General features: G+C 46.9%; 1 protein-coding gene across 1 annotated transcript; it reads left to right on the top strand.

Annotated features, from left to right (window-relative positions):
* The first annotated feature begins 33334 nt into the window (after positions 1–33334).
* On the top strand, positions 33335–35698 carry LOC119403648 (uncharacterized). Its single transcript, XM_037670566.1, has 2 exons — positions 33335–34315; positions 34919–35698. Exons 1-2 carry the CDS (start codon positions 33335–33337, stop codon positions 35696–35698), a joined length of 1761 nt encoding a protein of 586 aa, XP_037526494.1.
* Positions 35699–72089: the final 36391 nt, after the last annotated feature.

The following is a 72089-nucleotide window of genomic DNA, read 5'->3' as shown; positions in this document are numbered from 1 at the left end:
CGCTTTTGGTATATCTCCGGTTAGCGAAAAATCCGGAAGTGTACTTAAACAGTATCACATAATTCACGCCTTACTTGACGAACATGTCATGATTTACACGCTAGGACCTGTCACTTATGCTCCTCATACAGTCACGTTACGGCATACCAGTTTTGGTACACATTTTGCTAGCCAAGCGGTTGCGAGCCCACCATGAGCGTGGCATGCAAGTCATGCCACACGTGGTATGACTGTCGTGATGTTTACGTCACAACCTGTTATTTATGTTCGTCATACAACCATGTCACGCTATACCAATTCTGGTATACATACATTTAATGAAACGGCAGCGAGCGCTCCAAGAGTGTGTCCTGTAAATCAAGCCTTAAATGACATGCATGCAATAATTTACATGTTACAGCCTAACAGTCCTGTTTGTCATACACTCCTGTCCCGCCGTACCGATTTCGGTGTATAATAAATGAACTAAACGGCCACTAGAGCACGAATACCGTAGCTCACGCAGGTCGAGGGTCAGCCCACTAGCGACACGTCATTCGAACAGCTTCCAGGCCTTCACGAAGTTTGTCTAGGTGGCGTTGACGGGAAGCGCAAGCAGGTGCTGCGAGAGCAGTGGAGAGAGTAACGCGCAGCTGTTGGAGAGAGGGAAGTAGGGGAGTTGCGCATGCGTAGTGTGAGTGCGGACGCCGACGCCCATGCCGCAGGACATACCCCCGAGCAAGAGATGCTTTCGCATCTAAAATCACGCCACTCCTCGCCTGAATGCCTTGGAGACAACGTTGGTCTTGCCTTCTGTGGACTCTGCCAGGCTTCTGAGCTCCGGATCGCTTCGCTGTATGGCGAGGTCGTCAGCACTAATGGGCCCCAAGAAGTAGTCTTTCTCGAGATCGTCATGCGATGGCGGGTCAGCAGGGGCGCGGTACAAGCAGTGGGCATCAAAGTGCTTTCTTCCGGACTTGCACATTACAGGAATACCGAATTCCTGGCACTGTAGACTCCAGTGTGTGAGGCGACCTCAACTGTCGTTCAAGTTTGCTAGCCAACACAAGGCGTTGTGGTCGCTTACGACATTAAAGGGCCGTCCGTATAGGAAAAGAAGAGACCTTGATGTAAGTCCACTGGTCGAAAGGCACTCTTTTCGCGTCGTGGAATAAGTTGCTTCTGCCTTTGGTGGCAACCAGCATGCGTAAGCGATGACCCTCTCTATTCCACCCATCATTTGCACAAACACGGCGCCAAGATCTATGCAGCTTGCATCGGTGCGGATTTCTGTATCGGCGTCATCGTCGATGTGTGTGACTGCAAGCGTCGCTTCAGCAGTTGGAATGCTTTCCTCTTCGGCGGTTCCACTTGAACTCGACGCCTGTCTTGGTTAGCTTAATAAGTCGCTTGGCGATGCGAGAAAATCCTTTACCAAGCGCCTGTCACATACAGACTGAGAACGCCGTACGCCGTTCTCGTCGACGGTTGGCGGGAGCGCAGTGATGGCGGCTGTCCTCTGTGGGTTGGGGTGGACTCCAGACTTGCCGATTAGCATACGGAGAGGACCTCTTCGTATGCTAATCGGCACTTTTCCGGCTTCACTGTCAGCGCAGATAACCTGATTGCTTTCAGTACCGTTCTAAGACATCCGAGGTGTTCGTCGAAGCTACGGCCGCAGACCATGACGTCTTCGAAGTAGACAAGTCTGTCACCTCAATGCTGCCATGACCCGTTGGAACGTCGCAGTTGCCGAGAAAAGAACGAAGGGCATGCCCTTGAACTCAAACAGGCCGTCTGGTGTTATAAAGGGCGTCATCTCTCCGTCTCTTTCGTCGGCCTAAATTTGAAAGCAGCTCGTCTTGAGGTCCCTCGGCGAAAAATATTACATGCGTAGCAGCTCTTTGACTGGCTTGTGTAACGCTGTCCGTCCGTCCGCACACGCGCTTCCCTCGGCGCAGGTGTTGGAGCGGTGCCAAGTAGGTCACGCCGCAGCTGGGCGTTGACGTCACGCACCCCTCGCACGCTTCCCTCGCAGGTGCGCGCGTACGTTGCTCTCTCTCTCATCCGCCGGAGCGCCGCAGCTGCCGGCTCCAACGCCCGCTCGCCTCCCGTGTCTGCGTTTCAAAGAAACGTTTACACCAGTAAACGCTACACCGACTTTCGCTTCAAACGAATCTTCCAGCGCTCACCGCAGCACCCGCGTTAGCGCCGTTCAACCCGTGAAGCCACCCGTGCGCAACGCTGCTGCTTCGCATCCCATCTGCTTTCCCTTCGGGGAGATGGTCCAATTTTTGTGTTACACATTGGATACAATGCGTCGTCAATCCGTGGGAGCATATGTACGTCCCTTGTGATTTCGTTCAGGTGACGGTAATCCACACAGAAACGCAGCGTTTAATCATTTTTCCTCACCAAGGCTAGTAGAGATGCCGACGGACCCTTTGAAAGCTGTATGATGTCATCCCGTAGCATTTCGTCGACTTGTCGCTCTATAAGAACTTTAATAAGAACTTCTTGCTGGAATAGTTGATGTATACTAATATAGCTTCACGTTCTCGTGTCAAAACTCGGCAACTACTTTCGCGTAGTGAATGAGCATTTTCTTCCACTAAGATGCGACGCCCAGCAACTGGCGTTTGGCGAACCCTTGATGACGACGAAAAGCAGTCCTTGCATTGCTCCAGAAGATCTCGGAGCTGTTCCCTTTTGCTATCCGGAAGGCTCGCATTGATGTCGAGTGTTGGTGTAGTTAGGCATCGTCGTTGCATCGTCGCTACAATCCGCGAAGGCAAATGCGTCACTAACCGCCACAAATCGTTGCATTGGCGCTGTTGTCGTGCCTTTGCTGAGGCTTCGGTATTCGTGGCATCAAATTTGCTTTTCCTTCATGCAATCCAGGGATTCTTTTTGTGACGCCAACTTCATGCTCAACCAACAGGTGTCGATTGCTCTCAGTAACGCCTTCTACGTCCGCGAGTGTTTTTGTCAGGACCGTTGTATGACGCTAGCGCGAGGCGGAATGCTGACTTTTTATTCAAGCACAGTGAAGACTTGGGTTCCCGACGTCGGGTGCGTTGTTAATTCTTTGTCCGAGGATAGCGTTATCGACTTGGATCTCAGGTAGATGACGGCACCGTGGTGGCATAGGAAGTCCACATCAAAAATTACATCCATCGAGCAGTGCAGTAAGGCTGCGAAGTTTCACGGATACGTCTCTTGATAATGGTGAGTCTTGTGCAGATATCCGCCGGCGTTCCTAGGTGACTTCCAACTGTTCGGATTTCGGGTCTTTCCCTCAGTCTTAACTTTTTTCAACTTCGTGGCCAATGGCCTACGGGTGACCGAGTAGTCTCCTCCGGTGTCAATCAGAGCGACGACGTTGGGGCATGGATAAGCAGGCCGGTATCGGAAGTTCTTCATCTTGCGTTACGGTTATGTCGCGGTGTCGGATCGCCACTGCGTCGCTCTCTTCCGATGCTGCTATTTGGTGTCGTCAGGCGCTCGGGCACTTAAATCTCTTCTTCAGGGCTCTGTCCGGCTCGCGGCATGTTCAAAGATTTCGTCGCAGCGTCGTCGTCGCGGCGGCAAACCTTCGGTGTCGCAACAAACAGCAACAGCACCTCCGTGGGTTGCTGCTTTAAGTTTCCGGATATTGGCTATCGTCGTCCCCGGACAGCACAGTGTACTGCCACCACTGCGGTCACACGTAGCGGCCTAACGACGGCCATCGGGAAGGTCATCGGCGTGTCCGCTGCGTTCCTACGAGGTAGTCAGCCATGTCACGTGGTCGTTCGCCTCGCTGTGGACATGGCGCGTCGACAGGGAAATTTAGTAGTCCTATCTGGCGAAATTGGGAACGATGGCCGGCTTCCGCGCAGTGGTAGCAGAGAGGGCGGTAGTCAGGGGCGCGCCAAACGCAGGTCTTCCTAGGGGTGTAGCACTGGCTGACAGGGAGACGGGAGGGCGCCGGTTGCGGTGTTATCTGCTGACGGAACTGCAGCGGTGCGGCGTCTTAGCGTAAGCGGGGGGGGGGGGGGGGGGGAAGTGTAACGGTGGACTGTATAAGCGTAGCTCATAGATTGTGGCTGCGGCTGGGCTGGCAGAGGAACACCCAGCGACTGCTAGATTTCCTCGCGTACAACGTGAGCAATCGACGTGACTTCAGGCTGCAGAGAAGGTGACAGCTTTCGCAGATCCTCTCGCACGATGGCACAGATTGTTTCGCGCAGGTCGTAGGGGCCGAGGCGATCAACAGCTGGGCTGCCTTGGATCGAGCGGCGATTGTATTGCCGAATGCACATTTACAGCGTCTTCTCAATCGTCGTCGCTTCAAAGACAATTACTTGGACGCTGTTCGGTGGGTTTCGTACCTCTCCCGTGAAGAGCTCCTGCTTAACACCTCGCATGACCAAGCGAAATTCGGCGTCTTCGGGCATTTCAAGCTCTCCGTGGCGAAAAAATCTAGATATCTCCTCCGTGAAGAGTGCCACGTTCCCGTTTGGCAGCTGCACGCTTGTTTCGAACAGAGCTTTGGCCCGCTCCTTGTGAACTACGCTCGTGAAGATGGCCAAGAGCCTGGAGCGGCAAACGTCCGAGGTTGTCAGGGTTAACTCTCGGATCTCTAACCAGGTCCGAGCGGCGTCTTCTGAGGCGAAAGAAAGTGTCATTTCTTGTCTTAATTGCTCGAATTGTAGAAAACGGCGACCCGGTCGTATGCTTCGAGCCAGCTTTCCGGGTATTCGAATGATGATCCGCAGAAGATTGGCGGCTTCTTGACTTACTGCATGACAATTGTCGCAGGCGATGCAGCAGCTGTCATTGTGCCTGCTGTTTTCGTCGTCTTGACTTCCGTTTTAGCAGCAAAAATCCACATACTGGTAGTAGCCCTAGCTGCCTAAGGCCTGCGCTATGATCCGCGAGGGCAGCGGTGTCTTCTTCACACTGTGGACAACGTTCCCGGCTTTTCGTAGCCGTCCGGAACATGAAGGAACCAGCATCTTCACGAGATGTCACGTAATTGTGAAGTTTAAAAAAGAAAACGCAGCCGGCATGGATGAAAAGCTCTATTGGGGGAACTTGTGCCCAGTAAAAGAAGCAACACTCAAACTGCAGCGAAAGCGGCAAGCACACACGTCGGTAAGCTAATCGAATCTTCCAGCGCTATCGCTAGTGCTCGCGTGGTGGGCATAGCTTTTTGTGGATGGATCCCGATCGCATTCAAATAAAACAAAGTAGAGCGCATGGCACTATTAACAGTCTCCGATTGGCCATAGTAATTGTGTCCATTTGGTGTGAAATACAGTTTATGGAACCGATTGGCAGGATATGAGAGGTCATGCGCTTCGCCGCAAACGCCAACAGTCCGCTCATTTACGTCTTGTAAACAGCGTTCTATTGGAACCCGTCACTTCTTGTACATATTTTCTGTTGTTTGTTGGATTTAATAGCACATAAGCCACTAGGGCTATCATGCGCCAAACGCGAGGTATAATGATACATATTTCAGTGTCACGTATACCATGTATTCTAAACTGGACAGTAGACACTAAAGACGTTATCAACAATGTTAACCACATCCTAGGATAATTGCGTCGTCACTTTTTCGCGGTTCTTTCCTGAATTGGACAAATAGGTAACAACATGCTAATATTTTTTTTTTATTTAGTACATACTGCAGACCCTTAGGTCCAAGCAGGTGGGCATTTTTTAATAAGACATGGTTGATACAGAAGTGACATAACAATTTGTTTAGGGTTGTGAGATACAGTCATAGTAAATACAAAGGTGACATGGAAAACTATTTTATAAATAATGCGAATAACGGCGTACTGAAGAAAAGAAAGGATACTACATGGCAATAGTACATAATATTGGCGATTACAGAAGGAATAAACAATAATAAATACATAAACACAATAATAAATACAAAACAACAACTCAAACATTTTCGCTATTGACGGCAAAAATGCAAAAATGCACTGCAATCAAAATATGTGGAAACTGAAATGGTGAGACAATCAAATTTTCGTGTGGAAGGAACAGTGAATGTGAAGCAGGAATTAATACTAATAGGATGCCTGAGTTATTTCGTTCCAATCTGTGACTGTGCGTGGAAAATACGAGTATTTATAAGCGTCTGTTCTGCAGAAATAAGGTGTCAATGATCTGGCGTGATGATGCCTTGTGGGCCTGGTTGATAGGGGTGTCAGATACGGAGATGGGTCAATGGCAAGTTTGCGGTTGAGAAGAAGAGAAAGCAGGTCCATTCTAATCTGTTTTCGACGCGCACTAAGAAGGGGAATGTTGTTGGTTTTCATTATTTCAGATGGAGAATCAACTCGTGAGAACTTATTGAAAATGAACCGGACTGCTTTCCTTTGTATTCTTTCGAGAGACTTGAAGTTAACTTGAGTGTATGGGTCCCATACTGCACTGGCATATTCTAATTTAGGTCTTATTAAAGAATAATAGGACATTAATTAAACTTGGGGCATCGCGAAGTTTATGTTTTAGAAAAGCAGAGCTTCCTGAATGCAGATGAGCAAATGATATTGACGTGTGTATTCCAGGATAACGTAGTTGTTATTGTAACGCCCAAGTATTTATAATTGTCGACTTGCCTAAGTGGCAACGAACCAAGTGTGTAAGTAAAAGGAAGGGGCGTTTTTTACGCGCAATAGGAAGGAGTACGGTTTTATCAGCGTTGAGGACCATTCCCCATCTTTCACACCACTAAAATACATTATTTAAATTGTCATTTAACTCAACTTGGTCTTCGGGACAAAACCTTTCTTTGAACAATACGCAGTCGTCAGCAAATAATCCAATCCGAACACCACGGGTTACTACGTCAACTATATCATAATATAAACCAAGAAAAGCAGGGGGCCTAACACACTGCCCTGGCGCACCCCTGAAGTAACTGGCAAACTTTCGGAATGTTGACCTCCAACGTCAGTATATTGCTTCCTGTTCGTAAGGTACGCAGAAATCCATCTGATGAAGTGTTCAGGGATGCCAAGGATTCTAAGCTTCATAATTAGTTTATCATGCGGAACCTTGTCAAAAGCTTTGCTAAAATCAAGGAATATTACGTCTACTTGGCTGTTAGAATCAAGAGATGGAGCGAACGAATGAACTGCCGTTATTAGTCGGGTAATCGTTGAATACCCTTTCCGAAAGCCATGTTGATGTTCTGTTAGCGCAGCGTTATTTTCCAGAATTTCACGCACACAATTGGCTATAATATGTTCTACAAGCTTGCAGCATTGGGATGTTAGTGAAATTGGACGCTAATTCTGTATAAGTGACCTGTCACCTTTTTTGAACACAGGCACTACCCTGGCAGTCTTCCAGTCATTTGGCAATTCTGCAGTCATGAGTGAGACACGAAACAAAATGACAAGAAATTTGGCAAGAAACTCGGCATAGCGCTTGAGAAATATGTTAGGGATTTCATCGGGACCACTAGAACTCTTTGTTTTCAACATGAGTAGCATATTGATTACACCAGCATATGATACAAAACTCATATCAAATGTTTGGGGCAATATGCCGTCACATGCGCATTCAGTTTCACCGGAGAATACACTCTGGAAATATTCGTTGAAGTGTTGAGCTCTTTCACCCCGATCTGTCACTGACCTCCCGTCAACTGATATTTGGGTAACTCGTTTCTTAGTTTCTTTTATGTACTGCCAAAACTTATCAGGATCGTTTTTAATTAAGTTAGGAAGCGATATCTTCAAATAATAATCTTTTGCTGCGTGAAGTGCACGCGCAAGATCGTCCTGCATCTGCCTTATGTTATTGTTCTGCGCATGCTTCTTTTTAAATCTCTTTATCTTACGTTTTACTTGAATGATGTCGCGATTCATCCAAGGTGTATGCTTTTTAACTTTCTTTAGTTTGTTGGGAACAAAATTATCTAGGCAATAGTGGCACATATCCTTGAACTTCTTCCAAAGTAATCGAGCATTGTTGCCATCGAAATCAACCAGAAAGCTTTGCATGTAATCAATAATGCTTGCGTCATTAGCACGAGAAAAATCTGTAAAGGAGTGCGTAGAGACATGCTTATACTTTTGTAGTGGTTGAAGTGGTATCTATATGTTTACGAGATGGTGATCAGAGAGCCCTGGTTCGACTTCCACAGTGTAATCAGAAAAATCACGACTGATGAAAGCCAAATCTAACACCGAGCTAGATGTATTTTGTACACGAGTTGGTTCATGGACTACCTGCATTAAATTATACCTTAGCATTATGTCGAACATAATGTCAACATGTTTAGTATGTGAACTATTAGCCGCCAGGCCTTGCCAATCTACTCCCGGCAGGTTAAAATCACCGAGAAGAACAATTTTTTTATTCTCGTGTATTGACATTTCATTATGAAGCGTTTCTAGCACATCTGTTGTGGCATCCGGAGGTCTATAAAGTGCGTACAACATAAAACTCTGACCCCAACAAGAGATTTTCACACGCAGGCTTTCAACGCCGACTACGTCGTCCAATAAAACCGCCTGAACACCATGCTTAACTAAGATCGCCACACCACCGCCTCTAGCTTGCCGATCTTTACAAAATACTGTATAAGATGGGGGAAAAATGTCGTTATCGCATATCTCTTCATTCAGCCAGGTTTCTGTTAAAACAGTTACATGAGGATCATACTGTAGCAGGAAGATTTCTAAGGACTCGGTTTTGTTTTTGACACTGCGCGTTTACATTAAATATTCTGACTCGTTTACGAGCATCACAGGCATCGTGTCAGTCGCGAGATAATGTCGAGGTATTATCGCGCTGTCCTTCCACGTGCGTGGACTGTACGGTTTTTACAGCTTCAACACGTTTGTTCAGTGTTTCATCCCAAAAAAAGTACTGTTTATCAATTCTTAATCTGTTGTGAATAAGCGACACCTTCTTCCCGAGTTGCTTTTCATTCCTCGCACTTTCCCAGAGTAGTTTTCGTTTTCTTAATTTTGAGGCGGAATGTTCATTCTGGACGAATATTTTGCTGCCTTTTAACTTTTTTATATTGGCGAAGACTGCCTTTGTTTCGTTGAAGTCTTGGAGGTAAATTATCACTGGTCACTTGCCTTTGCGATGCCCAAGTCGATGAATGCGGCCAATGGATTTACATTTCACGCCAAGTTTATCTTCAAAAACGTCTTTTATTACTTTATCTTTTAGTGAGGTTTCTGTTTCATCGGATGATTCGGGTATTCCGTGAACTATCAAATTAGATCGTCTACTTCGGTCCTCCAGATCTGTGAGTTTTTTTGCTTGAAAACTTATTCTATGCTCTACGGACTGTAGTGCTGCCTGCACTTTATCAGCTTGATTTGTAGGAACGGAGGGTTCAGAGCTATGTTCATAGACTTCATCGTGCAGCCTTTCTATCATCTTTTTCATGTCTGCTATTTCTACTTTTAATTCACTTAAGCCACATTGCAAGGCCTTCTGGCCCTCAAGCAGCACTTCAAAAAGTTCTTTTTGTGTAGGTCCAGGGTTTAGTTCAACATCGCCACACAGCAACAACTTGAGCATAAACACACAGTCATAGGCAATGCTATAGCACCGTTTGGGGCACGGCAGGACCACAAGGCCAGGACAGTCACTTCGAATTGTACAGTATTGAAAACTAACCTGCAGAACGAAAAACAGTTTCCTGCTTAGCGTCATGGCATTGCCGGGTCCGCCGTGCCATATCACCAAAGCTTGACTGCACTGCTTAACTGAGGCATCCTGAGCATTTAAAGCTAAGCCCAGCCCTCGCACTTGTGCAGAATGACTCGGCTTCCGTCATTCTCTCCCACTTAAATCCATCTGTTAGCAAAATCACCATGAAAACTAGCTTTTTAACCCGAAAGTGCTTTTTAGCGGGGTCCACCAAGACTTCAGTGTCATATTCCCGTCACCGAAATGACGTCGAAAAAAATGTACACTATCAGACGACAAAGAAAAAAGCTCCATCCACGGGTGTCGAACCCACGACCACTCGGTCTGCAGCGCCAGATGCCGGGCACGCTATCCACTGCGCCACGCTCACAGACTCTAGAGGCCTTACAAACGCGCCTCTTAGCTCAACCACTCTCCCGGTCGGCGGGGTGGTGTTGCCCTCTGGGAGCGGTGAAGTAAGGTAATTCGTCATTACTGTGGCCTCCGCGATTTGCACATGCAACGCGTTTCACATTGGTCCCGTTCGGCTCGTTTTCAATAGAAGTTCAATTTTGTCAATGCCTTAACACACCGGGAGGTGGCGACCTTAGTCCAAGCGTCGTAAAAGCGTCGGCCTCGCTCACAGTATCAAGCAAATCCAAACCAAAAATAGCTCTGCGACGCGCGCCTGCCTCAACTGGCTGTAACACCGCGTTCCCCGCTCACGCGCTCCCCCCGAGAAAAATCGCGGCCGGGGTAGCCGGGGGGCGGCACGACGCGCTTTGCGTTTCCCTCTAGTCCGGCCGTGGTGTTCAATCACGTTTTAACACGCCGCGGGATGGCGACCAAGTTCTGCGTCCATTATGCGACGCTCTTCTGGCTATCACACCCAAGGAGGTTTAAAAAAATTGATCACACCTCGTTCTCTGAAGACGCTTTCACTGTTAACTACTACAGCTACCACAAGGGTTTGTTTTATAATTTAACATGGACGTTAGTCGTCGGGATGGAGATGTACCAACAATCATCAAAGTGGGTGCATCCACGTTAAACGGTGCTATAGCTGCCAGACATCATACATTGTACAAGCTCTCTTACATCAATGTACAGTAAACATTCAGTTAGTTCTGGAAGGGCACGCTTTACTTTCGCGTTATTCCGATTCCTATGACGGTGGGGTCAACCACCTTTTTTCTTCCATCTGTAACCCGACGCCGACGTTTCTGCCACTCCAACTTGCATAAAATGTGCTACCATAGCGTACTCCACGACACATTTGTTTTACCACCGCAATATGTGCCCTGCAGCATTGATCGTCACCATAAGGTGGGTAGCCCATTTCGCAAAACCAAAACGTGTTTTTAATATTTTCTACCGCAAATAGACATTGAGTGGTATCGCTTCTCGCTTACATTACATCAAAGTGTAGTAATCAATTTGAACGCGAAAGCGTTAAAGAGCTCATTTCGCAGAAATTCCGGTGTTCGCGTCCTTGGTTGTCAGCAAAAAATCGAGATATATGCAAGTAAAACAAATAGCAAAAAGTCTTTGGCGCTGGTAGAAATCGAACGAAGGACTTCTGCGTGGCAAGCAAGCGCTCTACCACAAGGCCACACCAGTTTTCTTTCATCATTACCGGTTCCTTAACATTAACATGGCACAAGAACCAATAGCAGGCACTAATAGTATACACAACTGCAGCAATAGTGCTTGAAGTTGTTTCAGAAGATAAAACCAAGATTCCGTGAACCGGAAGTGCTGTAGCAGACGACGCGCCGTGAAGCCAGATTGTAGCCTGACGTCAAGCTAGTGTCGATGTCAGTAGGCGCGCCATAGAAAAATTGACTTTAATATAATGAAGGGTGAACTTGTCGGCTAGCTGGTTCATCATATCGTAGGGGAAACAGCGCAAAGACTAGGACAGAAAAGGCACACATGCAACCACACGTAGCGCTGACTCGCAACTGAAGCTTACTGCGGCGAACAACGTAAATAAATACATATCCACGTGTCAGCCAACGTCAATGAAATCAAGGACAACAGATGAAAGAAACGAAAAACGAAAAATGATAAATGTACTCCGATGTGAAAAAAAAAAAAGTTTTGAGCGCATGACACCAATGGGTAACATATTTCACCAGCAGAGAGATACAAAATTTCCTTGTCAGTTAATAAAACAGAAGGAGTGCTCACACATCTATCCTTTAACATGGCAATTTTGTGGGCCTCGATTATTTCACGCGTTCGTTGATTCCGGTTGGTGGCTAACACTTCGCATGTGCTGCTATGCATGCTATACAAATGCGGGTCATGTGTAGCACCGGCTCTTAGCGATATTTTTTGTGGCAAGTGTCGATAGCAAAACGTTTTCAAATGTAGCGAATTCTTGTGTCTCGAATGTTTTTCGGTTTGTTGACGATTTTTTTATTTGTCTAAAATGTGAACCAGCTTCTTTTGAAGCATCTACCAGACACGTGTTGGAAGTGTTTCGTACATGCGCGAAGCGGCTTGAGTTGACTAGCGAATATCCTAGCGATAATTCATTGAGGTTTTTTGACCTATGTATAAAGTGGGATCAGAATGGCGTGTGTTGGTAGTATGAGCCGCGCAGTCAGAAACCTACCCTATCATATCACAGTGGGCATTCGAAGGTGGTGAAGAGAGAAGTCGCGAAAATGTGTCTGTCCAATGCGCTCAAGAAGTCTTGCAATCATTGCAAGAGTGACAGCTTTCAAGAGCAGGCGTCAAGATTGGATAAGGCCGGTCATCCCCGCAACGTGCTTGTGTCCGTCGCTCAGAAGATGTTGAAAGAGATAAGGTCCTGTAAGGCTCTGTCACAAGGAAGAACCCATAAGGTGGATCAAAAGCGCCCCCCGAAGGATACGGCAATACCGTATATACACAAAATGTCCGATAATTTGAAGCGAATATGCCAACGTGCGAATGTAAGAGTGGCGTTAACAGCACCTAACCAACTGTCCAGGCTGTATAGTAAGGTAAACAACCGCACCGATGACGGTGTTCAGTGCAACAAGAAACATAAATCGCAGTTCATTAATTTTGTTGCAAATGTGGTATACATAATACCATTAACTTGAGGAAAACAGTACGTGGGCCACAGTGGCCGCTGTTTGAATGAGAGGCTTCGTGGACACCAGTATAACGTAACAAGGGCCATCAGCGGCCATCTTGGAATTCACAGTAAACATTGTGGCTGCAATACCGAATTCAGCAAATGCGAAGTGTTAGCCACCAACCGTAATCAACTAACGCGTGAAATAATCGAGGCCCACAAAATTGCAAAATTGCCAAGTTAAAGGATAGATGTGTCATCACTCCTTCTGTTTTATTAACTGACAAGGAAACTGTGTATCCCTCTGCTGGTGAGTCATGTTTGCCATTGGTGTCATGCGCTCAAAGCTATTTTACATCGGAGTACATTTATCATTTTTCCTTTTCCTTCTTTCATTTCTTCTGTTGTCTATTCTTGATTTCTTTGACGTTGGCTGATACGTGGATATGTATTTATTTACGTTGTTCGCTGCAATAAACTTCAGTTGCCAGTCAGCACTACGTCTGGTTGTATGTGTGCCTTTTCTGTCCTGGTCTTTGCGCGGTTTCCCCTACGACTTTAATATCAAATTAAAATATCTTATCAGCATTTTCTGAGCTTCACGCTTGCTCAGATCCGTCTCTGCATACAGGAGATTTGTATGGCAAAGTAAACTCGCCTTCGAAAACAGGTGTCAGTACCCCTTTAACGCATGCCATATAGCGTGGCCTATGCATAGTGTTTCTCCAGGCGTCGAAATATATTTTTGTGCAACGAGTGGGTGGTTTAGAAGCCTACCCAGGACAAAGCGCTCCGCCATAATTGATGATCATTAGCAGCAATAGCATAATTAATCATCAGCAGCATATGCACAGCTGTGCATGTTGTCTTACGGACGCATTGTGGCGACTACGCCAACTGGCAAAAAGAAGAATGATGGCGTAGTGGGGAGTTCGCAAGTGCACTTGCGAACGTTACGCGCACAGATGTTCCATTCCTTCCAACAGGGTTGAGGTGTCCACCCGCGAGCAAAGCCTGGCTAGCGATTGAGAAGGCGGTGCCCTATTACGCTATCGCGTTCTACTCTAGCACGCGAAGCTCGAGAGTCCCACAAATTTTTTCGCGAGGCACTAGCCACCATTGTATTAATACTAGCCTATTGGGAATTTGTCCATTGTTAACACTACTCACGCTATTTTGCTATATCTTACATTTGTATTTTTACCCTCTCCATACTGGTATGCCCTTGTCTATTGGAATACAGAAACAAACAAAAGTCTCAACATTTCCATAATTGTGCCATCAGATATTCTTGCATCTATAATGACTGCGTCAGCTCTCTTTCCATTTTGATTTTTGAAAACATAGATGCCAACTTACGGGACCAGCGTATCTCCAGCGCCGTTGAAGAGCCGGCTCTTGGGTGTAGGAAAGTAGCGGTAGTAAGGAAAGTGCGTCACGAGCGCATCCAGACCAGAGAAGATGCGGTCAACGGCCTGAAATATTCTCGCCGCTTCCGAGTCCCGTCTCATGTCGTCTTCCAGAAGTCCGAGTTTCTTCCCCAGTGATAGCATCATGATCGCTGAAGAAAAGACAAGTGACGTGGAGATAAAACAACACACGCAGGACTGTATACATTCAGGCTCCATATTCATACAAGTCTAGAATTGTTCGCGAGACATAATTTCAGCCAATTTCGATGCTTGGTATCTCAATAGCGAAGCCTTCTGACCATTACCAATGGGCACTTACGAATGAAAGCCTTTAGGGTCTTGGCCCCAGTTCTTTTGCACTCACTTACGTTTTGTCCAGATAGTAATAGTGAAAGCATTTGAGCTGAGTTTTTATTTGGTCAACGCCACCGTGCCCGCTACGTCGAGTCAGCCCGCCGGGACTTTGCCTGCATGAACCTGTCGAAGTAGGTTAGCGACGCAGGTTCGCTTATCAGCCACGACGGCCGCATTTTGATGGGTAATGTGCATGCACACAGCCGTACACTCTTGACGGGACCATGGCAGCGCGTGTCGTCCACTACAGGTGCCACCGCCTGCTGCAGCGACTTTCGCACAACCGCAATGACCACCTGGCGCGGTGCACTTTCGTCACGTGAACAGCCTGCGTCCCGACGATTTTGTCTGCGGTAGCAGACAGTAGCGGACAACGAAAGAGCACAGCAGACAGTACTGACGGCGCTTGCGCGAAACTCGTTGCAGCCGTAGGCTGGCGGTGGCGCCAGGGCCCGGAAACTCTCAGGTTCTGAAATCGCTACAGAGGGGGAAAAAAGAGAACCTTGTTGCATTCCAGCTTCAAGCACCGGGAGTGGATCTACTGACCTCTGTCTTATGTCTCGATGGGGGGCGCCATTCGAGCTATAGCGCTTGCATGTAGGGGCACCCTTGTCGGGGCTAAATTTTAATTCAAAATATTCTTGCAATTAGTCAAGACTTCTTTTTTGTGTAATGGTGCACTTACATTAGACAAATTGAGTGGCCTTGTCAGGCACCGCGGCACCAATCTTTTGTAATCGTTTCTGTTCCAGCTGACTCGTAGTCGTCACCAGCCTATTGACATGATTATCGTCAGCTCAATATATCTGGCGGAAGAGGCGACGTAACGGCAGTTTACGGTTGGCGGTGCGTTCAGATGAATGTTGCGCTGTTTCGTTCCGCTGTAATGTAATTCGTGCCACTGGATTTCGTCCTGTTTGTTTTCATTAGTTAAAATACTTTCGCGAAGCTCATTCAGCTGACTGCATGAGAACGAAGGAACCGTTGAAGCTTTCACCGGATGAACACTCGTTTCAAGCCCGAGGATGTACGGACCAGTGAGTAACAACCATCTGTTTTTTTACCAATGACCTTGTGTGCGTGTCATATCCTGCCGCCGTGAAAACATGCGCTTTTTGCGACGTCGCTTCACGTGGGAGCGATTTGCTCAGTCCATAGAAGTGCATTCCGGAAGTTTATTTCTTGCCAACTTGTTTCTTTCTAAACTTTCTCGTTTAGTGCAACAACAGTTTCACGCATTTATGACTGTACTTTTGGTTTAGTGTTATAAAAAAATGGCATTTTAATCAGGAATACTGTGGCTCATTTTTTCAGCCATAGCCTCCTGGCCTGACAAGAAAACAACTGTAAACAATGGGCAAGGCACCTGCTACATGACACGCCTTACAAAGAATGATACAAGAAGCGTTATAAGGTATGTTTGCATATATGTATAACAAACTGCTGTTTGCTCGTTTACTATACCTATGTTTTCACACATTATGCTTGTCAATACTTGATGACATCAATACTTGTTTTTCGGGAACTGCCATACAACGACAGGATAACTGGCCCCGAAAGTCTACTCTGCAAAGTCGGTGAAACACCTGAACATCAATTACAACAATTCAACTCGAACGTCATGCTTGCGATGCTGTATTTGAGAATGGTTCATCAGGCATCTCACGGAGTGGTGCTCATGTTCGTCCGCGGGCATTAGCTGTCTACTGTGTTATACAATCCGCACTACAATAATGTTGAAATCGAACACTAGCTAGTTCTGTGCATTAGCCACATTACGTCGCACGACTGAGCCCAACGATGCGGATACTATTACCGGCGACGGTGGCTGCATTTCAATTGGGACGAAATGCAAGAACACTATTGGGCTAAGATTCACGTCTATGTTATAAAACCTCAGGCAGTCAGAATAAATCTAACGTTGCCCAGTATTGTACGACTCATAATCCTATCGTGGTTTGCATGTAAAATGCCGGAAATTATTCATTACATTGCAACCAAGCATCAGGAAAGTCAGAGGAAGGAATTAAGGGTCCTTCCTGTCGTGTTGCGGCCTAGCGAAAGGCCATGCGCATCCTGGCCGACCGCAGGAGCAGAGAAAGAGACTGAGCCGCTTCCGATGCAGGCGTGATAACGTCAACCTTTATTCCATGCAACCAGCATACATATATATCGAACACTCATGTGACCAATGACGTCACGTACAAGCAACACTTTACAATTGTGGGCGACAGCGCCAGATAACGCGGACACTTGACACGCATGGGCGCTATCACCACATCTCCCCTTCTTTAATAATACGCTGACAGTTGCAACCAACTTAGCAGCACTGCCAGCGAAAGAACATTTTGCAGAAACAAACAATGCGCAAGAAACAATACAGTCAATTGCTGTACCCGTAGCGGTCCGGCTGTCGAACAAGACGACCAGATCGCGTTCGGTATTCAGGAAGGTCAGTTCCCGGCAAGGAAGGGCTAGATAGATCGTCAGGTGCCATGCTGTCTGTGACGCGATTAGATTTCTGTTCCGTTTCTACCCGACTATCATTTGCCTGAGGAAAATCATAGCTACCTCCGTCATCCTCACCGTTTTTTGGCTGTGAAACAAAGCGAACCAAGGATTTTCTGTTTCTTTCTAGAACTACACCAGTGGAAGTTCTAACCACATACGACCTCGGCCGCTCAGCAAGTCGCAAGACTCGCGCTTTTTCTTTGCAGTCAGTCACCCAGACTTCCGCGCCCGGTTCGAGTGCTCGCAACGAAGTAGCCCTATGACGACGGTTGAAGTTCCTACGCTGCCGCTGTCGGGCGGTCGTATCATGGCTTCTGAACTTCTTCAGGTTTACCGTCTGAGGCAGAAGGCTGGTAGGACGGACAGGCACCGTTGTGCGTAGCCGCCTGCCCATTAGAAGTTCTGCAGGGCTTTTCCCAAGTAGCCCCGGAGTGTCCCTGTACGCTAGGAGAGAAAGATATGGATCCTTCGCTTTTGTAATGAGACATTTAATTGTCTGGACCATCCTCTCTACTTCACCATTTGCCTGGGGGTACCTGGGGCTAGACGTCACAGCGCGAAAACCGTAGTTGCGAGCAAACAACTTGTATTCCTGCGACACAAATTGCGCTCCGTTATCAGACATAACAACTTCTGGTATGCCATGTCTTGCAAAGAAACTTTTAAGGTGCGTAATGACAGTGGCACACGTTGTAGATGATAACAAAGCAATTTCTGGGTACCTAGAAAAATAATCCACGACTACCAAATACCATTTTCCTTGAATATGGCAGAGATCAGCGCCTAGTTTTTGCCAAGGACGCTGTGGAGTGGTTGTCGGGATCATTGGTTCTGACTTTTGGTGTCTGTGCTCGGCGCATACACGGCAATCTGTAACCAAAGCTTTCAGCTGACAACTCAACCCTGGCCACCATACCGACTCTTTGGCTCGAGCTCTGCATTTTTCGATTCCCAGGTGACTCTCGTGCAAGCGTATCAAAACCTCTGAGCGCAGTTTTTGAGGAATGACCAACCTCACACCTTTAAGTAGCACGCCTTCAGCAACTGTAAGCGTGGCTCTTTCCTGCCAATATGGACGCAAGACCATCGGAAGAGATGAGAATTTTGGCCACCCTTTCCGACTGAATTTTACGAGTGCTTGACAAACTTCGTCAGCGGCTTGTTCTGCTTTCACTCTCTCGAAGAGGCTGGCCTCGACCGCGTTTGACAAGCATCCTGAAACGTGCTTGCTGACGTCATTAACAGACAATGCATTATCACTTTCTTTTCCCCGAATCGGGGCCCTCGACAACACATCTGCAGTAACTAGGCTCTTGCCCGGGACATGCACAACTTCATAGCTGAACCGCATGAGCCTCATGCGAAAACGCTGAATGCGAGGTGGTAAAACATCTAAAGGAGATTTTCCCAGCAAGGTTACAAGAGGTTTGTGGTCGGTTTCACACACAATTTCAAGACCTTTGATGTACCCTTCGAATCGTTCTGCCGCCCACGTCATCGCTAGTGCTTCTTTTTCAATCTGGGAATATCTGGTTTCGGCAGACGTCAACGAGCGCGATGCAAAGGCAACGGGTCGTTTTTCGTTGTTTGGTTGAACTTGCATCAGTACCGCCCCCAAACCGAATGATGACGCATCGGCGGAAAGAATCGTAGGGTACTTTGCATCATAGTTAGCCATGACGCGCGCCGAACCGATAACGTCTTTAACGTACGACAGCGCTTGCTCTTGGGCTGGTCCCCACGTCCATTCAGAACTCTTCAAAAGCAAGTGACGTAACGGCGCTGTTTTTGAAGCCAAATCTGGTATGAATCTTGCCAGATGATTAGTCATACCGAGCAGCCGTCGAACGTCAGACACGTTATTTGGCGTCGGCAATTCTTTGATGGCCCGGACCTTTTCAGGGTCCGGCCTGATTCCGTCTCGACTTAGAACACAACCAAGAAATTTGATCTCGGTTACTCCAAAACAACACTTCTCTTTGTTTAGCGTAACGGCAGCACTCATGAGACGGTCTAAAGTAAGACGCAGACGCTCATCATGTTGAGCTTGGTCGCAGCCATAAATGAGCACATCATCCATCATGTTTACCACGCCTGGGATTCCTTCCAGAATCTGCGACATTTTCTTTTGAAAAAACTCAGGTGCTGACGTTATTCCAAACGGTAGCCTCTGAAAACAGTATCGCCCAAATGGCGTAATGAAGGTAGTTAACAATTGACTTTCTGGCGACGACTTGATCTGATAAAATCCAGAATTAGCGTCCAGCTTCGAAAAAACCGATGCCCCACTTAATAGACCAAGGCTATCTTCAACAGTTGGCATAACATAGCGCTCGCGAAGTACACTTTTATTTAGTTGCGTCAAGTCCACGCAAATACGAACGTCTCCAGAAGGTTTAAGTACTGGTACAATACCCGCACACCATTCTGTTGGTTCATCTACTTTGCGGATTACGTCGTCTCGCTCCATACGCTCGAGCTCCTGCTTAACTCGCTCCCGCAGGGGTAAGGCAATGCGACGAGCAACCTGAATAGCAAAGGGTACAGAGTACGGCTTCAGTCTGATATTGTATTCCCCCTTCATAGCTCCCAGACTACCGAAAAGCTGAGGGTAGGAAGCTTCGATGGCTGTCGCGCTACTGACCGAGTCAGCGAACTTGATTAGCTCAAGGGCTTCGAGCGCTGGGAGACCCAAAAGTATCGAGCGCAAAGGCGAGACCACGTACACCGTTTGTCGGACAATGCGTTGTTTCCACTGAATAGTGGCAAGAAACTTTCCGAGAACATGCAGTGGCTCATTCGCAGGGCCTGTTAAGGTTATGTCGCACATCTCTAATTTGGTAGGCAATCCCGGAAACGTTGAGGGTACAACAGACACTTCTGCACCCGAATCAAGTTTAGCGAACACCGGAGTGCCGTTAATGACAACTTGAGCATACCGAGAATTAGAGTGCTCCCCATTTACCGCGCCTACGAAATACGCCCCCTTGTCCATATGGAGAGAAGAAAGCTGTACCTTCTTTCGCTCGCCTGCAGCCTTTTTCCGACACACCACTGCGAAATGTCCGGAACAACCGCAGTAGTTGCATCTTGCAGCTCGTGCCGGGCAGGAGGTCCTCGGGTGCTCTCCTTGACCGCAGTTGGGGCATGAACTGGGGGTGAGAGGTCGGTAGGACTGTGGTCTGGTGCGTTGACCTTGCGTGACAGGTGCACTGGTCCTTGACGAGGTGCCGGAACGCTGTCCTGAAGAATTCTTCCGGGGCTGCCGTTGTTTGTTGACCGCGTCCAGGTTGCTGGCTGGCGCTGCCGAAGGTTCGTCGCTGGTTTCTCGCAGCTGTTGCTGCTGTCGTTGGACGGTCTCCTTCAAGCGAGCTTTTGCCAAAGCGCTGGCGAGTGTCAAATTTGCATCCATTTGCAGAGACTCCGAGAGCTTGGCATCACTGAGGCCGACTACAAACCGGTCGCGGATCATGCGTTCCTTTTCCTTGTAGTCGCACCGGTCCGCCAGTGTGTGCAACGCGGTGATGAATTGGTCGACTGACTCTCCAGGTTGTTGTATGCGTCGGTGAAAACATGCACTCTCGTAAACGAGGTTCCGTGCGGCCACGAAGTGATCGTCGAACTTTTTTCTGACGACTTCGTACTTCTTCTGCTGTTCTTCAGATAGTGCGAAGGTCGAAAAGATCTCTCTCGCTTGCCTGCCCATTGTGTAGAGTAGAGTCCGGACTTGCGCTTCTTCACTTCGCTCATTTAAGCCAGAGGCAAAGCGGTAGTCGTCGAATAGTTGGATCCAGGAAGGCCATTCGGACGTCCGGTCGAAGTCAAACGTTGGCGGAGCTGGAACAGCGAACATGCCGTGAACTGGTTTGACTTCTTTGTCTTCTGACATGGCGCCGCTTGACGAAGACTGGTGCAACGCCCCTCGAATATCAGAAGACGGCCACTTCTGACACCATGTCGTGTTGCGGCCTAGCGAAAGGCCATGCGCATCCTGGCCGACCGCAGGAGCAGAGAAAGAGACTGAGCCGCTTCCGATGCAGGCGTGATAACGTCAACCTTTATTCCCTGCAACCAGCATACATATATATGGAACACTCATGTGACCAATGACGTCACGTACAAGCAACACTTTACAATTGTGGGCGACAGCGCCAGATAACGCGGACACTTGACACCCATGGGCGCTATCACCACACTTCCGGCTGCTAGTTGCGGCTTGAGACAGTTTGCAAAGCATGCTCGAAAAGTTTTGCGATCAGTGTTTAGATCATTGAAATTTACAAAACAAAATATGCCAAAGCTTCATAGGGGTGTGCCCAATTGGATTTGCCTTTGCGTATGTGTTCAATGGGATGATTCATATCATTTACACCTAACAAGGAGATTGTATATGTGACGAGCATTACTTGACGTACAGCTTCATAAAGCATATTTACGTCGTCATGATGAGCGAGAATGTGTTCACAGGATACGGTAGTATTTTTTTCCTTTCGCATAGGAAAACACAATTTTTTGTAGGAAACCTACTTCTGCTGTCTGTCATTAAATTAACATGTCACAGTTACAGTGCCTACTACTATGAAAACCAGGAAATTGAAGGGGTACTTAAAACATACATGAATACTGCTTATCCACAGCTACACTGCAGGAGTTTCTGTATTTCAAGACGGAGCTAGTAGCTGAGATATTGAATATTTCAGTTTCCAAGCCCAAATATATTGAACAAGTAAAAAGACAATAAACATATGGAATACATATGACTTTTACATATCCTGAATTTGCATAGGTTCACATCATACCCCACCAGTTCATTTTGTGAGTGTTCGCATTAGAGTGCTTACGTTCTATTAGAGTGCTTGATTCTATCGACATGTCTCTGCATTACAAAGCTTGCGCTCATGGCTTTGCGGTTCTTTAGTGTTCTGTGCGAACACCTACAAAGATGTATACTGCATGCCTAATGCTTATTTTGTACGAATTGTGGTTCTCAAACCTGTAACCACTAGCCTTATTTCGCTCTATTTAGCATTCATATTCGGTGTTCACTTCGCAGATTACTTTTGACAGTTACGTAAACCATCACAACACGCTTCGTCCCTCGAGTCGGATTACTACTTACGCCAACAGTTTCTACTTCTAGAAACTGTGTAATTAAAGTATAATGAGGAACGGACCAAGCCTGAATTATTTTCTTCCACGTGCAGCCTTAGAAAATGTTGGTAACAGTTTACAGTAATGCACGGACTGGTTTCGAGTGCATTTTTACCTCCATGGCATCGCTTTACTAGCCAGCAGCTAGTAAAGCTTGCCATATCTGTCCTTACTAACCAGGGATGCTTTCTAGGTGCTTTTATTAGGTAACAACTGAGCCACCTATGTGCCCTGATGCTTCGTAGATGCCGTAGTAGAGTATTCTATATTTTTGACAATCCTATGCAAGATTTCGGCAAAGTTTAATTTTCTTGTTTATGTTACATTAACAGTTTTGTGCTACGTGATGGCTCACATATATGCGAACAGTACGGGTGCCAGATACTGTCCACAAAATACCGATCATTCCTATAAATTTTATGACTGCTGACTGGTGCAAGGTGTGTTATCCCAAAGTAGACAGATAAATAGCCGTTGAGCTGCTGTTAGAGTAGTTGTAACTGGAAACGGCAAAAATCCGCCTATTTGTGCATCCCTGAAACTATATGTGTGCTCGCTTCTGTTCCGTTTCTGTGTGGGACTTGTCGCGATGTGTAATAATTATATGAAGTAATGAGGCATTATTGATTAGGGTAAGACGACAATGTTGCAGCGTTTTATGTTTTAACGCGAAAGGGTTTTATGGCGGGCTCCACCAAAACTTTCATGACGTGCTTACGCGAGCAGATGACAAAGAAAAAAATTGAAGAAAAAGTTCCGTTGACGGGAGTCGAACCCACCACCTCCCGGACCGCGGTAATAGCGAGCGGGTGCTTCACCGACTGCGCTACCGTGAAACACATGAAGGAGGCTACACGAACGCGTCTTTTATCTCTCACATTTTCGTCCCACAGGGCTCTTGGTTCGCGAGGTGGTGTCGCCGTCTGGAAGCGGTAGAGTGAATTCATAATGCGTGGCCTCTGCGATTACCTCCTGCAACACACCGTTGATACGGCCGTCCTATTCGGGGCGTTTTCAAACGGACACCTGTTAGTCTGTCAACGCTTTAACACACCACGAGCTGGCGGCTTTATCCCAAACCTCGCTCATAGCATCCATATTATAAAATTGCTCTCCGACGCTCGCCTGGCTGTCACACCGTGTGCCACGCTCGCCCTGTGTGAAATCGCGGCCAGGATACAGGGGAGAGACGACGCGCGTCACGTTGTCCTTCGCGTTTCAAGCCCGGGCCGTGGTGCGATCGTTTTGTTAACTCTAACAATGCGCGGGATGGCGACCTTTGCATAAGCTCAGTGTCCAGTCAGCGACGCTCTTCTGGCTGTCACTTCATTTTCCCTGATTAAACTTTCCCCGTGCGAATGAAACGGCCTGAGCAACACTAGCAACGGCGCGTCCGGAGCCAATCTCGGAAGCCACGAGTAAGGCATCATGACAATAACGAACACCACCTGTGATCGTTCGGGCAGTCTCAGCGCAGCGGAGGCTTTCGCTGCATTATTGCAGGAAACTCTATGGACTGTTGTAACCAGGTTTTATGCTCCGTCCCACAGATGTAACCAGTTGTGGCGACGTTAGGGTTGCGTCGTGCCCGGACTCCATTTGGTAGCGCGTCTGATTCTCCGGGATGAGGAAATGATGCTCGCAAGTTGGGAAAACGAATACAAACAGGTTTACGGGCACTTTTTGCATACTTAATTACATAGTGAAAAGGTAAGAGTTCAGGGACGAGTGAACTGGATGAGCCTTTAACCCAGGGCTCAGAGCCTCCTGTCTCACTCAACACCGTTGTGAAAATCCCTCAGGCTGGCTCCTCCTTCTTGATGGTAACCAATCACACACACGACACCACCCACCATGGCACCAGCCAATAACACTGTCGCTGAGGTGTCATTGCACTCATTGAAGCAGCAAAGTTTCTGCGGTCAATGACACTCTTGTGGGGTCAGCCGGAAGAACAGGATACTCGGGCAAGTTCATCCACCTCTCCCCAGAAGGGCAGGAAAGTGTTTACGGCGACTTAAAGGCTCTTGTGAAAACATACAGGTCCGGTCGGCACCGCAGCACATCAAACCATGTCAAAGTGGCCCTATTTGAAGGCGGCGTCATCTCTGACGTCTCTCTGCTTGTTCAGTGTATCTCCGCCGCTCAAAGGAGTTCGTACAATGCTCTTCCCATTCTGGGGCGCTTCCCGTCGCGGGAGGCCGTTTCTGGGATGGATGCAGGTTCCCCAGTATTGTGAGAACGCATCGCCCGTCCATTCTCATAGACACAGCGTCGTCACCGACGGTGAGTCATAATAGCCCCTTCCCTAGTCAGTCGAGCAACTGAGGTAACAGTCACCGCTGCTGCTCGAAGGGACGACGGAATCCTCCGCGATGGAATGCCAGAAGCTCGCCTTCACTTGTCGCATTGTCTGCTTAGTTGCCGCCCAAGTTCTTCGGCGTCTCTGAAGCTCAACCACATGCACAAGCAAGCACTCGGCCGCCTCCGAGTGGACCAGGCCAAAAAAGGGAGAGAAAACAAACTTTCATCACTAGCTTTATACGAAAAGCTCACACTCAAAACTCTCAGGACTCACTTATGATCAGAAACCAAACGTGCTTCATTACTCAATCACACAAAGGAAAAGAAATTCGAATATCAATTTCGAGACATTGGGAAGAGCCCCCCTGGGTCGCTTAGAAAGAGCGGCTAAGCGCGTCAGCGTTTCCATTCAATTTGCCCTTCTTAATGTTAAAATGATATTTCTGCGCCGGCTTCTTGTTTTATTTTGATGTATCCGGGTTTGACAAGGAAAGACGGTTAGCAACGCTCGACGCTGACCGCACCGCAGTGTTCGCGAAGCTTCGCGATTGTAGTAGATCACATTGTTAAGATTGCGCGCAGGACGCCGATAGTCTAGATTATTCCAGAGCTTGCGCGACCACCAGTGATAGGACTGGAAAGTGCGTTGCGTGATGAATGAAAGACGGCGCGTCCCAGCCGTGAGCAGTTTATCGACGGCCGGCGTTCTGTTCGCCGCTATCAGTGTACAGTGTGTATTGCTGTAGTTTTCCTTTTTGTTTCTCGGCTACAAGTTCGGCCAAATAAAAAGTTTCATCTTACATACACCGACACGACTGCTATCTTCGTCGATGTCACAATCTTCCTTAAAATTCCTCTGCGACGCGCGCCTGCCTCACCTAGTTGTAACCCGCGTTCCCCGCTCACGCGCTCGCCCCGAGAAAAATTGCGGCCGGGCTACCGGAGCGGCGTGACGCATTTTGCGTTTCCCTCCCTCTAGTCCGGACATGGTGTTCAGTCGCATTTAACAGGCCGCGGGATGGCGACCAAGTTCTGCGTCCAATATGCGACGCTCTTCAGGCTATCACACCTCGTTCTCTGATTACGCTTTCGCCGTTAACTACTACACCTACCGCCAGGGCTTCTTTAATCATTTAACGTGGAAGTTAATCGTCGGGATAGAGATGTACCACCAATCATCAAAGTGGGTGCATCCACGTTAAACGGTGCTATAGCTGCCAGATATCAATATACATTGTGCAAACTATCTTATATCAATGTACCGTAAACATTCAGCTACTTCTGTAAGGGCACGCTTTACTTTCGTGTAATTCTGATTCCTATGATGGAGTGATCAACCATTTTTTAGATGCGAAGTATCTTAAGGCCGAGCTCAATCCGGTGGTATGCGGCGTGACCACCCTTACTGCGCATGCGCATACCCTCTCCACACACCTCCTCTCCACTCACCCTCTTCACTTTCTCTCTCCCCTTTCCCCTCTCCACTTTTCCTCTCCCCTCCCCTCGTGACTTTCCCTCTCCACTTCCCCTCTCCCCTTTCCCTCTCCCCTCCCCTTTCCACTCTTCCTCTGAAACGCGGGCTAGACATGCCGAAATTCTCTCCTGCGCAACGCCGCGATGAGCTCGAGCGCATGCGCGTCCCCTCCCCTTCTCTCTCCTCTCCTACGCTGCCCCCTCTCGCCCGCCTGTCGACCGCGTTCCCCGCTCGCCCTGTGAGAATTAACGGCCAGGCTAGATGGAAGATACGACGCGCGTAGCGTCCCTCTTCGCGTTCCACGACGCGAGGTCGGTAGCATGCCCAACGAACGCCAACGGAACGCGATCGTGCAAGTGCTCCGGCTTCGCATCGCCTCATGGTCCCCTTTAGCGGGAGATGGTGTAATTTTTTGTTCTCAGTAACAGTAAAATTCTCTAATTTCGAATGTTTTTTTTTTCTGTTGTCAGTAACAGAAAACTTCTGTACCTTGACATGGTTTTCTCGGTTCTCCCTAACAGCTAATTTCTGTAATTTTACTAGACTTTTGATTTCTTAGTACAGAAATCTTCTGTGACTGGACAATTTCTTTTTCATTTGCTCAGTACAGAAACCTTCTGTAATTTAAATGGGCTTTCTGCTCTAAGTAGCAAGAAATTTTGAAATTGTATTTCTTTCTCATGGCAGCAACGTCACTTGACAAGTATTCTGCAATTTGACAGGTTATGCAAAATTAAAATGTATGAGATGCAAGAACAGAAAATGTCACAAACAGAAAGCACCACAATTTTTTGCGTCTGCATTGTCCCCTTTACAGCACGCATCCTCTCTCACAAATACGTTAATTCAGTACACCATAGAGTGAAATGAAAACAAGTTTATTGACATGGAACATAGAAGTTAAGGCAGTTGCCAACATGTGCATCTTGAAATACAAGAGATGCCCACACTATCACAAGCGGTCACTACGCGTTATTCGAAGGTCGCAGGTTCGGTCCCTGCTAGCGGCATGTTATCTTTTCATCCACTTTGCTTTCTTCACATTTGCTTCGTAATGACTATAAATAACATCCCCTGTACTTGCCTTGGCTTTCTTGTCTGTTAGTTGTAATTAATGCTGTGCCTAACAAAGAAAAACAAGCCTACAATTCCATTTACTTCCCTATGCCCACAGTATCACAAGGGGCCCATATGCAGGAATCTCCCGGGGATATTCTTCGAGTTGGCAGGCACATATGCTTAAAAGTCAAGTCCTTCAGGCAGCTAATCAATCACGCCACTTTCGGGTTCAGGTTGTGCTGTTTCCCGCGGGTATGCTCAGCCTTTGTGAACTTTCCGGGACTGACAGTGGCAATTGACCTAAAAAGAAGAGGCAATTCTGTTTAGCAGCGCAGAAGCGCCTAAATATTCTTAGATACAGTGTAACTGCAAAGGCACGTACCCACTTGTTCTTCATTAGGAATAGGCTTTTCTGCTTGCATCCATCTCTACTTAAATTACCTTCACTTTAAATACAATAATGCCACATAAGTCTAAAATGAAACTGCTAACCTTTATAACACTAAAATTAGAATTTGAACCTTCTAATGTCTAAGTACTGACAGCCAGTATCTTTGCGGATACTCGCAAGCAGTGTACCATAAAACGGATAGCTTCTTTGAGGGGATTATGGTTTAATTTTAGTAAATTTGTTACAAAACGCTTTCTTTTCCTTTTAACTAAATGAAGCCATCTCTATAAATAAAGGCATTTTATGTGAGCAATATACCATACATTTTTTTTCTAATGTTACCGGAAAGCTAAAGTTATTGGCCAAAGTATTGTGTCCAAGATTTAGTTTCAACCTCACCTATGAGTGAACTCCAGGGTAAGACTTGTCTCTTTTCGGTAGAAACGTTGACGCAAAGTGTGCCAGGAATAATATCTTAAACGCTTTTCTAGGACTGGATGCTTGCATGAGAGGGACGTTGTCAATGCAAATGTGAAGGACTTCTCTGTCAGGAAACCACCACCTGCAAGTTGGAAATTTGGGCTCAACATTTACTCATATTTAGAAGGGGAGAATAGCATACGTTTAGAAAATATGAAAGGCCAACGTGGCATTTCCTCAAGGTCATTATCACAGGTGGTATCCTTGAATAAAGAAACGAGCATTGATCAAATAAGCAGACACGAGACAAAATAGAATTTGTTAATAACAGGAAACAGCGCGGGCAAACGTGACAAGAAAGGCTGACTGGACTTCAATGTCCCGTTTGCCCGCGCTGCTTCCTGTTACAAAGCCAAGCGAACAAGCTCAAACTCATACCCTTTTAAACAAATTGTTAAAGCTGGATGTTTGCACATATTTTAACACTGCGTACTCTTAAACACTTGGAGAGCCCCAACGATGCTTAAGAAAAATACACATCTCTCCCTACGGGCAACCATGGTGGGATGCGAAAGCATCGCGGGGGGTGCGCATCGACTTTCCGTTTCTCTTATGAGACGGTGGTTGTCGAGGCGTTTGAATTACCGCTTGCCGACGCTGACGTTTAAGTTCAGCGTCCCGAGCCTTCCTCTGCTCCGCGGCGGTGGCGCTACCGCTGCAACTAGCGCCGACGTTGACGTTGTTCATGGCGTTTCCCACACCGTTTCACAGAGAGAGAACGACGGAAGCACAGCGAACGCGCGCTTTTGCAGCCCCGAACAGAGTAAAAAATTTTACATCCTAAAGGGTGTAAAACGGGCGTACCCGTTAAAAACACCCTCTTTGACACCCTTATTACACCCTTATTTTTAGAAATGGTGTGTTCGCAAACAAAACACCCTTGCAACACCCCATTTACACACTCATAAGATGGGTGTAAACGAACTATTATGCAAATGTATGACAATTTTGGGCAGGCTATGCTCTTAAGTTGGGACAACATGAATTATCATGTGAAATGAAGAAAATATGAGCCTGTACATCCTGTACATGGGTGGTGGTGGTAGAAACATTTATTGCCAGTGTGTGAACGTGGGGGACCCAGCCCCCTACATGGCACGTGGGTGCTCCCTCAATGTGAGGAAACGCCCTCACTGTTAAGCTGCAGTGGCTATACAATGACAAAAAATACGAACGAGTGTGACATAATCAAGCAAACTTCAGCGCCGAGAATGCCCTCTCCGCACTAGAACGTGACTGGCACAAGACACCTTACATGCTTTGACAAAAACAGCTCTGGTTGTCACTCTTACGTTTCTCGCAAAATTTCAGTATCTTTACTTTAGAATTCCTGCCTCAGATACGCACCCACACTATAGCCCGATATATGCCTTACTGTTCACCTTACATTACTTCGGTTGTCCCAGATAGCCAAATTTTCCCGCAAACTGAAAACCGATAAAAAATATTTCAGTTTCACTGCCGAACGAAACAATAGATAACGTTTCGGTTACGTCTTCGTTCCGGTGAAAAGTATCGTTTCTTTAATTGTTTTTCGTTTTTGGTTGTCGTTCCGTTCCGACACACTGGGCGTGAGCACAGTAGGGCGGGGGGTGCCACTCTGCCCCCGCCCCCCTCAAGCAGAGCTAGGGGCGGCCGTCTTTTCTAGTTACCTAACAAAGAGGTGCGAAAAGTCTGCCCCATACATTGCGCACGCCTATGAGCATGACCTCTTCAGAAATGAGATGGCGGGAGGCCTCAGCAGCGTGTTTGTGCACCTGCTACACAATATTAGGCGCGCAAGCGGACTTCTGTACAGGCTAAACACACGCGAACTGTACAGGCTCTCATAGCACAAAAATCGCCGCGCTCTCCATAGAAGAACGCTGTTGCCTAGAAATCTGCTTATACAACTATAAAAGTCAGCATTTCGATATTTTTAATCTTATCGCGCCCCTAATTCAGTTCATACTCTCCAAAATTTGGAGGACGCTTGAGCTTCGTATTCAAGAGTAGAACGCAACAGCGTGGTCGGGTCATTTAGATTATCCTATAGAATACGTACAGTTGTTGTGTGCCCACTACACCATAATTCTTTGTGCACGTCAGCGACGGGCAAACTACGCATTGGCGTATCTACCGGGAGGGCAGGGGGGCGCTAGCCCCCCCACTGAGAAATGTTGGTGGGGCGGAGCCCCCCCACTTTTGACAGTGGTTATTCTCGGCTGCAGACTGGGAAACTAACAAGTCAGGCAAAGTTTTACTTGAACGCAGCAATAGCGTAGTTTTATAATAAAATTTGCCCTACGATTCTGCTGTGACGACTGTCCTCCATGTGTCATGACCATGTACTGTAGGCTACCTGCGGTGCGGGCTGGCTATTCCACGCTTGTGCGTCTTGCGCTCGAGCATTGCAGAGAAGGCTATCGCTCAGCAGGGGCTCTATAACATTACACGAATCTGTCATGATTTTATTACAGCGAAAACTGTTATGAGGTCATTTCAGCGGCCGTTTTCGACGCCGTAGTTGTCTGCCGCCGCCAGTGTCCGTAACCACTATCGCTCGAAATGAAAAAAAAAACGCAACAAGAAAAAAATTCCAGGATGGAATGAGGTTCGAACCTGAGCCCTCTGCGTTGGAGCCCAGCATTCAACCACTGAGCCATGCCCGTCCTTAAATCTGCTTTGCAAAAAGTTCCTATACCGGCTTCATGTCGGCAAGGAACCGCATTAACATATGCAATATAGCGTGGTAGAAGAGTAAAATGAGCACGAAGCGTAACACAACGCGAATTCTGTAACCAGGCACCACAAAATGCGATTTGCGCAACGAGTAGGTTGTTTAATGCTTCCAACCCATTACAAAGGGCTCCGCCATAATGCTTCATCGTCATCAGGCACAGCATCAACAAAGCGCATAATGCCTTACATGCGTTTAGCAGGTACCACGGCTCTCCGCAGAATGACGAAAAATGGCATAGTGCCTGCTTCCCTACTTCTCAAAAATTATATTGATTTATAGCGTAGTGGATTCCTCGCATGTGCACTTGTATTGGTTGCCAAGGAAGCCCATAAGCGCATGATCCCTTTCTTCGGGGTCTTAGTAAAGTTCTGCGCCCCCCCCCTCGCGCTCCCACGTCAATGTATGTTATACAGCATGGCGGGAGAGGGAAATAACGACCGGGGGTCACCAAATGCAAATTGCATAACTGGTGGGCCGTTTAAAGCTTCCAACCCATTACAAAGGGCTGAGCCATAATTCTTCATCGTCATCAGTCGTCGCTTCAACAAAGTACACAAAATGCCTTACATACGTGTAGCTGGTGCCTCGCTTCGCCGCAGAATGACGAATAATGGCTTAGTAGGTGCTTCCCATCTTCACAAAAATTGTGATTTATGGCGTAGTGGGTACTTGTCTTAGTAGCCCCAAGAGAGCTTACAACCGGCTCTAGAAACGCCGCTCTTCCAGCTTTCGCTGTGACTGTGCTGCGGTTTCAGCGCAGGCCTGGCGTTATTTTGTCCTTCCTGTGGCATGGCGCCTCGCCTACTGTAACACGCACGCGCCGCGTAGTGTAAACGACGGACAGCCCAGCGCGCCCTCCCGGTGCGCGGATCGGTTTACACCCCGAGAGCAGGCGGGCGCCTCTGAAATAAACGCTTTTTGTTACCAGCAAGCCGTGTGGAGAGTCGCTTTCTTTCGTGCTCCTCGAGAACACGACATGGTGTCAGAAGTGGGATCCTACTGCCGTCTCTTCTAGCCTCTGCTCTCGTCGTCCTCAACGGTCTCCAACGACCACGATGACGGACTCGGCTACGGCAGCTACGAACGCCGCGACAGGCTTCTCTTTAAAGCCTCCTCAGCCATTTACGTTTGATCAAGCCTCCGAGTGGCCTGCATGGATCCTCGAGTTCGACGACTACCGCTTTGCATCGGGTCTCGTCCATCAAGAGCGTGAAATGCAGGTGCGAACTCTGCTCTACGTAATGGGTCGCCAAGCGAGACAAATTTTCAACACGTTCTCGCTCTCCACGGAAGACAGCAAGAACTTTGACCTTGTCAAGGCGAAGTTTGACTCGCACTTCGTCCAAGCGAGAAACGTCGTGTACGAGTCAGCGTGCTTCAATCGGCGGGAACAACAGCCCTCCGAGACCGTCGACCAATACGTCACCGCCCTATACAACATGGCAGACAGGTGCGACTACGGTGACTTGCGGGATCGCCTCATCCGCGACCGCTTCGTACTGGGACTCCGCGACAAGAAGCTCTGCGAAGCCCTACAGATGGACGCTAACCTCACACTCGCCATGGCGCTCGCTAAGGCACGCCAAAAGGAGTCCTTGCACAAGCAGCAGCAGCAGCTCCTTCAGGCCTCCGGGGAACCGTCCTCCTTCAAGTCAGAGTATACCGGTCTCGACGCCGTCTCCCACAAGCATCGCAGCAAAGGCAAGAACCTGCCGCGACCGCATAACAACGCCACGACATCAAATAGTCAATCGTGCGGCTACTGCGGTGGAGCGCCTCATTCTCGTTCTCTGTGCCCAGCAAAGACTGAGAAGTGCTCAAAGTGCAACACAAGGGGACATTTCGCTCGTGTTTGCAGAAAAGTTCCGTCGTCAAGAGACATCTCAACGCTCGAGCAAGGAACCTCAGCGATGTTTCTCGGGGCGGTAAACCAACCAGCCGACGCTCAGCACGACTCAAGGCTTGTCGAAGTCGACCTGAACGGCTATCCACTGATCGCAAAGATCGACACCGGTGCCCAAGTTTCTGTTGTCCCGGCTACGTTTGCTGGAATTCCTGAACATCTCCAGCCAGCAAGCGAAACCCTCTCAGGACCGAGCGGCAGGGCACTTCAGGTCGTCGGAAAATTCGATGCAACGATCACGTGGAGGTCGCGAAGGTCGAACCAAGTCATCTACGTTGTGCAGCAGCTGAAGCATCCATACCTGCCATCGAAAGCTTGGGACTCGTCAAGTTTCTGTGCGCCACGGAACGCGTTGAGGAACGATATCCCGAACTTTTCAAGGGTCTGGGTCTGCTGCCGGGTGCGTACACAATTCGCCTCAATCCCGCGGCTGTGCCGTATTCTGTGACCGTGGCAAGGCGCATTCCTGTGCCCCTACGGAAAGCAGTCGAGCAGGAGATCATCAGCATGCAACAACAAGGAGTGATCCGCCCTGTAGAAGGCCCTACGGACTGGTGCGCCGGAATTGTTCCGGTAGTGAAACCCTCAGGAGGTGTCCGAATATGCGTGGACTTCACCCGCCTCAACTCTTCAGTCCTCAGGGAAAGATTTCCCCTCCCGTCAGTTGAACAGACGCTCGCTTTATTAGGTGAGGCAACCGTTTTCTCAAGACTAGATGCAAATTCGGGCTTTCACCAAATCCCTCTTTCCCCGGCATGCCAAGATCTGACAACATTCATTACGCCAGTTGGGCGCTTTTGTTTCACGAGACTTCCATTCGGCATAACGTCAGCACCGGAGTATTTCCAAAAACGCATGTCCGAAATCCTGAGCGGACTAACAGGAGTCGTCAACCTCATGGACGACATTCTCGTCTTTGGCCGCGATCAAGCCGAGCACGACGAAAACCTTGACACGACTCTCAAGAAGCTTGCTTCCTCTGGAATCACCCTCAACCGCTCTAAATGCGCTTTCAGCGTGAAGGAGGTGACCTTCCTAGGCTGTGTCATCAGTAGTCAAGGCATACGTCCCGACCCTAAAAAAGTCGAGGCTATCAAGTGTCTCCCGCCGCCTACAGACGTCGCCGGAGTCCGCCGGATCTTAGGGATGGTGAACCATCTGGCAAGGTTCCTGCCAAATTTGGCCGAAAGGACAGCCGCTCTCCGCGTTCTCCTCAAGAAAACGTCGGAGTGGACATGGGGCCCCGCTCAGGAAAAAGACTTCCAAAACTTCCAAAACATCAAGGACCTCATCTGTTCGGACCAGTGCTTGGCAAAGTACCATCCGGAGTATCCTACTACACTCTCAGCAGACGCATCAGCCTACGGATTGGGCGCAGTACTGCTACAAGTGCAACCGGATGGGAAAAACCGCCCAGTCGCATTCGCCTCAAGATCCCTAACGCCCGCCGAAACGCGGTATGCTCAGATAGAAAAGGAAGCATTGGCTCTAACCTGGGGAGCCGAACGGTTCGAAGAATACCTGCGTGGTCTCACGGCAACCTTTCAAACAGATCATCAACCTTTAATCACCCTCCTGGGAAAAGAGTCTCTCGATCTGCTGCCACCACGAATTCAACGCTTCCGCATGCGCCTCATGCGTTTCAGTTACGTCATGCAGTACGTCCCAGGAAAAAGTATTGCTACTGCTGACACTCTCTCGAGAGCACCAACTGCAAGCAGTTCGACAGCGGGAACTCTCACTTGTGATGAAGTGAGCGCCTACGTAGAGGGTGCACTCATGGGTCTACAAACTTCCGCCTTCGATCCAGTGCAGAAAGCTCAAAAGGAAGACGAGGTCTGCCAGCGTCTTCTGTGCTTTTGCCTCAACGGATGGCCGGAAAAACGCAGCGTCCCAGCCCCCCTCTCTCCGTTTTGGCAGTACCGAACAAGTCTATCTGAAAACGATGGCTACCTGCTGTACGGAACGCGCCTAGTGATTCCTCATTCTCTGAGAAGCGAAATTCTCACTCGCCTACATGAGGGGCACCAAGGCATCGGACGCTGCAGACAAAGGGCAAAGCAGTCTGTGTGGTGGCCAGGAATCTCATCGGAACTCCAGCGAATGGTTTCTAACTGTGAAACTTGTGCTATAAACCGACCGCAAAGAGCCGAGCCGCTTCTGCCGACAGTTACACCAGAGCTTCCATGGCAGATGGTGGGGATCGACTTATTCCAACTTCGGGGAAAGAACTACCTGATATGTGTGGACTTCACCCGCCTCAACTCTTCAGTCCTCAGGGAAAGATAGAACTACCTGATATGTGTGGACTATCACTCACGGTACCCCGAGATTGCACTCCTGGCTTCCACCTCCGCAGACGCCGTCATTAACCACCTCAAAAGCATTTTCGCTCGTCATGGCATCCCTGTGACAGTGGTATCCGACAACGGCCCGCAGTTCTCGAGCTCGGCATTCGCAGAATTCGCTAAAGCATACGGCTTCAACCACACCACGAGCAGCCCTCTTCATCCGCAGGCCAACGGGGAAGCGGAACGCGCCGTCCAAACAGTGAAACATCTGCTCGAGAAAGCAGACGATCCGTACCTCGCCCTACTGGCCTACAGAGACACGCCGGGGCCGACAGGCTTCAGCCCGGCTAAATTGCTCATGGGACGCCAGCTACGCTCTCGAGTTCCTGCATTTCCTGCCCTCCTAGTTCCCGGAAACGTCGACAACAAACAAGTGACGAAAAGGGACCTCGAAGCAAAACAACGCCAGAGGCGAAACTTCAACCGTCGTCATGCGGCTAAGGACCTACCAGCTCTCTCTCCAAACACCCGTGTCTGGGTGCGAGACCTCAAATGCGAGGGGGAGATAACTCAACAAGCAGACACTCCCCGCTCCTACTGGGTCAAAACAGAGCGCGGACACGTGCGTCGCAACAGAAAGATGCTCGTCCCATTGCCGGCCTCACAGAAGAAAGCGCAACCGCTTCCCTCCTCATTATTCTCCGACACTGACGACGAAGATTTCGAGCCGTCGACAGTCGCGGGACCTCTAGCTGCCCTCTACAATGGAGCTTCGTCCCAGCGAGGTGACCCGCTGCGAACCGACAGCAATAATTCACTGCCCAAGCCAGTCAACGATGCTGCAGCAGAGACATCGAGGGTTCCAGCAACCACCACACGGTCCGGCCGCAGAGTGTTTGTGCCTGAACGTTACGGTGTAGTCACTTAAGAGAGGGAGATGTGGCATGGCGCCTTGTAACACGCACGCGCCGCGTAGTGTAAACGACGGACAGCCCAGCGCGCCCTCCCGGTGCGCGGATCGGTTTACACCCCGAGAGCAGGCGGGCGCCTGTGAAATAAACGCTTTTTGTTACCAGCAAGCCGTGTGGAGAGTCGCTTTCTTTCGTGCTCCTCGAGAACACGACACTTCCTGGCCTGAAATTTAAGTAATCCTTGACGCAAATATGGGCGGGAACCAGTAAACGTTTTATAGCCCAATCAAACGCTCTCCTTCTTCAGGAAATTCAGTTTCTTTCTTTGAAAACTAATAGCAGCGCCACTGCTCCATATTCAAGCTGCTGTGGGTTGATGAGTGTGCAGAAGTGTCCAGTATTTTAGTTGCGCCTAGCCAGGACAGCTAAAATAGATTCCCACTTTAGTCTCCGGTTAGCCTGCTTCACTTGGTTTATCATATGGTAGCCTGCAGCGACCGTGGCAGCTTGTAACAAGGCAGTGGACTCGAGCACATTGAGAAGCCCAGCTTTCAAGTTTGCCCCGTTTCTTGATCTACCTCACCAGGGAGATGATCAGCGTCCACAGTTTTCTGGACTAAGAAGGCTACCTACCTGCGAAGGATTGTGTATGTTCCTAATAATGTTTATTTCTCTCTCTATCTCTTTGTCAGCAACGATGAGTTCAACGAGTTGTACACCCGCAAGAACAGCTCAACATCGTTATACTACAACTTAAAGTATCTAACATACACATATGAATCCATGTCGCCTGCTGCAATAAGCAGTCGCTGCCAATGTGATTGGCGGGCAGCCTTCTTAAATTACGTTCAAAAAGAGACACTGTCTGGCTATTCCGAAAAAAATGCGTTATTGTTCAGCACAGTAACGTGCTGCTTATTGTGCACACTTCATTTTAACACCGCGAGTTTTCGCAGACTTGTAACGTCGCGTAACAAGGAGGCGATTTTATGGCACAGTGAAAATTTTTGACGAATAGAGAAGAACCAATAACAAACAATACGCCGTATTTAAAATTGTTCATCAATATTATTTTTTTACGCAGTCATGCGTACGTGGTAATTACGCGGTGGATCACTTACGCGTCATTTGTTGCGTCGTTTTACGAGCAGGTGTTGTGAGCACGACCCAGAAAATTTCGACCAATCATCAACAGCGAACGACCTATACGGAAGGAAACAATGCGGGGTAGTTTAACGTTATAATGGCCCACATTTTTTCAAGGAAAATTTGAGCTTACACAGTTTACGTAGGCTATTTACTTGGAGGAACCGGAGGGGAGGAGTACAGGGCCACTTCACCGCTTTTTCGTCCGCCCCCCACCCAAGCTGGGAAAAGTAGGAGGGCAAGGAGCGACATCTAGTATATATATTCGTAGTAATTTATAATCTTATAACTTTACACAACCAGCTCAATTTGGTTTGCTTAAGTATTAATCGACTGAACTTGGTCTTCTTCTTAAGAAAGACTTTATATTAGAGGGCTCTAACAGTAAAGAAATTGGCACTCGGCTAATCCTGAAGACTTCTGCGAAGTACCTTGCTTTGTCAGCCACATGTTTTGTTTAATAAGTGAGAATTTAAAGGTACCGACAACCAATTTTTATGGTGCCCTGTTTTTTTAGCGCAACGGAAAGCTTACCGGTGATAGTGTCTAATCACGGAACGGTAACGTGGAAAGCGCCGTGAAACATTTGTAATCAGAATTTTTCAATCTGCGGCGAAGATGAAGTCGTAAACACAAGTGACAACCTATGCTGCAAACAGTGAGCGCGAGAGCGGTTCGTGTTCGAGCTCTGCGGTTTACTGCGCATGCGTGCACTCCGCGCGCATGCGCCGCGGCTCGACATGTTCCACTGGTTACCGCAAAGGCAGCGCCGCTTCTCACCGTGCAACTCCTTTTACCTCGTAAGCAGCACAAAATAGAGCGGGGATAGATAATAATAAACATGCTCTAATTTTCAGGACTTATTATGGAGCGCATGACAGCATCAGACTACGTGACTAAGTACAGCAAAAAGTGATCGACTCCATAGTCCAGCTTCAAGGCTCTTCCGCTAGGCTGCGCGGCATACCGGTTTTTGTTACTTCTAAACCCGATTTAAAAATATGAATCCCACCGACAACGGGAAAAGGATGCTGTATTCTGTAAATATATTTTATGGTCTTTTCATTTTTACCAGGATCTAATCACACGTTGGACCAGTTATCGCTCCCTTTAAGGTACTAGCAGGTTCTTCATACTCATCGTATCTACAACGCCAAACACAGACTGGGAAGTTTGCCGATGCAATGCTTAGATGATCAGGTTAAATTTGGGTGTACTTTTTAACTTCGCGGTAATACTGCCAAAATGTTACTAAACACTGCTGTGTTGTCGCAGTATACGGCGGCCCAGCCTGCACAATCTATTTTACATCAAGGAAGAATCTTTACAAATAAAGTTTTGAAAAGCAAGTCATCTGTCTGAACAGCTCTATAAATATGAAAGATCACCTCAAATAATATATATATATATATATATATATATATATATATATATATATATATATATATATATATATATATATATATATATGAGGAAGGAAGTGTCCTTGGATCCAGTCGAATCAATGCTTTGCGAAGTAGAGGACGTGCAACACGAAAACTTTTTATTAATCCGACGTTTCAGCCGGGGACCGGCCTTCATCAGGGAACACACAATACAGAAATGCGCTCTTTTTAAACCGACTGCGTGCCGACTGCGTGCTTTCTGAAACGTCGGATTAATAAAAAGTTTTCGTGTTGCACGTCCTCTACTTCGCAAAGCATATATATATATATATATATATATATATATATATATATATATATATATATATATATATATATATATACACACACACATGGCGGGCAGAGTGAGCGACACCATCCCCCATCTCCCCCACTCGCGAACGAGTTGATACGCCACTGCCACTACGCGTCTTGTAAGGCAACCCGCGATAACACCTGCGCCTCAAGCAGTTGGCCTGGGTTCGATCCTCGCTCGGGCCGAAGCTTTTACTATTTTCAGCTGTGTTGAACCGCCTTGCGTTGCGCCAGCTCGCGCAATGCACGCTACTCTATTTACACGGAGGCGTGGAGCGCGGGCCACGCGATATGCCACATGATCCTTACGGTGCGTCTGCAGAGAGCGGGAGGGACAAAGGCGGGCGAAGAAACACAATCATTTTTCGCACCGTTTTTCGCTCCCTACCAACGATGGCGTACGCCGCCCAGGCCAGACTTTCTACGGAACGAGCTCTCGAATGCTATCGCGTTATTAAACTTGATTTCACAGTTTGGCGGCGCTTCAGTTAACAAACGCAACGCGCGTGAATAAACTCTTAGCGCAGCTAGAGTGTACTAGAACAGGGGAGTGCTCGGAACGGCCGCAGCACCAATGTACAGAAAGTGAAGCCCAAACAGGGTCAATCCACCTGCAGCGCTGCGATCGGTAGTCTGCAATGTGTCGTCGTTTAAGAGTTGCGCGCGGCTCCGGCAAAGTGGTGTAGGGGTAGAATGCCCGCTTCCCACTCAAAAGGCCCGGGTTCGAATCGCGGTTGTAGGTAGTGGGTTTTTATTCTTAGTGTCACCTTTTGTAGCTGTGTTGGTTTTTTACTTTCTTTCTTAAAACTAGCTTCTGTTGCTACGAATTGCTACAAAAAGTAACGTAAATGTGAAATCTTGTTTCGAGTCTCATCTTCGCGAAAATCTCGGAGGCCATACTTTACGTTTTTGTTCAATCCCGGGCGGTGGCGCTGCAAATGACTGCGCTCGCTCTCAAATTTCTTCTAATTTACTTCACATTTTGCGTTACTTTTTGAACCAACACGTAGCAACTTAAGCTAGTTTTAAGAAACAAAGGAAAACCAATACAGCTATAAAAGGTGACACTAAGAATAAAAACCCACCATCTGCAGCGGCGATTCGAACCCGGGTCTTTTGAGTGGGTAGCGGGCATTCTACCCCTGTACCATTTTGGCGGAGCCGCGCCCATCTCTTAAACGACGACACATTGCAGACTAGCGATCGCAGCGCTGCAAGCGGATTGACCCTGCTTGGGCTTCACTTTTCGAAGCTCGTTCCGGGCACTCCCGTGTTCTAGTACACTCTAGCGCAGCCGTCAGAAGCGCCATGATATCTCCGGCGTCATCACCACGCCGTGACGTCACTGCTACGCCAATTCACCGGACTCTGTCCATACGCTTGAGAGCTCACGGCAATATGTATGAACTGCGCATGTGCAGAGCTTCGTGTTGCTGGGGCTAGGCGTCACTGATTGCACCGCGCGGATGATCGGGTACACGTGCGGCACACGCTTCCGATAAAAGAATTGTGCGAGTTGCCTGTTGCCACTGTGGTCTTTGCCTTCAAATAGCGAGAAGAACGTTACACGTGAAATTTTTGGTCGACGAGCCTCACCTTCACATGAAGAGGGCGTACACCCTGAGCAATGGCACATTTGAGGACCTTAAACAAGCCATTGCGTTGTGCCCCATGTTGGGAAACCTCGTCGCGCTGTCTACGTCTAGATTTTAGGTACGTGAGTGTCTTCGTGCTCAGTTCCTGAGTGAACCGTAAAGTGTTTGTGTGAAAGATGCACTCCATGGCATTGCTGTGTGGGATTTCAGCGATAAACTAGGTGATTCTGTCGCTAAATGAACGTCGCTAGCATGCGCTTAGTTTCTAATTGCCGCAACGTACTTCGTTCATTTGCGCTTGGAAGAAAGGCAATCTGTAGTTTTTTGCGTATATTTTATGTCAGTGGAGGCACGTAAAAAGCGCACCTTTTCCGATCATTTCTCTTTCTTGGCATGTACACTGCGGAAGTACGTAGAATTTTTTTCATGCGCCGATGTTTGTTTTTGTTGTTTTTTTTCTACAGCGGCACGCCGGCTGCCGCCTGCGCTTTCGAGCGCGCGCACGGTGCTTTTAGATGAGTTTTTCGGGCGGTTATCGCTTCTCGAACCGACTGCGTGCTTTCTAATCTTTTTAAAAGGGTGACCGCTGGTTACTCTCTCGTTTATTGCTCGCCGGGGCGCGCTTACACCTGTTTCCGTGCGGTGCTAAATTACAGAAACGATGCCGCCGTGGTTGCGTTTCCTGTTTTGGGGACTCGGAAAAACTAACTCCGTCTCGTTGGCGGTAACACGAAGGATTATTACTCGTTTTGCTTCCCGGACAGGCACACAACCATACAGTCTCCTTCCGTACGCTCGCGCCGGTTGCTCTCTGCCCCCCCCCCCCCCCCGTAACCACTATTGCTCGAAATGAGAAAAAAACGAAACAGGAAAAAAATTCCAGGATGGAACGAGGTTCAAACCTTGGCCCTCTGCGTTGGAGCCCAGCATTCAACCACTGAGCCATGCCGGTGCTTAAAACTGCTTTGCAAAAAGTTCCTATACAGGCTTCATGTCGGCAAGGAACCGCATTAACATATGCAATATAGCGTGGTAGAAGAGTAAAATGAGCACCAAGCGTCGTACAACGCGAATTCTGTAACCAGGCGTCACACCATGCGAACTGCGCAACGAGTAGGTTGTTGAATCCTTCCAACCCATTACAAAGGGCTCCGCCATAATGCTTCATCATCATCAGGCACAGCATCAACAAAGCGCATAATGCCTTACATGCGTTAGCAGGTACCACGGCTCTCCGCAGAATGATGAAAAATGGCATAGTGCCTGCTTCCCTACTTCTCAAAAATTACATCGATTTATAGCGTAGTGGGTTCCTCGCAAGTGCACTTGTATTGGTTGCCAAGGAAGCCCACAAGCGCATGATCCATTTCTTCGGGGTCTCAGTAAAGTTCTTCGCCCCCCCCCCCCTTGCGCTCCCACGTCAGTGTATGTTATACAGCATGGCGGGAGAGGGAAATAACGACCGGGTGTCACCAAATGCAAATTGTATAACTGGTGCGCCGTTTAAAGCGTCCAACCCATTACAAAGGACTGCACCATAATTCTTCATCGTCATCAGTCGTCGCTTCAACAAAGTGCACAAAATGCCTTACAGACGTGTAGCTGGCGCCTCGCTTCAACGCAGAATGACGAATAATGGCTTAGTAGGTGCTTCCCATCTTCACAAAAATTGTGATTTATGGCGTAGTGGGTACTTGTATTTGTAGCCCCAAGAGAGCTTACAACTGGCTCTAGAAACGCCACTCTTCGAGCTTTCGCTGTGACTGTGCTGCGGTTTCAGCGCAGGCCTGGCGTTTTTGTCTTTCGTGTACCTTACGACACGTACTGCAAAAAAGTATTGCGCATCCTACACAGTGTGCTCTCACTTGTTATAGGGGCCTTAAGAGAGCAGCTCTCTTGATCTTCAGGAACCTTCGGGCATCAATGTTACTGAACTGTAAGAGAATCACTCTTAAAAGTATGCAAACCTGGCAGATGTGATAGGGACTGGATATGTAACACTTTCTAAAATTTTGCGATTACTACATGTTAATCTACAGTATACACTATTTTGGTATTTAGGAAACATTACAAAGCCACTTCATCAGCATAGATTTTCTGAAGTTTCTGTTTTTCTTATGTGTGCCATGCACTTATGGGTCTTTAAACGCTACTGTTAATGTAAGGCATAAGACATAAGTAGTTAATGTAAGACAAGTGCCCAAGTAAAATTTATATTGCTGACATTTAGGATACTGCAGCCATATAAGTAAACAAGGTGAGTTAGTTCTGTTAGCCTTAGTTAGTAGGAAGTGAACAATAATTCCAAAAACCTAGTAAAGTTTTTTTCTACCTAACATTATCAGGACTCGTGGAAGATAGCGCTGAGAAACAAATTCAAGAATGCAAGGAGGCATATGACAGGAGATGAGCGTCTAAAGGAGAAGATAAAAGTTTGCCACACAGAAGACATCCACAAGGGAATTGGATGACAAACTCCGAAGGAACAAGAAGGCGAAGATGGTAAGATGGTGTTCCCCATAAAGCATGCGCTTTTTGGGCTTTATGCGTAGGTTATTAAATTAATTAACATTTAGTGCAGAAACAGCACAAGGATTAACAAAGAAAGATATATGTACTAATTTTCAACAACATAGTTTATTGCACCCAAGGAACAAATTTATACACAGGTGTTGAAGATTGGGCGAGTTGGTTCGGCGTACTTGAACCGGTATAGCGCATTACGCGGAAGAAGAAACGGCCGAGCAGACCGACACAAGAGGACAGAGCGACAGATTACTTAGCGCTCTGTCCTCCTGTGTCGGTCTGCTCGGCCGTTTCTTCTTCCCCGTAATGCGCTATACCAGTTCAAAGTTATACACAGGTTATGCTTACACGCTGCACCAAAACGCCATGGGCTGAGATATATCTCTTTTTTTTAAAGATACACATAAGACTTATAACTCACCTTCTTCACTTTCGCGAATGTCGATACTCTATCTGTTAAAGACAAGAGCCTAGCGCATGCATTCGCCTGCGTGTGAAGTCCGTCGGTGACTTATGTGGCTCTATTGCAAGATGGTTTGCGTTAGCTCTGCCGTAAAAGCCGTACCTCTGTCGGTGACGAGGACTTTTGGAGCGCCGCGACGCAGGAGGACGTTCTCAACAGGGCATGTATAACTGTCTGAAGGGAGACAAGAAAGTTCCAACATCGTCGATAAGCCATCGGCTCCGCCGATGTCAGCTGAAGCACGGCAGAATGACGGCATGCTCGGCCCAATGTTGCCGGTGAAAACCATTGGCTCGGCCGATGTCGGTGAAAGTACGGCAAAACGGCGGCTAACTCGGCCCAATGTTGCCGGTGAAAGCCATCCGCTAAGCCGATATCGGCGCAAGAACAGCAACGCGCCGGCAAACTCGGCCCAACGTTGCCGGTGAAAGAAATCGGCTAAGCCGATATCGGCGTAAAGAGGGCAGAACGGCGGAAAACTCGGCCCAATGTTGCCGGTGAAAGCCCAACATCGGCTGAAAGGCGGCAATGTCGGCCCAATTTTGCCGACAAAAGTCAACGGCTCCGCCGATACCGGCGCCAGGCTGGCAATGCTGGCCCGAGGTGGGGCCGCGCATAGCCGCCGTAAAACCAATATCGGCCCGACGTTGTGTGCTGCCTGGGCATACACATCCGTTTACCTGCCTGCATATTTTTGCCGCTTATATTATTGATCTCGTTAGTTCATCTCTGTTAGTTTAATTTATACAGCCTTCCTATTCTTAAAGGGGTACTGACACGAATATTTTCAGTTGTCGTTTTTTTGCGTCAAATGAAAGGTCAAGCCCTCAAGAGCCTAGAAAAGGTAGTGCTAAGCGCGAGTGCGCCCTGAAAAAGTAATTACAGTATGTTTTTAAAAGCTAGTTTCGGTTCCTACTGTACCCTGACGTCACAACACGGTATGGGCTTCTCGTCACGTCCTTGCACAATATATAGTGACGTTTCCACGCACAAGCGGCCATTTTGGAAGTTTTGATGATGTACAAGCACCCATCTTGGAAGTTTCGGTACCTAACGTCACCACAACAAGCCAGACTGCTGCGTGAAGTCACCAGAATTTGTACTGTAGCCTGACGTCAAGCTAATGTCGATGTCAGTAGGTGCGCCATGGAAAAATTGACTTTAATATCAAATTAAAATATCTTATCAGCATTTGCTGAGCTTCACACTTGCTCAAAGCCGTCTCTGCATACAGGAGATATGTATGGCAGAGTAAACTCGCCTTCGAAAAAAGGTGTCAGTACCCCTTTAAGAAGGGCTCACAATTACACGCTGTAAAATGTAACACCAGCCATCTATTGTTTTCGTTCTTTACTAAATTGAAATGGTCTTTTACTGAGTTGTAGAGCTTGGGAGTGTGAATCCTTCTTTCAGAATAGAAAGATTTTATCAGATATGAAAAGATAGTACGATAAGAAAAGCTGCAAGAACTGGTAAGTAATGTACTGAGTGTGTAATTAGTTCATTGCTGTTCTTGTATTTTGTATCAAAAATAGAGGAAAAAGACATACGTCTGCACATCGCGTCTTGTTGCAGTGCATGTGTGCATGGTCGCTATAAACTGTTCTGTGGAAATGAAATTAGTGTCATGTTCTGTCATTCCTTTTTTTCCCTTTATTTCATCTGTGCTGAACAATTATCATCATGCATTGACAATGCCGAACATCGCTCTATGTATACCCTTGTAGGTACGAAAAGTTCACGATTCCGTGTGTAAACTCTCTGCTCTAGGCATCTTACTGGTGCCATATAGTACAACTGAGAATGTAGCTTGCTATGGGATCATTTCTTACCAAATATTTACATCCAGATTAGTCAGAAATAGTTTGAACCATATTATTTTAAACTTCTACTTGACACTCCAGGCATTACCTGGGCTGAATGTGGGTTGATATCTTGCATTGCTGTCTCTAACTGAAATGGATCCTTGTTTCCATAACGGTTTAGTTCAAAATATCAGCTGGCAGAAATCCTTTGGAATATAGTAGTTATACAAAAGACGCGTTTTGGTATACTGTATTGTTAATCGGTAATTTAATGAAATGGTGATTAACCAACTGCTCCTTTTTACATTCTCTAGAGCACACTAACATCTGGATGGCAGTCTACGGTGGCGAAAAAATTGTAGGGTAGAATAGAGCAGAGTAATCTTTTAACCCTTTGAGGGATAATGGGACAAATCTGTCCCACTTCTCCGTCTACAGGAAAAATTTTCTCCCACATCGCTATTTGCAATTAGCGCAGCGATAAGTCACTCATATCATACCAAAGTCTTCGTATTCTCGAGGTAAAATCTTTTACCACACTTTCGAAGGACGGAAGTCGTATTAAAATGGCGCTGAACGTCGACAAGGTTTTTTATGATAGGTTCTGAATTTTTCTCTTCTTCAGACAGAAAGAATCTAACAATCTAAACGCCGGATCATTTCCTCTTTTTCTGTGTTTTCAGAGACGCCATTTTAGCTTCCAATCATCACGTTATGTTGTAAATTTGCGCAATAAATTGCGCAAACCCACAAAGGGTTAAGAGCGCTGTGGATTTATTACGGCATGATAGAGTAGTTACCCGAAAGAACATGCACTTCAGTGGAAAAAATACGCAGGGTGATTCCACGTAAGATCGAACAAACGATGGCTGGTCGACCTCTTAAGTTTATTTCAAAATTTTATATATGATTGCCTGATGAGTGTAAAGAAGAGATCCGCAATTTGTTTTGCCGCCAAAAAATTTTCGAAGCGCAGGAAATCAATAATGACGAAGAGGTGGAGTGGAGCGCTCATCCGCTCTGCTGTTTTGGCGAACTTTCGTTATGAATTGCACACAATATATTAAAGTTAGGTAGCTGAAATTTCTTTAACTAAATATATGCATGCATTCGCTTCTGCTCAGGTATTTTTAGTTTTTATGTGTAGTGGAGATGTTTTTATAAAAAAACCTCGAAATTAGCCCAGGAAACGTTGTTTTCTTTACTTTGAAGGTCTTTATCTCAAAAAAGCCTTGTAGCAGAGCGACAAAAATTCCCCAGTACGTTCTTTGCATGACGTTTCAGTAAAGAGATATGATCGGGCTAAGTTCAAGAAAACACCGAACAATGGAAACTTCTGATAATAAAAAAGTAACCATTTTTTTATATTTTTTAAACGTTGTCCACTTATTCTCCTCCACATCAGCTTTCACAATCATTGAAAACATGTTGCATAATGTCGTTGCACTAATAGTTACGGCCCCTCCAATGAGACCCTTAGCAATTGACAATTGGTAATTCCGACTTCTTGTCCAGCAAGTGTATAAAGTGCAGGCAGGATTGAAATTCTTTTTATTAAAAGGCTAGCAGGTACCGAAAAAGGTGTCGCCGGCACTGATGACGTTAATTTTGAAATTATTTCGTCACTGCAGCGGCCACGAGCGCGGGGATACCGAGCAGGCGCGCGCGCATCCGAGATGCTCGTTGAAAGAGACGGCGCAGTGAAAGCTCGTTTTCGCGTCCTCAGACCGATTGAGTTCAAAACAGCAACACCTCTCGGGTGCCTTTAACGCACGTGCACTCGAGCTTCGCTATTCTACCTGCCATCTGCTCGCATCGCAGCTAGGTGCTGATAACACGGCGAAGATGGAAGCAAGATGAAAACTCTATAAGGGAGCTATGAGCGCTTGCTTCACGCACGCTGCTGCCAGAGAAATTGCGCTGCGCCAGTTGCGATCAGTGGAAAGCATGAACGTGGCGCTCCAGTGGCAAAGCAAAATATGGAATGTCAAAGGAAAGAAAACCAAAATTAGCCGCGTATCTGCGTGCTGCGCTGCAAATGTCGCCAAAAGACGATAGATTTGCGCTGCGTTAGAGTCACTGGAAAAATTTTAGAGTATCGCATCTGTTTTCCGCGCGCCGCCGCCGACGCGATTGGCTTACTCGCATCACGTGACCTCTCGCCGCCATACCCCTTCCAAGCGCTTTGGCTGCAGGCCCGTTCAATGCAGAGCGTGGCCGGACATTTAGCAGTACCACGGTCCCCTGAAGTACTTCGTCGCTTGTTTAAACGCGTCATGCAGACAGGGGCGTAAGCAGACATTTTTTTCCGCGGGGGGGGGGGGGTCACGGGCCCGGTGTGCCACCCCCTGGCTACGCCACTGTATGCAGATTGCAGAAGAGAGTAGCTCACAATCGAACATTACTGGTGAGCTACTCTGGGAATTTCGTTTGCCGTGTGGGAAAAATTAATGTCAAAGAGCGCCACGCCGTTCTACGTGGCTGCATAGTTGGCCTCAACGAATTCGCCCCCCTCGAATAACACTCCTTTCTGCAGTGAACTACACTAACTTTGCTGGAAAATATCTTATGCGACAGGATACTTCATCTTTTCGGTTCGCTATGGTCAGCGATATTGAAAACTACATGCCTTTCTATTTGCTCGGCTGTTTAGCTCGATCTGTTGAACAGATTACGCATGCTATCCGAGTTATAAGCGTGTCACGCACGAGAGCGAATTCGAAGATTTATTAAAATAATAACTGTTTACTGGTATACTTTGAAGGCAATTGTGGCATGATCGTTGGCATTGCACAAAACAGAAGCGTGGAACTCTGTAGATAAACTTGGTATAAGGCAATTTTATCAAGCGTATTTTTACATTTGTTGCAAAAAAATGCTGCTAATGCTGCATTGCACCGAGCGCACCCTTAAAATACTGTATAATTGGTGAGAAATGGTCACAGCAAAAAAAAAAAAAGAAAAGCAGATCTCACGCGTTGAGGGAGCAGATTTTATGCGCGCCCTAGGTCTATATACATACTGTGTTGCAGTAGCATGCGCTTTAAAAATTCCGTGATGTGCTATTTCTGATCAAAAGAACATAAAGCACCGTGCCGAGGAAGTTTTAATAAGAGTGCATTATGAAAAAAAAAGTGCAGCAGTGCAGAAACCGAACCCCAGCTGTTTACGCGCTGGCAACGCCAAAAAAAAAGAGCTGTTTGTCGGAACACAGCAAAATATTTGCAAATTCATTGCAACGTTGGGAATATTAAGGAGACAAGAAATATGAAATTAAACAATTAAGTGGTGATGTCAATAATTTTTGATGGCCTATTTTCTACGTATCGTAAGATAAGATGCACCTTACGTACCGCACGCCGATTCGCCCGTGCGTTCGGCTGCTGGCGTTCCGAATCAAGACGTCGCGCACAACTTCCAAATACCGTACACACACAACTTCTATTACACATATCAACCAGTTGAACAGCAAGCACGTACGGTGCGCAAGCAAGCTATGCGTCAGCGATCAGTCGAAGGACGCAATGTTGAATGTCCTCGATGTTGTTCGATAACGTTCTCGAGTGCAGTGAACCTGAATACCGACTCCAAAGCTAGCGCAAACAGTCAAGATTCACCAAACATCGAAGTAAATGGATCTCGCACGATGTCACTGCGCTAATGCAACTATGTTTACAGATCTGGACCTAGCGAACACGCCCGGGCGTGACACGAAAAGAGACCGATGAAGCCATGAAGAGAGTTCGCGAGCACATGGCAACATTCGCCGTACGTTTCATTAGTTACACCGCTAACCGCGCAGTCGATCCATACCTGTCGATGACTCGAAATCACTTCTAATATCCTCTTGAAGAAACACACACACATAATGCCGTTCTGCCGAGCGTAACACGGCACTGGGGCTGAAAGATCGGTCACTTCTCAACACACGCAAGCTAACGCGCCGGGCGGTCTGGAAGGGACATGGCCGCCGCCACCCAATGTTGCCCGCGTGCAGCCTACCTTTGCGGTACTCTGATTTTCCAGTGACTCTACGCTGCGTGAGATGTGGGCGCCATCTGGCAATACATCGGGAAACATACAAGTTTGTGTACATGGCCTCCGAGATGGCGGGCGCGCAGAGGGCACGGAGGAGGTTCTTTTCTCCGTGGCAGAGGGCTTTAGTCTGCGTTGCGTCGCATTTTCAGCGCAGCTTAATAAACTAGGGTCTTTAGAATTGCGTATCTATGTATTTTATATTAGAGTAACACACCACCTAAAACTTACCTAGTGATGTTGCGCCTCAGATATGCGAAATGTTCGCATGTATGAACCTATTAGGCTGTACAAGATAGCTGGCCCTTCGGCGAATGGTTCAACTTTGGCCGGGCGACTGAATCGTATGGGTCGACAGACACACAAACAGACAGACCAAAATTTCGGCGTTTAAGTTCCACAAGAAAGACTATCGTCTTTAATAGGTAACCTGGTGCGTTTGCCTTAGAAATCGGCAGCAGACGGCCTGAACTGGCCGCGTGTTCGGTGCGCTGTTCACACTTCATTCCGCGCGGATAGTTCTTGTGCTTTGCTCTTTACTCTACTCCTCCTGTGCGTCTCATGGCGAGAAAGTATAACTCAGAAGGATAGACTGTTGGGCGAGTTGGTAATTCATTCTGGAAACAAATAGCCCGAAAAAACGTGGGACTAGTACAAGAAAGCAACAGGACAAGCGCATACTAACAGCTGAACCTTTATTAAAAAACGAATGTATTTATACCAAGCAGACCACACGTTCACCATGCACAAAACCCAAACCTCAGATGTGCGCATCCAGATACCCCATCTCAACTTTGTTCAAAGCAAGAGAAGGTTTAGCCACATCGTTATCACCACCTTTCCCAATAAAGAAAGCCTCCATAAGCTCACGTGCCGTCTGGTCACGATGGCGTGCAAGCACTTTTGCATCAGTCAATACCGGCGTGCAACCACAGTCACGGCAGTGCAGCGACAGGTTAGACGACGGCGTGAGAGGAAAATGCTTGCTAGTATTCTTTATTTGCATGGTATTTCACATCGTCTTAAGAAGGTTGGTGCGAGATTTGGGATTGATGTTGTCTTTTCAACTAGAAATAAGATGGGTGGATCATGCGCTGCTGTGGAATGGAAGGTGGACGGGACTGCGCATAAATGGCAGGAGTGCAAGGTAAAACGCAGGGACAGCCTTTCAGTGTGCGGTAAAGTTGTGTATGAAGTGCCTTTCACTTGCGGTAAATATTATAATGGACAGACAGGCCGCTGTCTGAATGCTCGCTCGCAGGACCACCGGTTATCTTAGAAAGGGCAGCCGTCGTCTAACCTGTCGCTGCACTGCCGTGACTGTGGTTGCACGCCGGTCTTGACTGATGCGAAAGGGCTTGCACGCCATCGTGACCAGACGGCACGTGAGCTTACGGAGGCTTTCTTTATTGGGAAAGGCGGTGATAATTGTGTGGCTAAACGTTCTCTTGCTTTGAACAAAGTTGAGATTGGGTATCTGGATGAGCACATCTGAGGTTTGAGTTTTGTGAATGGTGAACGTGTGGTTTGATTGGTATAAATACATTCGTTTTTTTAATAAAGGTTCAGTTGTTAGTATGCGCTTGTCCTGTTGCTTTCTTCTACTAGTCCCACGTTTTTTCGCGCTATTTGTTTCCAGAGAGAAAGTATAGCACTGAATGAGTGTATTGTGGAGACTACCTTTTGAAGTACAAGTAGCTTAAAAAAGTACTGACACGAATTTAAAACAAATTCGGATTGTTGCTCTAAATAAAAATACTGGTGTCGAGGAACCTAAAACGACTATTGTGGTGCCTGGGAAAGCATCGTATATATTTTAAATTAGCGGCACCTTAAAAAGACGCTTTCGGTTTCGATATCGAGGGGTTGGCTTCTCAGTGTCGTTTCATAGCAGTGTGCCGTCATGGAGATACAGAAACTCGCGACGTACTAGCGGCAAATCCGTCATCTTGCCGTGGTGCACATAAACAACGATGAGTGAATTGTCGTCATGTGACCCTGACAGTGATTTCTATGATTTAGGCTGAATGCAGGACGCAGAACTGGCCAACTCGGGGGAACTGTCTTGAATCGTCGGGATAATGTCTTTGCAGTGGGGCTGGCTTGCACATGCTCAGCGACGAAAGCTTCAAAGTCAAATTAAAATATTTTATACGTGTTCTCCGACTCCAGTGTGTGGACAGTGTGGACACTGCATACCAACGAAGCAAAAAATGTCCCTTTTGCGGTGACTCAAAATCGTGTCAGTACTCCTTTAATTATTGCAAAGAAGCCAAAATTTCGCAGAGTTACCGACCTAGACATAAATGTTTGGAAGGAACGTTTAACGGCCGAAAGATCAGTGACTACTTGTGCTACGGGTGCTTTTGCTACCACTGCAATGAAAGATCTTCACGGAACGCACAGTTTAACGATGACATACTTATGCCTCCTGAAAAAGAAATCTACGCCATTAACCAGATCACTGCGACTACCGGTGCACGTGCGTTCAAGTCACCCGAGAGGTGCTGCTGTTTCGAACTCAATCGGTCTGAGGACACGAAAACGAGCTCTCACTGCGCCGCCTCCTACAACGAGCATCTCGGGTGCGCGCGCCTGCTCGGTATCCCCGCGCTCGTGGCCGCTGCAGTAAAGAAATAATTTCAAGGTTAACGTCTTCAGTGCCGGCGACACCTGTTTCGGTACCTGTTGGCCTTTTAATAAAAAGAAATTCAATCCTGCCTGCATTTTATACACTTGCTGGGCAAGAAGTCGGAATTGCCAATTGTCAATTGCTAAGGGTCTCGTTGGAGGGGCCGTAACTATTAGCGCAACGACATTATGCAACATGTTTTCAATGATTCTAAAAGCGGATGTGGAGGAGAATAAGTGGTCAAAGTTTAAGAAATATAAAAAATAGGTTCTTTTTTTATTGTCGTCAGAAGTTTCTATTGTTCGGTGTTTTATTGAACTTAGCCCGATCATATCTCTTTACTGAAATGTTATATAAATATAAGATTCGGCAGTTTGGTAGATAAGCATGCGACGAACGTACTGCGGAATTTTTGTCGCTCTGCTACAAGGCGTTTTTGAGATAAAGACCTTCAAAGTAAAGAAAACAACGTTTCCTGGGCCAATTTTGAGGTCTTTTATAAAAACATCTCCACTACATATAAAAACTAGAAATACCTGAGCAGAAGCAAAAACATGCATATATTTCGTTAAAACAATTTCAGCTACCTAACTTTACTACACTGAGTGCAATTCATAACGATAGTCGGCCAAAACAGCAGAGCGGATGAGCGCTCCACTGCACCTCTTCGTCATTATTGATTTCCTGTGCTTCGAAACAATTTTTGGCGGCAAAACAAATTGCGGATCTCTTCTTTCCACTCATCAGGCAATAATATATAAAATTTTGAAATAAATTTAAGTGGTCGACCAGACATCGTTTGTTCGATCTTACGTGAAATCACCCTGCAGTCTTTCTCAATCGCATTTCACTAGCTTTTTTTCAAATTTTTGTGTTATTTTTGTCATAGAAGATAACATGATATAATGTGTTGACATATACGGCTTAGTCGATTGAGTTCTGCTTCAGTAAAGTGTCAAGCAAGTATACTCTAATTTGATGACGTGTACAAAACATTACTTCTGTCTACAATTAACTAACCAAAGTGTTTTTGCAATTCCAGTTATCTGTATACCATTCCAATTGCGTAAACATGTTCTTGCATACCTTCCTTAGAAACAAATTGTGTAAGAACAGTGTTTCAACTTGGTTTTGTTCTCTTTCTTGGTGTGTATCGTGCCTATAATGCTCACCCTGCTTAGACTTCTTGTCGTCAGTGTTTCATAAATAAGTAAATGAAAATTTTTCAAGGAGTCAATATTGGTGTAAACGAGCATGAGTAATCTGCGTTGCATTCATTCTTACAGAGCATCGATGCTGCTGGGCAATTCGGTGAAGATTAAAGTAGCCTCACCTCACACGAAGCGTGGCTTCTCACCAAAACAAAAACTCATTGCCGAATGAGAAGGAAATAGAGGCAAGGAAGGCGTTGACAGCACAAAGGCGGCTTGCAGGCTTGGCACAAATGAGTGTCAGAGAAGTGAAGGAAAAGTATCCTTAGTCCTAATTGACTCCTGTTGAGTAAGGCTATTCTTTTCTATGAAATGTACATTATGGCAATAAGCTTCTACCCTTACTTATATTTTTGAAAGCAAACAAATTGAAAATAATTTACAGCATTGATATAATAGCACTCTTTATTAATTATAGGGTCTCTTGGTTTCGTGCATCTCAGCCTATGATACTTGAAAAAGTCCCACAGTTAAAAGATCCCCAACAAATGATACAGGGTCTTCTTTCAATTTTTCCTGTTTCACGTGATACTAGTACAACTCAGCGTCACTACATTTTGATCTTCATTGCAGTTTGTCAATGACGTTGAGACACGTGTGAAGGATACAAACATGAGAGCAAAGGTACGCGCCGGAATTGACAGCATTGCCGACTTGGCAATCTCCTGAAATGCAAGGAAAGGATCTAGCGATTGCTGTTGGAGACATCTGACATGGACGCTGGAACGCTTCGAACTCGCCGTGCGTATACAACGCAAAAATATTAAGTGCGAAGCCAGGGCCACGTTGCCCAGGCTACGCTGTATGATAGCTTTAACTCTAGGATTTAAACCTATAAAATGATAACTCAAGAATGTTACCAGAAAACAAGTCTTACGTGCAGAAAATACTGTCAGTGATTCATCAAATTATTTCTCGAACTATAAATAACCTTGTTAGAATAACTGTTTGTTATGTGTGGGCTTCATTGTGGTAGTAAATGTTGAACAACATGGGTGCTCATATTGTGCAGAATTAAGTCTAGTCATTCACCATGATTTTGTGAGGCTTATGTTAGCTGTGCTAATCGAGTGTCTTGTTCTAATCTTGATCCAAAGAATTCAAGAAACTTGAGTTAACTAGCTTCCAGCAGAAACACTTTCTTTTGTCTTTTGCCATTTCAGTGGTGCACTTCCATTTTATCGGTAGTAATAGGAGGCAGGTAACAGAGGTATCGGTGCCTTATAGCAGTAAAGAGGAAAGCATACTGAATCGCAATAATACAAGGAAAGATAATGAGTGACCCAATTAACAATTATCTGAGGCGGTTTTTGAGCCTTACTGTGGCCATCTTTTGGGGTACTAGAATGATGACTAGATGAAAGAACTTTATTGAGGTCCAATAGGTCGTGCTAGTTTCCTAGCCCGAAGCGGGCCGCTCCCACGTTGGTACCGAAGACCTAGCCTTTCGGCCGCTTCGCCGGCCCATTGGACTGTCCATAATTGTCCCTCTAATGTCGGACTGCGCAGAGCTGTGCCCTACCGCCCTTTAGTGTTTTACTTGTCGCTCCTTTTTTTTCAGATATGTTGACTGTGGCTGCGCTTGAGGTTTTGGCACATAATCTCAGAGAGCCAGCAGCTATGAACTGTCTATTTGTACAAGAAGTAAATTATTAAGCCACTTTTAATACTGAAGGCATATTAAACTACTGTGCATACCTAACTGAATAATTTGCATGATAAAAAGCGTACATCAAACTAATTTAACCTTGAAATTATAGATGTAATTTTCACAGTAGGCATAACTTAAAAACGTGCTGTGCTCATGTTTTGTTATGCTACTGCGCTAATCGTGCTTGATGTAATTTTATACTTCATTTATACTCTGCTCCGCGTGTTCATGTGTAAAAAATACGTCACTGCTAGGATGTTGCATGACCGTTTTTAGATTTGATGGTGTGGCGAGTAAAAAATGGATGTCTGCGTTTTGACATGTGTAACATCTTTCCACGCAACGCCTAATCACCGAATCACTGATGTTGACAGGGTAGCGTGCATGTTAACCCCATATGCTGACGTTCGAAGCTGTATAGACGTATGCTAAAGGCAGTGCCCATGCATCAAAAACAGGCGAACAGCTTTGTTTACAAGCTTTATTTCTGTGAAGCGCTTTTTTCAGCTGTACCTTAGTGGTTATGTTGCATTCTACACTTTTCACGCTTATAGACTGTGGCATTGTTTACTCGTGCGTAATTAATTACTCGTGCGTAATTGAACGGGTAGAAGTTTAGTGGAAGATGGAACTTTGAAGAGATGATTGCTTGAAACCTGAGGTGTCGCTGGAGCGAATGCTCTGACAAGCGGACTTGTCATTTTCAAGGCTGCCCTTCTTCAAGACTGCAAGTTGCAGCTTTGAAGAAGACAGGTCACTGTGTGTAGCTTTATTTTATTATGCTTTTTATCGCCGTACACGAATCCTTTATGCCACGGAAAATGCTTCTTTTTCTTTAAAAATCCTGATTATATTTGTCAAATTGTACTTGTCCCAAGCAAGCTAGTTACTTGTAGAAAAGCTATTATTTCTCCCTAGTTTTCTATTGGGCATGGTGTACGAGGTGAGCGAGTTCAACATGGAAGCAGGGGGCCACTGGTTTCTCGCTGCCGTGATCTCTGCCGAAAACAATGCCGGATTCCTGCCGCGTATCCGTCTCGTGCACGATTTTGACTCTCCACCACACATGTCCACAGACCGCACTTCTTGAAGAATTCTGCTGCTCGGAGTGAAAAAAACCTGCTCCCGCAGCTACGATTGTCCCTCCGTCGGGACGGCTACCTTACCCTGCCTGGTCAGGCGAGTTTCTCGACAATGACGCTGAACGAGGGGAAGGGAGGGAGAGGGGGGTAGAGGTTGAAGAAGACGAAACAAAAATTCGAATCCTCCTTTCTTGAAAGCACGGCTCAGACTACCACAATGGTGTGCGATCCCCCCAGCATGTCTATGGGCATGCCGTTTGAGAAAGGCGTTCGTCGAATTTTCAATGCATCACTTGTTGCCACATGTCTCTGCATGAAAACTTGGCGTACACCACGTTGGAGCCGCATTTTTCATCGTATTTCACGTGCCATAATAATAATTTTATGCGACTGTTTCTGAAAGCACGTGGGAAGCAATCGTTGAGCGAGATTTTTACTTGAAAAAGATATGGTATGTCACAAAATGGACGGCAACGAAGTGCAAATACGAACTGACAAACTCGTGGCAAACACGTGTTTGTCAGTTCGTTAAAGATGGTCAGCGGGCTAGTTGATTTAGAAACATTCAAACGACAAAACGTGTCTTCACTTCGCCCAGTCTTTTTTGCACCATACCTATTTTTCTCAAGTAATGAACCAACTAGCTGAGCAACACGCATTGCTGAGCTTTTTTACTATTTTCATAATGTAAAATTATGTGACATCACTGAAGCAAATGCGCTTGTTACGCTTGACCCAAACACGCGCGTGAGTAAATATGTGTAAACACAGAGATCGGAAACTGTCCGTGTAGTATATGAGAGCTCGCGCCACACATTCAGCAGCTGAAAGGATATAACGCTATAAATACGATGACAGGCTCGATTTATGCGCAGAATTAGCATTCACATAAAACTTCTTCCGCTAAAAGCATTCGTGCGGGAATGTTTGGGTGAATTTTGATGCTGGATGCATTAGTGAAGTCGGCCGACCAGTAGCAAAAACATTTACAAAACAGAAGTACTTGGAATTTGCCCCATGAATTTAATGGTATGTGTTATAACGTTTCAACATTTTTGATAGCGTTGAACAACTGGTCAACGAATTGGCCATCTAATTTGAGTCAGTTATTCTTCTAAAGACCACGTTTTTTTGGTAGAAAAGTGACTGTGCTAGTGATAGTTGTTAGTCATTGTCATAGCAGAAACTAATAAGAGAATGCAAGCTATTCAGTCGGCGATACTTCGCGCGCCGTGTCGTACGTGCGGCATTAGCACGGTACAATATTTCAACTTTGTTATTTGTGCTAGTACAACAATCCACGTAGCGGCATTCTGCAGCTTAAGCTACAAATATTCAAGCGCCTAATGGTCTATTGCATTACGATTGTATCCTAGGCGGGCGAGCTGCCGGGCTTCTTCGGCGGGCTGAAGGTAGAGCGCAACGTCGAGGTTATTCTCGTCACTGACGGCCGGCAACACGGCGTCCAGCGTCGTTGAGGAGCTTCCGTGAACTAGTTTGAACGGCGTCATATGTGCGCCGTTTCTTACACTGCCGTGTTAACTTCATGTGATGTGCGGAAGATATTATGGCGTCCCATGTCATGTGTTCGACGTACAGTACATTGCCAGCATGTCGGCGAGGGTTTCATTTAGCCGCTCGGTGAGGCCATTCGCCTGCGGGTGATGTCCGTCGGTGGCTTGTGTGGCTCTATTTCAAGATGGTCTGCGTTAGCTCTGCCGTAAAAGCCGTACCTCTGTCGGTAACGAGGACTTTTGGAACGCCGCGACGCAGGAGGACGTTCTCAACAGGCCATGTATAACTGTCTGAACGGAGACAAGAAAGTTCCAACATCGTCGATAAGCCATCGGCTCCGCCGATGTCAGCTGAAGCACGGCAGAATGACGGCATGCTCGGCCCAATGTTGCCGGTGAAAGCCATCGGCTCGGCCTATGTCGGCGAAAGTACGGCAAAACGGCGGCTAACTCGGCCCAATGTTGCCGGTGAAAGCCATCGGCTAAGCCGATATCGGCGGAAGAACAGCAAAACGCCGGCAAACTCGGCCCAATGTTGCCGGTGAAAGCCCAACATCGCCTGAAAGGCGGCAAAATCGGCCCAATTTAGCCGGCGAACGTCAACGGCTCCGCCGACATCGGCGCCAGGCTGGCAATGCTGGCCCGAGGTGGCGCCGCGCACAGCCGCTGTAAAACCAATATCGGCCTGACATTGTGTGCTGCCTGGGAGGCCACGTGTTCACTACTGTTACGTGTCATCAGATTTTAGATGCGAAGTATCTTAAGGCCGAGCTCAATCCGGTGGTGTGCAGCGTGACCACCCTTACTGCGCATGCGCATACCCTCTCCACTTTCCCTCTCCCCTCCCCTTCTCCCACTTCCCTCTCCACTTTCCCTCTCCCCTCCCCCTCTCCCATACCCCTCTCCCCTCCCCCTTTCCACTCTTCCTCTGAAACGCGGGGTAGACATGCCGAAATTCTCTCCTGCGCAACGCGGCGATGAGCTCGAGCGCATGCGCGTCCCCTCCCCTTCTATCTCCTCTCCTACGCTGCCCCCCTCTCGCCCGCCTGTCGACCGCGTTCCCTGCTCGCCCTGTGAGAATTAACGGCCAGGCTAGATGGAAGATACGACGCGCGTAGCGTCCCTCTTCGCGTTCCAGGACGCGAGGTCGGTAGCATGCCCAACGAACGCCAACGGAACGCGATCGTGCAAGTGCTCCGGCTTCGCATCGCCTCATGGTCCCCTTTAGCGGGAGATGGTGTAATTTTTTTGTTCTCTTCTTATCGCGTATTTTCTCTTGACCATCGTGTTTTGTGTATTCTGATATGGTGCGCTTGCATTTTTTATTCGCTCGTGTTTTTAGCGATCCAACGGGCACACGTGAGTGGTTTTTATGCACGATTCCTTTCTGTTACAATTTTACCTTCAGATTAGGAATGCGTGCGTGTCTATCTTGTTTAGATTCATGGGATGTTGTGGTACCGCTCGCAATGTTTTTCGCGTCGCGTCAAGCAGTGTATCCATCTTTTTGGTCCTTAAGTTATCACTGAAAAAATTGCAATTTCCGCCTAAATGATAACGCTAATTGCCAGTCATGTGTTGCGAATGCCTGCCGTTCCTTGGTGAATTTAATAAACGTCGGAGGGGGGGTGCTCCTCTGCTCGTAATTAGCTCACGCGTATACACAATCTTCTAGTCTAGTTGCCACTCTTAATCTCGCTTTTTCGGCAAGCCGCCTAACATATCTTTCTTTTCTTCGGGTCGGTCTTTATTGCTACTTTAATGCTGCCTTCGTTTACGTCTCCAGAATTTTTTTCGTGATTCGCAACGTCGTTACTGAAAAGCGCGATATCGTCCGCAAAACGCAAGTAGCTAAGATATTCTTCGTTAATCCTTATTCCTATTTTTGCCCGTTCTAGTTCTTTCAATATTTATAGTGAATGTTCCGCGCATAACCTTCAAGAGATTGTAACTCCTCGCATAGGCGTGCGCACAGTGGGGCATAGGGGCGGCCGGCCCCCGTAGTTACCTAAGAAGAGGTGGGCGCAAGGTCTGCCAAACACATTGACGTAATAGGGAGGGGAGGGGGCGCCGCGATGAACCTTCGCCCCCCCCCCCCTCTGAAGGGGAACCCTGCTCACACCTATGATTTTGCGCCTGACCCCATTCTCGATTAGGATTGTCCTGCTTTTTTTTTTTGAGGAATACAGTGGCTGTGGGGTTGTTTTAGATGTTGGCTACGGTATCTATAGTTGTTTAGATATTCCTTTATGGCATAATTATTCTGGAAATGCTGGCGTGTGTTCACGTCTGTGAATAAATTTGTGTTTATCACCTTGCAAATGTGTTGCTCCTTAATTTCTCAGACGCATGCGTTGTTGGTGCAGCAGGCCTTTCATCAATTTAGTTGTGTTAGAGACAATATTGACTTTCGTTCTCGGCCTTTCACGGTTCGACAGAATTGTGGGTCTTAATCGCACACTAAGACATCAGTGAAGCAGTCGTTCTAATTAGTAAGCATTTTTCGAATATGCCAGCAATGGTAGTCGATGAATGCCGTTGGGCCGCGAATAGTCTATTTTAGCGCTGCTGACTTACAGTACAGTAACCACAGTAATACCGAACTGCCGTGGTCGGCACGTAGCCATTTTACTTGATAACACGTGTATCCGCCTGCCTGATCAAGCTACTTTACGCATCGAGCAACTACCGCCGGTGTCACCATATAAACTAGCTACGTGCAGACCACGACGGTACAGTACTACCGCACTTAACGCACGGTAAGCCACCACTGCTAAAACATAATAACGGGTGTAAACGGTCACGCCGGCGGCTACCCGACGTCGGCGGGGCCGACACCACGCCAGCATCGGCTAGCATACATAGGCCTAATGACGGCTTGCCATCATCGGCTGAATAACGGCAGGCCCGTCTCGGACCGACGCTGGCTAGCCCACGTCGGCCCGAAGCCGGCAAGCCCGCATCGGCCCAACGGCGGCTAGCCAACGTCGGGCCGATGCGGGTGAAAGTAGCGCGAGCGTGATTTGCCGACGTGGGGCCAATATTGCTGCCGTCATTTGCCGACGTTGGGCCAAGATCGGTCCAATGGCGGCGTGCTGCCTGGGATTCTCCGTCAGCATGAGGCCATCGCCCAGCCTTGTAAGAAATGAAGAGGACACTGCCTCGTTCTGGCGGACTAAGTGCACTCTACGGTGCGGTGATGTGAATATCATGCGTAACTTTAGTTAATGTATTCCTCCGGGGTCGAGCATTGCTTCAATATAGTTTACTGAATCATAGAAATACAAATGCAATGTTTATGAGACTGCTATAAAGATAGAGCCAACACTGGAACCACAGACATTTATCTGATATGAGGCCTGTATCGTAAGAGTACACATCGTAGGAGTATCATGTAGTGTTTATTGCTTTCTTGTAAAATTAGATAGGAAGCACCACAATCACAATTGATGTTGCGCCCACATAGGGTCTTTTTCCAAAGCAATGTGTAGACCCAGCGTGGCTCTGTGGTAGAATACCCGATTCCCACGCAGAATGCTTGGGTTCGGTTCCTGCTGGGATCCTAACTTTAAGTCTTTCCACTCGTCGGGTAAACGCTGCCGATGTTGTTTTTTTTTCTTAACGCTCTCGCATTTAAGTTAGCAATGTCTGCTCTCGCCGTTCCTTGGTAGATATAAACTGTCAATCACCTGTGGCGCATACCCGTACACCGCAGCCCGTGGTAAACGGGTATGTGCCGCGCATGTCTAGCGGAAACGGTTTGACGACGTACGCGGGATGATTTTCACGTTATTCGTGTCATGACCCGACAGTCATATTCGTCAAATTCTCTTACCCTCCCATGCTAATTTCGGTCTACAGTAACCTATATATGCCTAGTGTCCTATATGTAGGACGCTGAAACTTTTCATTGTAACTCGGACGATTTTTCTGTAAAAAAGCTAGCGCCACCTGACGTGTGTTTCTGATGCCCTGCCCTTCTCACGTGCAAGTCTAGGTGGTTGCCAGGCCAAAAATCGCCGCGTGCTCGCAGTCGCAAAATTGTTGTTCCGCGTGAGTGAAGCCGAGCGCCATGCCGCGAAAGAAAATGTAAGTAATATAGATTCACATTGTTCTAGATGCTGCCGATATTTTTGTTGAGTGTTGCTCAGTTATTGGGCGTGCAGTAAATTTCGTGTGACTGTGATACGCGGGAAAATGTTTTTGTTTGCGCTCTGTCAAACATTGCTGTCCTACATATAGGACGCTAGGCAGACTGAAATGACATGAATAGGAATGTGTAGTACTTTCATGTCTTTATTTTATTTGCAGTCAGGAGATTCCCTGCAGTTCGTTTTACTCAAGAAAAGACCCGCAAACGCTCAACGACATTTTGAACCGTGCGGACGCTGGCGAAGATGTGCCTTCGGTTGTGGCCATTCTTCCACCCGACAATTACGCTGCGGCAGTGACAGATGAAGAAAGCGGCGATGAAGAAGCCACCAGCATAGACCATCTACCGGGAAGCACTCCCCCACAGTGGGTGTGAGCCAAAGTTGCAGGTGAACAAGAACAAGAACACTCTTCGAGCCGAAGTCGTGGACTCGTGTTCAGAGCCAAGTGATGAGGAGGAGGAGCCACCAGCTAAACTGCAGAAACGTCTTGTCAAGTGGGATAAAGGTGACTTCAACTCGAGCTTCCCAGTTGGCGATTCGTGTGAGCCGGATTCCGCCGAAGAAACACCACTAACTCCAGTAGAGGCATTTGAAAAATTTTCGATGATGAGGTAATCAACCTGCTAGTTGAAAACACCAACACCTATGCAGAGCAGAAGAATCGGTTGTTGAACGTAAGTGCTAGTGAGATGAAATGTTTTCTCGGCATTTTGCTTCTCAGTGGCTATGTATGTGCATGTTCCAAGGCGTCGAATGTTGTGGAAAAACTCACGTGATTCTCACAATGAACTCGTCGCGAACTCCATGAGGCGTGACCGATTTGAAGCCACCTTCACAAACCTACATGTGGCTGACAACAACAACAACTTAGTGCAAGAAAATAAATTCACAAAACTGCGACCACTGTTCAAGCTGTTGAATGAGCGGCTCTGTTGTATGCTCCATTACTTGACTGCTTCAGCATTGATGAAAGCATGTGTGAGTATTTCGGAAAGCATGGGTGTAAGCAGTTTCTGAAAGGGAAGCCTATCCGTTTTGGCTATAAACTGTGGTGCTTTTGCACCCCCCTGGGCTACTTACTATCCGTTGAGCCCTACCAAGGGAAGTATGGCGTCAACATTGACGATAAAAGCAAGCTCGGCCTAGGAGGATCTGTTGTCACAAAAATGGTCTCCAGAATGAAAGCAAAGTTTCATAACTGTTTCCATGTATTTTTTGACAACTTCTTTTCAAGTCTAAAGCTCGTTAGAATGCTTTCGACAATGGGTGTCAAGTGCACAGGCACCGTGCGGGATAAGCGTATCGAACACTACCCGATCCTCACGTAGAAACAAACTAAAAACAAGGCTCGAGGATTCTACGACTACAGAGTTGATGCCGAATCGGAAATTTTGGTATGCCGTTGGAAGGGCAATAGCACGGTTACCGTTGTCTCAAATGCTCATGGGCTTGAACCACAACAAATGGTGAAAGAGAAAACAGATCCAAGGTCACGGTGGAGCAGCCGTTTTTGATCTCCAGATACAATGCCAACATGGGAGGGGTTGACCGACTGGATCAAAATATTGCGAAGTACCGCACTGCCATTAGAGGAAAAAAGTGGTACTCATCACTCCTGACGTATCTTCTTGATGCATGTGTCAACAACGCATTCCAGTTATACAGAAGGAGAACAGCGAAAGCGGAGCTTCTCACGTTTCGAAGGACAGTAGCAATGTCATATATGAAGAGCTATGGCTCCAAGCCAATGCGTGGTAGAAGCCGCCCATCACCGCTGGAAGCGAAAAGCCGATTTGACCGCAATGATCACACAGTGGTCCCTCAAGAGAAGCAGACAAGGTGCGCTCATTGCCATGAGAAAACCACCACACGTTGTGAGAAATGTGACATCGGAGTGCACGTCAAATGCTTCAAAATGTACCATTCAATTAAGTAGCGCATCTGCCTAGTGTCCTACATGTAGGACGGCGCCAAAACCGTTGTTCGAAAAAGTTTTTTTTTTATGAATAAAAGCCTTACTCTATTTTTTGAGATCGTAGAAGGAATTATTTCGGGAAAATAAATTAGTTTTGTTAATTTCTCTAAGTTCAGGCATATATGGGCTAAGCTAAGGAGGCGATCACGAGAGCACCCAGACGTAGGCGGCTAGATAGATAGATAGATAGATAGATAGATAGATAGATAGATAGATAGATAGATAGATAGATAGATAGATAGATAGATAGATAGATAGATAGATAGATAGATAGATAGATAGATAGATAGATAGATAGATAGATAGATAGATAGATAGATAGATAGATAGATAGATAGAAACGTTCAAAGTGCCAAAGGTTCGCTAAGAAATGCTTCGCATGTAAAAGTATACATTTACTTTGCACATAAGATCTGCTTTGCGGAGTAGGCTGCTGTGTGAGCTTCTCAAGCAGGCTGTCTTTTAGACAGCGTCTATTCGGCCTCAGCACAAGACTCGCGAAAGAAAAAAGTCTATCTAGCGCTGCAGACGGGAACAAATTCGTGTTTTAGTGAATAAGCACCGCCTTCATAGCCGGATGGCCCTGGAGCGCGGCCACATCTCTTCTCGGGCCATCTAGATACCGAAACACTTCCTCCCTCACGTGGGTTGTTCTGACCGCTCAGAAGCCCAAGTCGGTCCCCAACTTCGGAATCTTCAGTCGTCTGGCCCGGTCGGCGCCGGGTCAGACGTACAGTAGTGAGATGGCTGAGGATTCCGCTGCCCGTAGAGGCCGGTCATAATTACATACGCGCAATGAAGCCCAATATGTCGAAAATGCACAATCCAAAAATTGGCTTCCTAAAATCACGTCATTTGGGGGTGAGAGGGTGTAAGCTCTCCCAAGTCGCTCCTGCAAGCTCTCTAAACAGACTTGAAAACAGGGACACCTGCTCAGAGCGCCCCATCAGAACCTACAGCAAGCACTCGTCGCCTGCGCCGAAACCGTCTCTCTTCAATAAAGGTGTCACCACCACCGACACTACCATCACCCATTTCAGCAAGCCGCAATAGGCGAAGTCGCCTCCGGCAGTGGGGGAGGCTGGCACCACAAAAGACCGTTTCACGCTTGTGGTCAATTAGGAACGCACCCAGACACGCTGGAGATGTGGCTGAAAGCGCGACAAAGATAGCCATCTTCAAGTCACTTACGCCGCGACTATTGGAACTGCTTTTATGAGTGCCGCTGCTTTGACAACGCACGCGAAGTATTGCAAAGCCTCTGTTCCAAGGCGGTATCCGTGCGGGGGTTCACGAAGTAGTGGCTTGCCACCAGAAAACAACTAGGCGAGCTGCACTGGCCTTGAGAGACATCGACTTTCGGCGGCAGAGGCCGACAACACTGCCTCCGTGATTCTGCCGTCTGCGGCATCGCACGCTCTACCACATGGGCCATTCTGTGTTTGAGGGGAAACCATCTCTGCCCTTTCTGTCGGCGACCGGCGGCGCTCCTTTGCTTGTCTTGTCACAAAAACAAACAAAAAAAAACCGTCATACCCCCTTGAAAACACGCGTAAACTCATTTCCGACAAAAAGAAAATGTAATGAGATACCAGTGTTCTGCATTTTATCGCGATACAAGCGATACAGCGTAAAGGTATTTAACTACTGAGATACAAATACATTTTTTCAAATGTGTCTCGATACAGAAATACAGATACTCAAAAGTATCTCTGAAATACTATCGCGATACTGCCCAGTCCTGTTTGAGTTTTATGACAAGCTTTTAGTTTTGTAACGATTTCTTTTAAAACAAATACCTATATTTCATTCAGCTACCAATGATTCTGTTGTTTTTGCATGGAAAGGGATAATCCTTCAAATTTGTCTGAACTCGCCTATGTAAATTTCATTCTACTGCTGTGATGCAGGGCATGCTTCTGCAGTGCGGTTGTGATCAAACCATCCCTATTACATGCATTTCCTGCATATTTTGGCATTCAGTATGAGTTCTAACATGCATGCCATAGATTGCTCACGTGTTTTTGTTAGAGCCACAATCAATTGCTTTTGAGTACGTGGGAAAAGTTTCATCATTGCAGCATTGTGCACAGTCTTTTACTTCACTCATGTACTTTCCAAAAAAGAGAAAATGGAGGCCTGCTGAGCAAAGCGTCATTCTGACTCCTTATCGTGTCGCATGAGTTGCTACGGAAAATCGCTGCTCGTGTATCAGCTACAGCTGTTGTGTGGCAGCACTAAGAAAGTCGACTGTATGCAGCCACACTGGTGTGGGCACTGATGCAGTTCTCGAGACTTTTTATCAGTCCATTTTTATCAAGGGATTGCGCATTTCTGAATCATCTCCTTAACAGGAGAATTCTTTTTGAGGTGCAACCGGAGGGATCGGATCACGCTGATGTCTGTAGTGCCCCAAGGGGGCTGGCTAGGAAGAAGTAGCATGTGTGCTTCCTACTTTTAAAGCCACCCTTTCAAGGGTGTTTTTGTGTATTACACCCCACTCGAATGGGTGTAAATTATTGTAACACCCATAGTTTAGGTGTGCTGATAAACACCTATTAAAGTAGGGTGTAATGTTTCCTTACACCGTACGTTTTTAAGTGGTGCTTCTAAACACCCTATGTTTAGGGTGTTTCTGAACACTCCGAAAGGGTGTTGCCCATGGGACAAAAAATACACCGTTAAGGGTGTAAAAAGATTTAGAGTGCAGCTTCGAGATTCGCTTGCCGGCGTTGCCGTTTACGTTCAGCTTCGCGATCGTCCATAGCGCCGTTGCGAAGGAGAGTGCAGCGGGAGCGAGAGCGAGTGCAACGCGAGGAGAGTGCAACGGGAGTGCAAAGCCGTGGCGGAGAGAGAGAGAAACGGGAGAGGAGAACCGAAGCGGACCCAGCGCTCACGCCACCTCCTCCACCCCACCTCCTCTCGGTCACGCGAGGAGAGGGGGGAAAGTTGGCGCATGCGCAGTATGGATGCGGATGCCGCAGAACGGACACTGCCCCGAGCATAGGATGCTTTCGCATCTAAAAGCACAATGCAAGAAAGAAGATAAAAATTACACCAACTCCCATGCGAAGCAGCGCATGGGTCGACTTAGTTCCGTTAATGACGGGCACCTTGCCCGATGTTAACGCGTCCTTGGAAGTGGAGCACACCATGAATTCACGGTAGCTGCTGTTGCTGTTACTCGTCCCGAACTCTCGTTGGAGCACGCCGTGGGGGTTGATCGCGTGTCTGCAGAATCTCGTTCCCCGACTCCATCACGTGATTCCTGAGAGAGTGTAAGGGGGAGAGGCCACAGCGTCTTACCCAGCCCATTACAAAGGCCTAAACGCGCTAGCGCGTGCCAGCACAGATGGTTTTTTCTGCGTTGCGCCACGCTAGCACAGCATACGGCAGCCCGGGCCCCTAAAGTGCTCTGCACGTATCATCATCAAGGCGGTCGAGGAACAAGAGGAAGAAGACTTCCTGGCGCGAGCGCGCTCTCATATGGCTATGCTAGGTGGTAGAAAGTGGACGTTCGCCAATGGAACTACGGACACAGCCCCGAGCAAAAGTTGCTTCGCATCTTAAAAAATCAACAAGCTATTTTGAGGCTGTATTAGCACCGAATCTCTTGCCCTAAGTGGAAGTAAAATGGCGCATTTTGAAAACGCTAGTCTGCACCTGCGACGGTTCGCTCTATTTTCGGTGTACAATCGAGCCCGGATATATCGAACTCGATGGAGATTGTGAAAAAGTTCGATATATAAATAATTCGATATTCGAAATTGTACTCGTAATAAAAACATAGCACGTCTCTGGCGAATGTCTAAACTTGCAAAAAGACGGGAGATTACCGATTGACGTATCCAAAAGCAGCAACGTCGACTGGCACAGGACGGGGATAAATGATTTATTTTAAGAACAAAAAACCGAACAGGTCGACGGGGCTCAACAGGCAGCACACGTGAAATGGGCAAAAAGGAAGAAGTGCTGAATAAAAAAGAAGGCCAGTGTGGTGCCGAGAAAGACATGCCCTGTAGTCACAAATAAGCGCTTACGCCACAGACAAAGTCCAGCGTCAAATCACGGCACCGATACCTTCTACGGAGCCATTCATCAAAGGCCGCCGCTTCTTCAAAGCACCCACCTTTCCCCCACGCCGGAAAAACGCGTATAAGAAGAAGCCAGCGGGCTTCGAACAAAGCGCTTGCGCATAGCCTCGAAGGTTCGAGAACCTGAGGCGTGACGCCGTCTCAAACGACACTGCTTTCACCGGCGCGTCTGCCGACGACGCCGAACTGGCTCAACACCTTTACCTAGCCGCTGCTGTACTGTGAACAAATGAGTCATGTCCAACTCTCCCGAACCCAGGCGCGAACCAATAAGCGCGTAGAAGTGTGTGGGTCGGCCAGTCAACGAAGAAGCTTGTGAGCCAGATGTGAGGAGAGACGCTTTATCGCACAGTGGCACTGCAAGTGACTTATCTGTCGCCACGCATACATATCTTTTAGTAACGCAAAGTTAAAAAAAGGAAACAGAAAAAAGGAGAGGAACAAAAGACAGGCGCTACATTCTCTACGCTACGCGTGCGCGGACTTCCTGTACGTGTGGTGCAGTGCACTTTGAGACCTTGGGCGAGGCGTCGCGTTCGATATATCGAATGTGCAGTGAAGAGGAGCACCCCAGTAAACCACGAATGTCCATGGTACGTAGCGGTATAATCCAAAAATCTAGGACGAAAGAAGACGTCTTATTTGCGTCTGAAAGATGTCCAATTTTCGCTTTGCGCAATGTGGACGTCTAAAAGATATACAAAGGCTTATTGTAACGGACGTACAATGCACATGTACGCTGTGTGAACGATGGACGCATTTTGGACGTCAGTGACAGACGGTGCACATTTGTGCTTATTTTTCACAAAACACCGACCTTCAAGGGATTAGAAATAATCAACGAATGTTTCAACGACACTAGGTCGGCGCATCCACTGAAGTCTGGCATTAATTCCTCGCGTTAGCTCGCAGAAAAGGATGCAACAAAAGAGAAAGAAAAAGAACGGAATAAATTGGGCGTTTGCTGATGAAAACACCGCTGTCGTCTGCTCCTCAACGCTGCCAAAGGCGCGCGCTGCGTGTTCCCCCACCTCTGGGCGGCTCGCGGTTTTTTTTTTTCCCGTCCCTTTTTGGTTTTCCTTTCTGCGTGGCCTCCGACATTAACCGGCGGTGCACGCGCCTGCCAATCTCGGAGGCCATGCTCCCTGCACCATGGTTGCGGCTCTGCGCCGCAAGGTGCCTTGTCTGTCGGTGCGGTATGAGTTGTGCACACTGTACCATCGGTGCATTTCATTTGTGTTATTTTTGTGATGTTATCTGGCCATCCACGGACGCCCGTTCTAACGGGAGAGTGATATTTGTTGATCCCGGCCCACATCTTGAAGCCTACATTTTAAGTCTCAGAGGCTATGCTTACTTCCGTTTGCAACGCAAAATACGTCATGGCCGCCATGGTTTGTACAAAAAAGCATTACTTTTGTAAAAACTTAGTACAGTTACTTTGAAATTAAAATTAGCGGCAATACAAAGCATGAATTTGTACGTAACCTTTCCCTAAGTTGTGACCATTGTTGTGACCACTGAGGTTGTGACACGCGTCGACATCGTCCCCATCACCGCCATCGCCATCACGTTTTCTTTCGCACATGTACGCACATTGCGCATTGCGCACATGTTTGGACCAGTCGTGGTTTGATATTGAGGTTTGGTCCTGCCAGGGCCAACGCTGCCAGCAGCGACGTTTGTCCGCCGCTTTTTATCTGACGTATGTGTACTTACGTTGACCGCTGTTGGGTGTTGTGTGGTGGATGTTCTGTGGCTGTGTCGCGTACAATAAGAACGGTAGAAGAGTTTCTGAACTCCGGTCGCCTCGGCAGTGCGCCATTGGCCAGCAAAGGTACGTTCTCTTATGGTTTCCTTTAGTGAATAAGGCCGTTGTGTAATGCGTGAATGAAGGTTTTTGTTTCTTTTCGCAGTCGCGTTTTCCTAAACCCATAGTTCATACCGTGTCGTCTGGCATGGACGTAGACCACTGTTGGGTGCTGTGTCGCGTACATACAACAAGAACCGTGGAAGAATTTCTGAACCCTTTCCGCCCCGCCAGTAGGCCATTGGCCAGCAAAGGTACGTTCTCTTATGGTTTCCTTTAGTGAATAAGGCCGTTGTGTATTGCGTGAATAAATGTTTTTGTTTATTTTCGCAGTCGCGTTTTCCTAAACGCACAGTTCTGTATCGCCGTGCATGTCTCGGTGATATCGACATCATTACTTCTGCTTCGTTTCCTTAACACTGTAGTTTCCTTGATGTAATGGTTTGTAGCTGCCAGAGTAGCCATGATAAGCTTAGTTTAGCGTGTCCTTTTGTAGTACTGTGCATTTGTTAGCGTTGTTTTTCGTGGTATGTCGCAACTGTAGTTCTGTTTTCATTTGTTTAGCTGTGTGCGCTTGCTTGTTGTCTCTTTCCCTAGCATGCCAAAGCTTAGTTGGAATAAGCGCCGTGCTCAAATCAGCCAATGGTGGAACTGTGCACAAACACGCTATGATTTGTGGACTAACACATCATTTGTCGAGAGAAGAGGGAGCAATGTTTAGGTGACTTTGAGAATTTATTGTACAATCCAGGGCTCGTGCTGCGCTGTAATATTTGGCTTGTGTGTTCTCGGGAGCCTCGACTACCTATTTGCAGTGCTTTCTGATCATGCTCAAAAAGTGTTGCAGGGCCCCCGTAAGGTAGTGATACCGGCTAGGTGAACTGATTAGCTCCTATATTGAGAATTAGAAAAGGGAAAAGTACAGTTTGCCTTCATGGAATGGGGAAATTCTCTTGCAGTTCATTGCAGTCAGCGATCCAGTTCCTTAATTCGCTCCTGAATACTGCTTGATCGCATGCTTATTCAAAGGCTGTTACCCAAACAATCTACACGGACCTCATCGAGGTTGTGTGCAAGCTAGTATTTGGAAACCTGATATATATATATATATATATATATATATATATATATATATATATATATATATATATATATATATATATATATTGTCTCGCAGAGAAAACGAGCCCTAAAAGTAATCGTCTGTCCTATATATATATATATATATATATATATATATATATATATATATATATATATATATATATATATATATATATATAATCCAGCGTTTGCAGCTGTATTTAGTGCATAACACACCTTTCCTTTCATGTTAGCTGTTTTAATAAAAGCAGCACTTCATTGTTTGCACCTGATTGGGAACTAATGCATCACACACAAGGCTTAGTCGTGTCCAGTATGAATGTTCTCAAGCTTGGAAGAAATGTTCTCAGTCACCATTTAATGATGATGACACCATACTTGACACCCTTGATGGAAGGCCGTTTGTAGCAGGTTTCAGCTTTGTACTTGACTCTTCAGTGCAGTTAATGCCCTGACTCATTTTATCCTGGAGAAAAGACATATTACATTGGATAATATTTAACTTTCACCTCCTCCAGTTAATTACTTAGCTGTCATGTTTTTTTCAAATAATTTAACCTACTTTTCTTGAAGCAGTGCGCCTTCATGTCAGATTTTTTGGGGGAAAGACCGACAGTCTCTGCGTATCTTAATACTTTTTCAATTTACGATAGTTTTGGGTGCCCCCTCAAAGTCATAGAATTGGGGCTCCATTGATGTGTTTTGCAAGAGAGCCACTTTATGCATAAAATGGAAAGAGCAATGCGACAAGTTTCTCTGGTTCAAGCAGTTTCATGAACTCTCGAGTCCTTTACTGTACCGGCTTTATTTTTTTTTACCTTCCTTTCTACTTGAATCCAGGCACACAGCGATCGGACTGAGCATATCAAGTAGCCCCTCCTGTGACCCACAAGACCACACTAATTTGGCCAAGGAGCCTGTCTGGACTTATGTTGGGACTGCTGGCAGACAGTGTGTTTTTTCTGGACTTATGTTGGGACTGCTCGTGGACAGTTTCTGTTTTTTATGGACTTATGCTGGGACTGCTGGCAGACAGTTTCGGTTTCAGTCTTCAGCTGGTGCACAGTTCACTTTTATCATACTGCCTCATTTCTTTTTGGTGTATCTGCGTTCTCTAGACATTTAGCCTGTGTTCTTACACGTTGAGAGTACTCTTATGGTTTACAGCATTGCTTTGCTTATAAACTTATGTGATACTGCCTTGTTGCTTTCGACTCACTTCATTCTCTTGTCATTTCGCCAGTATTGAAACACTCTTATGATTGTATGTGCAGTAATCTTTCAGGGCATTGCATTGTACTCATTGTGTGTAACAAAACATTGCAATAGCCTGGCAAGAGTATTGCACATTTGATGTGTTATCAGATGTGTTATGTGCTATATACCTAAAAGGAACAATGTGAGGTATGCAGCGTGCTCTCCATAGAAGGCAGTACAATACAACTGCTCTTTTATGCCGAGACACCTGCACCTACTTCCAAAATCATAAATACTAAAATTTACATAATAGTGATTCGCAACAGTTACTTTCAGGTTACAACAGTACATATAACTAGCACTCAAGTGAGCGAAAAGTATTGTGGCCTACAGTCTGTCGAGCGTTCGTTTTTGAGAGCCATAATTAGTGCACCTCACAAGCCGCTAGACGTCATGCGGATGCGTGTTTAAGGAATGAACATCTTTTAATATGTACTGATGGGCTAGTTGGTGAGCCATGATTTTCGAATAGGCAGCGCACAAAAGGGCAACAAATACGCACACACAAGACGCAAACACAAGCGCTCACAGCGCTTGTGTTTGAGTCTTATGTGTGCGTATTTGTTGCCCTTTTGTGCGCTGCCTATTCGAAAAAAACATCTTTTAAATGTACGG

This window comes from Rhipicephalus sanguineus, chromosome 8 (genome assembly GCF_013339695.2).
Source record: "Rhipicephalus sanguineus isolate Rsan-2018 chromosome 8, BIME_Rsan_1.4, whole genome shotgun sequence".
Taxonomy (NCBI): Eukaryota; Metazoa; Arthropoda; class Arachnida; order Ixodida; family Ixodidae; genus Rhipicephalus; species Rhipicephalus sanguineus.
The sequence above is the reverse complement of the archived record's forward strand: the minus strand, read 5'-3'. Positions and strand labels throughout refer to the sequence as shown.

What these genes read in the sequence shown, in the direction of transcription:
- LOC119403648 (XM_037670566.1), top strand. Translation starts at nt 33,335, where the DNA reads ATGTCCGAAATCCTGAGCGGACTAACAGGAGTCGTCAACCTCATGGAC. An exon ending in AAGCTCAAAAGGAAGACGAG is followed by an intron (nt 34,316 to 34,918) that starts GTCTGCCAGCGT and finishes AACGGCCCGCAG; the next exon opens with TTCTCGAGCTCGGCATTCGC.